Below are 72,089 nucleotides of genomic sequence, written 5' to 3' on the forward strand. Positions count from 1 at the left end.
CCAGCACGGGGCTGCGGCCGTGCCAGAAGGAGCGGGTGCGCTACTTGGCGATTGCCGTGGTTATCCTCTTCCTGGTGTGCTTCGCGCCGTACCACATCATCCTGCTGCTGCGCGCAGTCACCTTCCACATCCCCAAGCTGCAGAAGACATGCAACTTTGAGGAAAGCATATACACCCCTTACACTATCTCTTTGGGCCTGTCCACCTTAAACAGCGCCATCAACCCCATCCTCTACGTGCTCTCCAGCGACAACATTCGCAAGGAGCTGCGTAGCGGCCTGAAATACCTCCGGGGGCGGGCCACCCTGCAGCCGCGTTCCACCGACAGCAGCCAGCACAAGATGCACAACTCCAAGAACTCGTCAGAAGTGGCAGCCGCCATACTGGATGTGGCAAAGGATGGCAGAGGAAGAGTAGAGGTTTGATATGGGAGCCAGAGGGGTATCCAGATATGACTGCTGATGGAACTCTGGGATGGTGACTTGCAGGTACTCTGGAATATTAAACAAACTCAGCATAGAGCCAGGTGGAACCCCAAACATAGCAAGAGCAATGGGAGACAATGTATTCCAGCCATCCCAGAAACTGACTGGAATGTATATGATTGAAATGTGTCAAGCAGGACTTCAACTCCGCTTTGAGTTAATTTCTGCCGAATTTTTTGCTGTTCGTCTCCGGTTGAAGAAATTGGGTTATTCCTGCTATGCGGTACCTTTAGGACCTCATAACTTTTGTATTCTATTTTTAGTTTACTATCAGAAAAAGGGAAACATATTGGTCAAACTCAGGAACTTACATTTTTTTAGGTGCATAATCATAACATGGTGGAACATAACAGGGTGGAACATAACAAGGTGGAAATGTGGAGCCTATATTAGCCATAGCGCTGGGAGTGAGCAAGATTGAGCTAGCATAATGGTGAACACTTGAACAGGATTTTAAATTCTCTTATCAAACATATTTTAACATTTGTAAATGTTTTGACTTGCTCTAATTTAGCCTAACAGGGTGGAAATGTATGAGTGGGACATGCAGACTATTAATATTTATTTAGCCATGCACCATTGTTTTCCCACCAAGGAATTATGACTCTTCCTAAATATGGTGTCATTGTAGGAAGGGGTTGTTTTCTTAAGTGGAGAATTACGACAAACTAACAGGATGGAAAGTGATATCAGGGACACACAGAAATAAATAAAATGATAATAAATAAAGTAATCATGAAAAAAACGTTATTGATGAGAGATAATTTAACTAGGACTATAAAATAATGAAAACATATTTTAAATAGTGTATTTTATGGCTAATATTTCTCATGGAAGTTGATGAATAACAACCGGGGACAAAAAATGCCTACATCTACTGAAGAAAAGTGTTCAAAATGCATAGAATTCCCTTTTAATATCCATATTTTTAAGGTAAAGGACACCTGACTTTATATTTAAAGCCTTTTAGAATCCACATTTTACACTGAATAAGAAGTAATATACTGAATCCTGGGTGACAGAAAAGGCGCCACATAGTTGTAGGAAGGACCCAATTGTCAAAGTTTGCCAAATTCAGCATTTATTTGTGTCCATGTGAAAGAAAAGTTTGAAACTTGACTGCTCTGGTGCTAATGTAGGAGTGAGAAACAGATTTTCTATTAATGGAAAAATTGTGTTTGCCTTTGGACAAACAGTATTTGTTAAAGAAATTGTGCAAAATGTGATACGCTGCAATACATATTATATATATATTGTGTTTGTCTCTAGAAACATAGGTGATTTCACAGTAGATGATCAACAGCATGCTCTTACAGTTTATTTTATTTTGAAAACGAAAATGTTTAGTGTTCGTCATGTTTTTGGTGTTGTGTTTTGCAACATGAAGATATAATCTTCGTATAACCTTTAATATACATTTAGTGTTTTTCGTCCTATGTTGCAGACCTTTTTAAAAGTTTGTAAAAAGCAAAGGCTTGTTCTTTTTATTGAAACATTTCATCTCGATGAATATTATTTATACTGTTTCTGTACATTTTTAAATAAACATTTGAAGTAAAATGTGACATTTCAGTTTCATTTTTGAAGTGGAAGTCTGTCCAGATTTATCTTGCTCCTACGGGTGAAACGTGAGTTTCACACTATAACAGGAACAAACAAAGAGTGAGAATGCATAGGCACTTCAAGGTGCTGACACAAAAAATAGCATAATAAAAGCTTTATTCCACTAATGCACTGTCAGGCTTTTTAGTTTGCATGCATAGCCTATATTACGTGTGGTTTCAGTGTTGTGACAGAAAAAAAACAGCGTTTGATGTTAAAAGAATATGAACATGCAGATGAAGGTGTGTTTAGGAGCTGTCTCAATAGAAAGAGCATCCGGTAAGCTTGTGGTTTGGAACATTGTTTTTTCGCGGCCAAAAACATGCATAAAAGTGTCACGTCTAGCTGTTCTTGGGCATTCATTTTGGTTGACACGGTCATGGATGAAAAGTGCACGAGGTGGAGAGATTGCGCAGAAACATGAGAGATGTGGGCCATAAAGTTGCAGGAATTCTTACCATTCTTAACCCATTGAATGGTTTCTCTTGTACAGCTCTATGTGTATGAACATGGTTGCTATTTGACATGCGGGTGTAGCGACACCTGCAAAAACATCTGCTAAATATGTGTATGTGACCAATACAATTTGATTTGATTTAGTTCATCAAAGGCAAATGCACACAAAGTGGTGACTACCATTGAAGAAATCCCAGCATAGATGGTTCCACAAGTAGTCTAAACTAGAGCAAGTTATTATCAATCAATCACATGTATTTATAAAGCCCTTTTTACATCAGTCGATGTCACAAAGTGCTGTACAGAAACCCAGCCTAAAACCCCAAATGGCAAGCTATGCAGATGTAGAAGCACAGTGGCTAGGAAGAACTCCCTAGAAAGGCCGGATCGTAGGAAGAAACCTAGAGAGGAACCAGGCTCTGAGGGGTGGCCAGTCCTCTTCTGGCTGTGCCGGGTGGAGATTATAACAGAACATGGCCAAGATCTTCAAATGTTCATAGATGACCAGCAGGGTCCGATAATAATAATCCGAGTGGTTGTAGAGGGTGCAACAGGTCAGTACCTCAGGGGTAAATGTAAGTTAACTTTTCATAGCRGATCAATCAGAGTTAGAGACAGCAGGTGCGGTAGAGAGAGAGTCCAAAACCGCAGGTCCGGGACAAGGTAGCACGTCCAGTGAACAGGTCAGGGTTCCATAGCCACAGGCAGAACAGTTGAAACTGGAGCAGCAGCATGATCAGGTGGACTTGGGACACCAAGGAGTCATCAGGCCAGGCAGTCCTATTACAGCTTTGTATATCAATCAATTTCTTTTTACCTTGATATATGTATAGGGACATGAAAGGTGTTATGAAAACAGACTGCTATATTCAAATTCAAACAGACAGGATGTAGGTGTCTGATGGTGCTGTATACTGTGGCTCTATATAGTCTGTTGCAAATACAAAAAAGTAATTTGCTAATGTTTTTTTTATACAAAAACAATTTAATAGAGTAATATAATATAGAGTAATATAATAGTCAGAACAGTTAACAGGGTCTGTTTCCTGTACTTCTAAGACATGCCAGGGTAAGATTTTATGTCACACGAGTTCACACTTTGCTGACGTGGAAGAGACAAGCTCGGTGAATACATGGTGTGTGCTTGTAGTCTCAGTTTTTACAAGTAGCTGTCTTGCATAGCAGACACAAATTCCTGACATCTAAAGTTTTTTTTCTAAAGTCTTAAAATAAATTTGGGAGGAACTTCAAATTAAATAATTTTAGGCTACTTTACATGAAATATCGAGAGAGAAAAAAAAACATCTACAGAGGAAATCTACAATCTTTTCATTTTGTCAACCAAGATTTCACTGCAACTGCATTTCTCATGGGAAACATGTCTATATTAAATAATGGCTAAATAAACTTCCATTGTGAAAGAAAACTATGCACAATGGCAGCTCTGTGTACTATCCTCCAAAAAGGATAAGCACACGCATCAAAATGAATTAAATATATCTGTTTAAGAGAAATCTTTCTCACTTGCCAATCATCCTTGTGCCCTGCTTGTGTTGTTGAGCATACATAACACAAGTGCAGTCCCTCTGTGAGATTTCAGACCCTCACCACGTCAGTAAAACATGCCACACATCTTTCACTAGCATAACACTCGTTTATACCAGTTATAGCTCAGCCCTGTTGATATAATAGCCAATCCATCCAGGCTAAAAATACATCATTTGTGTATGATATGATTTTGACTGACATTTTTTCTTTGGTTTGCTGATATTGTTTTATGACCGACAGTTTATTTATTAGACTGACTGCTTTTCTCGGTGGTTTAGTAGCTGCGCATTCGAGTGTGAACTTGTGAGCTGTGTTTATCTGCGTTTTCTATTTGTGTTTCCTCCCACAGAAACACAAACACTGTCCAAGCAGCATTAACATTACTTTTAAGTTATTTTGCTGCGAGGTTGATGGACTGACTACTCTCACCAAACAGCCTTTCCACCTCGTCAGCCTGATTCCAGTAATAAGCCCTGAATATACTGTACAGTGCTCATAAATAACAGCTTTTAAAATGGAAACCTTGGGGATTCGTTTTTACTGTATCAAACACAATAGGACAAGGAGGCAAAAGGGCAACTCTTATGTATAGCATCTTGCCAACAGGTAAGATCACACAAATGGCTTCGGGTAAATAGAAAAGCAGTCGGTAATGCCATGACTAGAGGTCGACCGATTAATCGGAATGGCCGATTAATTAGGGCCGATTTCAAGTTTTCATAACAATCGGAAATCGGTATTTTTGGGCGCCGATTTGCCAACATATATATTTTTTTTACACCTTTATTTAATCTTTATTTAACTAGGCAAGTCAGTTAAGAACACATTCTTATTTTCAATGACGGCCTAGGAACGAGGCAGAACGACAGATCTTTAACCTTGTCAGCTCGGGGGATACAATCTTGCAACCTTAGTTAACTAGTCCAATGCTCTAACATCTGATTGCATTGCACTCCACGAGGAGCCTGCCTGTTACGCGAATGCAGTAAGCTACGGTAAGTTTCTAGCTAGCATTAAACTTATCTTATAAAAAACAATCAATCAATGACTGTCATTGCTCCAATGTGTACTTAACCATAAACATCAATGCCTTTCTTAAAATCAATACACAAGTATATATTTTTAAACCTGCATATTTAGCTAAAAGAAATCCAGGTTAGCAGGCAATATTAATCAGGTGAAATTGTGTCATTTCTCTTGCGTTCATTGCACGCAGAGTCAGGGTATATGCAACAGTTTGGGCCGCCTGGCTCTTTGCGAACTAATTTGCCAGAATTCTGTACGTATTTGCCATAACATTGAAGGTTGTGCAATGTAACAGGAATATTTAGACTCATGGATGCCACCCGTTGAGTAATACGGAACGGAATAAACGTTTGTTTTCGAGGTGATAGTTTTCCGGATTAGTCAAAGGTATTTGGTTTAGAGAGAAATAAGTCTACGCGTTATAATTCCTGTAATAACTTGCGGCTGAACTTGAAAGGGGTTCTCGTTATTTTACCGTAAATGTCTAACATAGAGAATGTCTTGATCTACTTCAAATAAGGTCTGTGTTTCGCGGAGGAGCAGACTGAAGGGGACCATGCAGACAAGCTGTAACGGTCGTCCTCCTCCTCTTCAAACCGAAGAGGAGGAGTAGTGATTGAACCAAGGCGCAGCGGGTTGTGATGACATATTATTTTACAGAAAAGACGAAAACACGAACTTGACTATAAACTAACAAAACAACAAAACGGAGTAGACAAACCTGGACATGCGAACTTACATAAACGCAGAACTCACGAACAGGTACACGACTACAAACAAACGCTACAGTCCGTGTGGCACGAACATACATACAGACACAGGAGACAACCACCCCAACGAACACTGTGAAACAACCTACCTAAATATACTCTCATTAAGAGAACCTCTGAGAGCCATACCAGGCAACCCTTAAACCAACATAGAACAGACACAAGAATGCCCACCCAAACTCACGTCTGACCAACTAACACATACAACAAACTAACAGAAATAGGTCAGGAACGTGACATAACCCCCCCTTAAGGTGCGAACTCCGGCGCGACCAGCACAAAGTCTAGGGGAGGGTCTGGGTGGGGATCTGACCACGTGGGTGGCTCAGCTCCGACGCTGTCCCCACACCACCATAGTCACTCCCCTTCTGTATCCCCCTCCCAATGACCACCCTCCAACTAAACCACCTAATGAAGGGGCAGCATCGGGATAAGGGGCGGCAGCTCCGGGATAAGGGGCGGCAGGTCCGGGCTGAGGGACTCTGGCAGGTCCGGGCTGAGGGACTCTGGCAGGTCCGGGCTGAGGGACTCTGGCAGGTCCGGGCTGAGGGACTCTGGCAGGTCCCGGGCTGAGGGACTCTGGCAGGTCCGGGCTGAGGACTCTGGCAAGGTACGGGCTGAGGGACTCTGGCAGGTTCGGGCTGAGGACTCCTGGCAGGTCGGGCTGAGGGACTCTGCAAGGTCCGGGCTGAGGGACTCTGGCAGGTCCGGGCTGAGAGATCTGGCAGGTCGGGTGAAGGGACTCTGGCAGGTCGGGCTGAGGGACTCTGGCAGTCCGGGCTGAGGGACTCTGGCAGGTCCGGGCTGAGGGACTCTGGCAGGTCGCGGGCTAGGGACTCTGCAGGTCGGGCTGAGGGACTCTGGCAGGATCGGCTGAGGGACTCTGGCAGGGCTGAGGATCCTGGCAGGTCCTGGCTGGGACTCTGGCAGGTCCTGGTGGACGCTCTTGGCATCCTGGCTGACGGCTCTGGCAGGTCCTGGCTGACGGCTCTGGAAGGTCCTGGCTGGAACGGCTCTGGCAGGTCCTGGCTGGACGGCTCTGGCAGGTCCTGGCTGGACGGCTCTGGCTGGTCCTGGCTGGACGGCTCTGGCTGGTCCTGGCTGGACGGCTCTGGCTGGTCTGGCTGGACGGCTCTGTGGTCCTGGCTGGACGGCTCTGGCTGGTCCTGGCTGGACGACGGCTCTGCAGGCTCAGTCCAGACGGGCAGTTATGCGGGTTGGGTAGACAAGCCAGCTCTGACCGCTCGGGACAAGACGGGCAGCTCTGACAGCTCAGGACAGACGGGCGTTCTGGCAGACTGGCAGACCTGTAGGGAGGAGACGGAGAGACAGCCTGGTGCGTGGTAATAGGCACTGGCTGCGCTGGAGAGGAGGAAAGCTCTGACAGCGGCTGGACAGGTGGGAGCAGCTGGAGAGAGAACCGCGGAGAGACAGCCTGGTGGCGGGGGGCTGCCACGGTGGACTGGTACTTGGAGGTGGCACGGGTATACCGGACCGTGAAGGAGACACGTGCTCTTGAGCACGAGCCTGCCACCCTACGCGGTTGAATGGTGCGTAGCCTGCCATTTTTTTTTTGTTTTGGTGGCAATTCCCTTGGACTTGGTGTATGTGAGGTCGACTGGGTTAGAGGTGGGGAGGCTCGGGTGGTACCGGTGAGGTGGGTGTTGGGTGGAGTACGTTAGGGCGTGCTCGGTGGTGAGGTTTTTCATTCCAGGGAGGGTTGGTTCTCTGGCTTCTGGGGTTTGGCGGGGACCGGGGCAGGTGGCGGGCTGTGAGGTGGTGCCGCGGTGTGGCGGCCTGCGCCCCAGTGCGGCGGAGGGGGAATAGCCCGCAGCGCTATGTGGCGAACCGGGGACACCATCTGTAAGGCTGGTGCCATGTACTAGAGGCCCGAGGAGACGCACTGGTGGCAGACATGGTTGGCCGGCCTTCCATGACAGCGGGCTCGATGCCCAACTAGCCGCCCAGTGCGGCAAAGGTGGCAATAGCCCGCACTGGGCCTAAGCAGCGTACTGGGACACGCGTGCGCTTACACGACAATAACACGTTGTCTGACCCAGTACGAGCGCCCTCATCTCCACGTAAGCAGGGAGTTGGCTCAGGTATCCACCCGGCCTTGCCACAACTCCTCGTGCTGCACCCCGGCAAGAAAAGTTTTTGGGTCTGACTCTCGGGCCTTTTCGGCGCCTGTGCATATCTCTCCCTTTCCTCCGCTCTCCGAGAGCGCCTCCAGCTGTCCATGGGGCGGCGATTCACCTCCCTTTACCCGATGGTCTTTTCCTTTCCTTGATCCTCCTCCCAGACCTAAATCCCTGCTTCGTGCGCTGGTCCTGCCTCGCCGTGTTACACCGAGCTGCTTGGTTCTGGTTATTTGGTGGGGTGGTTCTGTAACGTCGTCCTCCTCCTCTTCAACCGAAGAGGAGGAGTAGTGATTGACCATATGGCGCAGCGGGTCTGTGATAACATATTTATTTACAGAAAAAAATGAACGAAAATACCGACACTTGTGACTATAAACTAAACAAAACAACAAATACGGGACAGTAGACAAACCTGGAACATGGACCTTACAGTAAACGCAGAACTCACGAACCAGGTTAACGACTAAACAAACGCTACAGTCCCGTGTGGCACGAACATACATAACGACACAGGGAGACAACCACCCACAACCGAACACTGTGAAACAACCTACCTAAATTGACTCTCAATTAGAGGAACACCAAACACCTGCCTCTAATTGAGAGCCATACCAGGCAAACCCTTAAACCAACATAGAAAACAGACAACATAGAATGCCCACCCAAACTCACGTCCTGACCAACTAACACATACAACAAACTAACAGAAATAGGTCAGGAACGTGACACAAGCTCTGCTCTGCTTTCTGCACTACAACCTAAAACTTCTTAACTGGGAATATTGAAGAACCCATGAAAGCTTGGTGTTCGTTTTAACATATGATGTTATTTGAGACTAAATTGATTTGATTTATGTATTATATAAGTTAAATAAAAGTGTTCAGTTGTTCATTCAGTATGGTTGCAATTTGTCATTATTACAAAAATCGTGGTGTGTGTGTGTATGATATATATAAGTATATAATTAAAGAGCATATCGGCGACGTTAATCGGTACTCGGCTTTTTTTTGTCCTCCAATAATCGGTATAGGGTATCGGCGTTGAAAAATCATAATCGGGTCGACTCTAGCCATGACACACATAGTCTGGAGAGAGTATATAAAGAGACGGATATGACAATAACGATATTCGGAGGGTTGCCTATCTTTATTTCATGAAGACACATTAGTATCACTGATAGAGCGTGATCACATATCAGACTATAGAGAATGGCCAATGGGATACAGAAGACCATACCACCATACGGACATATTACCCTCCCTGTCCTAGTCTGTCCCCTCATGCTTCAAGATGTCCACCATGTGGGTAACCTGCCTAAATTACTATCGCCTCCATGTCATTATGTAATTTGTCACATGCGACACCGCAGGTGTATCCTTACTGTGAAATGCTTATTAAGCCCTTAACCAACAATGAGTTTTAAAAAATTAGAGTCAAGAAAATATATACAAATAAAAATGTAATATTAAATAACAATTATGAGGCTATATTCAGGGGGTACCGGTATCAAGTCAGTGTGCGGGGTACAGGTTAGAGGTATTGTACATGTAGGTAGGGGTAAGTTGACTTGCATATATATAAACAGAGAGAGTAGCAGCAAATGTAAAAAAAAGGGGGGAGGGGGGGGTCAATGTAATATAGTCCGGGTGGCCATTTGATACATTTTTCAGCAGTCTTATGGCTTGGGGGTAGATGCTGTTAAGGAGCCTTTTGGACCTAGACTTGGTGCTCCGGTACCGCTTGCCGTGCGATATCAGAGAGAACAGTCTATGACTTAGGTGACTGGAGTCATTGACAATTTTTTGGGCCTTCCTCTGACACCGCCTAGTAAATACGCTACCGTTCAAAAGTTTGGGGTCACTTAGAAATGTTCTTGTTTTTGAAAGAAAAGCACATTTCTTTGTCCATTAATATAAAATACAGTGTAGACATTGTTAATGTTGTAAATGACTATGGTAGCTGGAAACGGTTGAATTGTAATGGAATATCTACATAGGCGTACAGAGGCCCATTATCAGCAACCATCACTCCTGTGTTCCAATGGCACGTTGTGTTAGCTAATCCAAGTTTATCATTTAAAAGGCTAATTGATCATTAGAAAACCCTTTTGCAATTATGTTAGCACAGCTGAAAACCGTTGTTCTGATTAAAGAAGCAATAAAACTGGCCTTCTTTAGACTAGTTGAGTATCTGGAGCATCAGCATTTGTGGGTTCGATGACAGGCTCAAAATGGCCAGAAACAAATACATTTCTTCTGAAACTCTAGTCTATTCTTGTTCTGAGAAATGAAGGCTATTCCATGCGAGAAATTGCCAAGAAAGTGAAGATCTCGTACAATGCTGTGTACTACTCCCTTCACAGAATAGTGCAAACTGGCTCTAACCAGAATATAAAAAGGAGTGGGAGGCCCCGGTGCACAACTGAGCAAGAGGACAAGTACATTAGTGTTTGGACAAGTACATCTAGTTTGAGAAACAGACGCCTCACAAGTCCTGAACTGGCAGCTTCCTTAAAAAGGAGCCGCAAAACACCAGTCTCAACATCAACAGTGAAGAGGCGACTCCGGGATGCTGGCCTTCTAGGCAGAGTTCCTCTGTCCAGTGTCTGTGTTCTTTTGCCTATCTTAAGGGTTTATTTTTATTGGCCAGTCTGAGATATGGCTTTTTCTTTGCAACTCTGACTTGAAGGCCAGCATCCCGGAGTCGCCTCTTCACTGTTGACGTTGAGACTGGTGTTTTGTTGGTACTATTTAATGAAGTTGCGTGGTAGATGTGTTGTTGCCTACCCTTACCACCTGGGGGCGGCCCATCAGGAAATCCAGGATTCAGTTGCAGAGGGAGGTGTTTAGTGCCAGGCGTCCTTAGCTTAGTGCTTTGAGAGGCTGATTAAGCTCCACCTTACCTGACACCCTGGACCCATTACAATTTGCATACCAACCCAACAGATCCACAGACGACGCAATCGCCATTACAWTGCACACTGCCCTATCCCACCTGGACAAGAGATATACCTATGTGAGAATGCTGTTCACAGACTACAGATCAGCTTTCAACATCATAGTCCCTTCCAAGGTCATCATTAAGCTTGGATGCCTGAGTATGAATATTTCCCTCTGCAACTGGATCCTGGACTTCCTGAAGGGCAGACCACAGGCGGTGGGGGTAGGCAACAACATCTCTGCCACGCTAACTGTCAACACGGGATCCCCCCAGGGGCGTGTGTTCAGCCCCCTCCTGTACTTCCTGTACAATCACGAATCTGTGGCCACGCATGACTCCAACACCATTATTAAGTTGGCCAACGAAACGACGGCGACAAGACAGCCTACCGGGAGGAGGTTAGAGCCCTGGCAGAGTGATGCCAGAAAAACACAATGTCAGCAAAAACAAGGAGCTGATCGTGGACTACAGGAAACGGGGGTGAGCATGCCTCCATCTGCATCGACGGGGCTGTAGTGGAGAGGGTCAAAATGTTCATGTTCCTCAGCGTGCACGTACATGTAGGAGAATCTGACATGGACCAATCACACCAACACTGTAGTGAAGAATGCGCAAGAGCGCATCTCCAACCACAGGCATCTGAAGAAATTGATCCTCAAGAAATTCTACAGCTGCATCATCGAGCGCATCTTGACCGGCTATATCAACGCCTGGTATGGCGACTGCACGGCCCTCAACTGCAAGACTCTACAGAGGGTGGTGTGGACTGCCTAATACATCACTGGGGTCGAGCTCCCTGCCCTCCAGGACATTTATGCCAGGCGGTGTCTGAGGAAGGCCCGGAGGATTGACAAGGACTCCAGTCACCTGAACTACGGACCAACAGGCCCCCGAGACGGCTTCTCCCACCAGGCCATCAGACTGCTGAACAGCTAAGCACTCTACCTGCGCAGACCTGCACCGTAAAAACTATTTTCACTTTAAAGACTATCTGCACCTAGAGACTATTTGCACCAATGACTCTCCACATATCCAAACCTTACACAAAGCACACACATACACAAACACACATTCAAATATGCACACGCACACACACGCATACTCACACAAACACACACACAGTCAATGCTGCTGTTCTATTATATACTATTTATTTAACTGTGCGGCCAAGTCACTATTCGCTTTACATTTGTAAATACAATCAGACTTGACATAGCACATTCATAATCTATACTGTATATCCTACTGTGTACATATCCATTTATTACTTTGCATACTACCATGGCTTCTTCTAATTACTTAATATTTTTTATTATACTTTTTATTATTGATATTGATTTTTGTACTGCGGTGTTGAGGGAGCTAGCACGCAAGCATTTCACTGCACCTTTCATACATGCTGTAAACTGTGTACATTTTATTTAATGCTGTAAACAAATCGTTTGATTTAATTTGACCACCACAGCACCCTAATAAATTGCAGCAATTATAGAACTTGCAGCAATTGGAATAACGACAGAGGTCATACGGCGTGACAGGGACAGTGAGACGGTCATCTGGTGCATCGGCCCTCTCCTTCCACCACACTCTCCTCATTAATAATTAATCCACTCAATGACCAAGGCAGCCTGCTTAATTGGACCTTGATGAATCATTAAGTACCCAGCACCTGGCAAGAGCCAATAGGGCCCTCCTCTGCCCAAGGGGGGGGGGGGGGCACCACAGCCCCTCCCCTTTGCCACCATTGTCCTTGGCCTGGTTGGTGTTTGTTAATGTACCCGTCTGTCTGAGTCTGAGAGCTGAGTGGTGGCACGGGCAACTGTCGGGACAGCCTAACGGCCTACGGGGCTTTGGGGGTCCTGTCTGTCTGTGGGGCTGATAGGTGACCAGGGCCTCAATCTAAGAAGGTGGCCATTTACGCATCATTCACCTGACTACACCTTTCAGCCCTGCCCCTCTCTGAACTCTTGTCGGCAGGCTAGGATAGGTCTGGGACAGTGAAATAAACAGAGCAGAGCGGGCTGGAAAATGTGGTGGCGTGTGGGTGGGTTGGGGAAGAGTGGGGAGGGAACAGTTGTTGACAAGGTTCCCCTGTCCTGTTTCTAATTTGTTTTAAGGGCTTGTCTGGGTCACGTTCAGTGAGGGTACAACATTATAGATGGTTCAGAAGGGTCAGTATGGGCCCTGGTAAAAAGTAGTACACTAAAAGTAGTGCACTCTATAGGGAATAGGGTGCCATTTGGGACACAGACAGCATCTCATCAGACAGTATATGATTCCAAGTATCCCAATCTGAAAGTTGGCCCCGTGCCATTGTCTCGTCACTTACACCCAATCACAAATCAAGCCCATATCCACTACCTGGAGCCAGGTTCATAAACCTAGTCCTAGGGATCCACAGGGGTTCACATTTGAGCCTTTGCCCAGCAATAACTCACCTGATTCAGCGAATCAAATGCTTGAGGAGACTTGTGGAGATCTTACATGATTTGATAGGTATAGGCAATATTGTCGGAGGCCCTCTAGTTCTGTTTTCACCATTTTCCTTCTATCTATCAAATTTGTTCAGATGTACACAACAGCCCAGGGCGTGGCTAGGGGTTGTTTCTGGAAAGGACCATTGTCAAATTCCATTCTGTCTGCTACTGATTTGGCATTACGGCTCTATGCTTAATAAAACGGGGAATATATGTAACTCATTTCTGAGGTCTGTGTTGTGAAAAATTCTGGCTGTGTCAGTGAGAAAAATATCGGTGGGAGTTCTAGGTAAGAAAACAAGAATGAATGAATTGAGGCAGAACAAGTTCTTTTGATTCATTGTATGGAATTGCTACCGAATAGACAGAAGCAAACCAATACTTCAGAACTTGGTTCTGGAAATTCAAAGCTAAAAAAACGTGTTAACAAGAGGAAGAAGTCTCAACCTGACCGCATGTGAAATACCTAACACCAAACATGTCTTTTCATTGGTTAACCATAAATATTCAACCTCACACCCTTGCACGTCAATGTCTATAAACGTGGCCCAGTAATGTCAATCATGACCACATTTCCATTTGTCATTCAGCAGACGTTATTTTCCAGAGTGATTTACAGTAATGAGTGCATACATTTTCATTCATACTGGTCCCCAGTGGGAATCAAACTCACAACCCTGGTATTGCAAGTGCCATGCTCTACCAACTGATCCACACTGGACCACTTGTGAGTGAATTGTCACCAAACACCTCATTTTGTTGCATTTAGGGTTTCACACATTATGCAAAGGTCCGCACATCATTCACCATATCCCCACACGGGGGAAAACACAGAGTTATCATAGACCGCCAGTAAAAAAAAACATACATTTACATGTTGTTCATTTCACACTACTTTTTCAATATATTTTTATTTTAAGGCTTGTATGAATGTCTTGCTTAATATAATGTTTTGTATCACCGTCGCAAATCAACTGCATTATACTTTTAAAAAACACTTAAACTTCAACCAGTGCCATGGCTCTTTGGCTAGCTTTGCTTCGAACCTATGTCAATGAGCGTTAGCGTTCTACCTATCAACTGCTGCATCCAAAATAGGTATTTTGTAACTATCACAACCAAATATAAGCTTAGTGACTTTTGAAGCAATAATCAAAACAACATTGTAAACCTATGAGAAGCCCTAAATAGTTTTCTGTTTAGAAGTAATAACTATGTAAATCTAAGATAAGTTTAATGGGCAGTTGTTTTCCTCCACAGTGACCGTTGTACTTGTTTATGATGTGAATAGTGACTCAAAATATTGGTACATCCAACCTGTTACAACAGTGGCAGGTTGACTGTTTTGTTGTTGTTTGAACTGCAGATTGCCCATTTAAAGCCAATTCTGGAAGACTCCAAGCCAAACCGGGATGATTAGCAACCCTAGTTCCCTGTTCAAAAGGAATATCCTATACGTATATCTATCTATATATCTATATCTATATCCTACGTAGGGACATACATTTCCCATGAAGAACAACAGGTCAAACTGTATAACCTGGCTTCTTAGTTTGAGACTTGTAATTCAAAGGGAACAATTTTCTTAATCGTGACCTGTTTCAACTTCTCACATAACAGTCCATGATGAAGAGTCCAATCTTGGCTTGCTCATATCATAATGCATGAATGGTGGAATTCTTAAAGCAGGGTTTCTCTGTAGGGACCCACAGGAGTGCACGTCTTCCAATACAGCACTTAGATAGGTCAAGGGCTTGCTTGATGATGGTTCAATAGAATGAAAGTTCATAGACTGATATGTATGGTACAGATGGAAAACATATTCAAAAACTAGAAAAATAACCCGTTTCTAAAGTAGCTATGTACAGTATGTGGTGTGCTGGGAGGGGTCTTTTTAAGGACCTGCCTTGGCATGAAACTCTCTTTAACTCTTCCTCTTCCCACAGAAGGCATCTGCTTGCTCTGCATAGTGGTGACATCTCTCACACTGACCCACTTCTCTGCTGTTTGAGGTCAAGTTTGTCAGTTTACCAAGGTGTTTGTGTTACACACTCTCTCTTCCCTACTCCTACTGATCTCTCTTGTCTCTGAGGCTCTTTTGTTCTTTCTGCTGCTTCTCTCTCTCTCTCTCTCTCTTTCATGGCACCCTCCATTGTGTCTTCCTTTTTCCTGAAAGGCATGCATTTTTTATGCACAAACAAGCGTGGGCTCCCACTGACTTTAGCCCCGGGAAACACAATCTCACTCTCGGATCCTCTGTTATTCCTTGGAAAAAGCTTCCCCCTTTTCCAAAGGATGATTCCCCAAATGCACCGGATCTCAGGCAAGCCTGAACAACTGTGAAATCAGCATGCAAATGCTACAGATACTATCTGTATGTAAAGATTATGCTTCAGGTACAGTATATCATAGATKGACTATTCAGTCATTGCATAAGGAAACAAGATATTTCAATAATGTCTTTATATTTCTGCTGTTTAACATAAAATAAATAGCAAAAAAGGTCACAAAGACAGGTGTGCTCGATAGAAAGATGTTTAATAATATAGGTGATGGAAGGATAGATTGTCAATTGGGGACCACCGGGACCAACTTGATGTTCTTACTCAGTTTTGCATTTTACGTCCAAGATGTAACAGCAAACATCCGCCAACCCAACCCAAATCCCAGATGTGTGCTTATGGGGAAACCTTTATGTATTGGCTGCATTGTAATGAGAAACAAAGATCACAATAGTCTTTAGGAAGAGAAAATTGGGTCAAACATATTTCTACATTTTGCTATCTTATGGACCTGTTTCTCCCCCTACTGGCTAACCGAGGTACAAGCAGTACCAGTATGTGTTGACAATGACATGTGGTGGTGTTAGTCCATTGTTCTTCAGCCTGAACCTGGGGAACAATAACAAGGTGTGCAGGTTTTTGTTACAACCAAGTACTAACACACCTGATTAAACAAATCGACTAATCATCAACCCCTTAATTAGCTGGTGTGTTAATACTTCTTGACTGGAACAAAAGCGCGCACAACCTATGGGTGACAGGATTGAGGTTGGAGACAGTTACCTCATGAAACGAGAAAAAAAATCCTTGGCAAAAGAACACACACTGATAAATAAATGGGTGGGTGGATGGACAGATGGATGAGTGGACTGATGGAAAATGGGTAAATTAATAGGTATATATTGTAATTGTATTTATTATCACCGACCTATCATTAGAAAGTACATAAAATACAAACCAATACATCTGTCCAGCTCGGGTAACTGTTGGTCCTTCCCCTGTTCTGAGGTGTTTTGGCTAACAGTATCTGAGTTGAAGAATGTACAGGAGTTGTTATCATGCCACTAGATGGAGACAGAAAACTAATTGGTAACATAACTAAGTGGCTTGCCCTCATTTCAGGGTTTGTGTGGTTGCTCTTAATTTGTTCTCTTAGTCCAACAGGTATAGACAGAATATATGAGAACAATGAAGTTGGGCTCCTCAAAACATTATCTATTCAACATTGTCTACCTCAAATAGGCTTAGTTCCTGCTCAAAACTGTCACATTTTCACTAATGTTTCAAACCCGATAAGGAGTGAGCAGGCAGTTTGGTGCCATTCAGACGTRCCATAGAGTCTAATCATTGGGCTACTAAAGTGGTACTAAAAGAGAGATATAGCACGTCCTGTCTTAAACGCTGTGTAGTGTGAGTAGCGCAAATGCTTACTCGCTTCCTCTAGTCTGCAGGTTGGATGATGAGTGAGTCTGAAGCAAACAGGCAGCTAGCGCATAATAATCATGCAAAATAACCAAGTCAGGCAAATACAAAGACTTAGAAAACTTGTTCAGCCAGCTCCCGACATGCATCCATTCAGTTAGACTAATATTTTTCAGGAACGCTGTCGACAAATTGGGGCAGAAGTATTTTTTTGTCTATTTATTAGACATTTAGCAGGATAAAATCTCTTTGAGATGTCCGTCTTTTTCAAGTCCCCAAATGAAAAAACTCAAAACACACAAACAATACTTCATAATGACAAAGCAAAAACATATATATTTTTTTAAATTTGCAAATGTATAAAAAAAATACAAAAAATGAAATATCATATTTACATAAGTATTCAGACTCTTTACTCAGTACTTTGTTGAAGCACCTTTGGCAGCGATTACAGCCTCAAGTCTTCTTGGGTATGACACWACAAGCTTGCCACAACTGTGTTTGGGAAGTTTCTCCCATTCTTCTCTGCAGATCCTCTCAAGCTATGTCAAGTTGAATGGGGAGGGTCCCTTCATAGCTATTGTCAGGTCTCTCCAGAGATGTTCGATCGGGTGCAAGTCTGGGATCTGGCTGGGCCACTCAAGGACATTCAGAGACTTGTCCCGAAGTCACTCCTGCGTTGTCTTGGCTGTGTGCTTAGGGTCGTTGTCCTGTTGGAAGGTGAACCTTCGCCGCAGTCTGAGGTCCTGAGTGCTCTGGAGCAGGTTTTCATCAAAGATCTCTCTGTACTTTTCTACGTTCATCTAACCCTTGATCCTGACTGGTCTCCTTGTCGTGCCGCTGAAAAACATCCTCACAGCATGATGCTACCAAAACCACGCTTCACCGTAAGGATGGTATTGGCCAGGTGATGAGCGGTGCCTAGTTTCCTCCAGACATGACACTTGTCATTCAGGCCAAAGAGTTKAATTTTGGTTTCATCAGACCAGGAATCTTGTTTCTCATGGTCTGAGAGTCCTTTAGGTGCCTTTTGGCAAACTCAGAGCGGGCTGTCATGTGCCTTTTACTGAGGAGTGGTTTCCGTCTGGCCACTCTACCATAAAGGCCTGATTGGTGGAGAGCTGCAGAGATGGTTGTCCTTCTGTAGGGTTCTCCCATCTCCACAGAAGAACTCTGGAGCTCTGTCAGAGTGACCATCGGGTTCATGGTCACCTCCCTGACCAAGGCTCTTCTCCCCAATTGCTGCCRGGGCGGCTAGCTCTAGGAAGAGTCTTGGTGGTTCCAAACTTAATCCATTTAAGAATGATGGAGGCCACTGTGTTCTCGGGGACCTTCAATGCTGCAGAAATTTGTTGGTACCCTTCCCAAGATCTGTGCCTCAACATAATCCTGACTCTGAGCTGTTTTCGCTTTGTCGGGTATTGTGTGTAGATGGATTAAATACACATTTTTCTCATCAATTTTAGAATGAGGCTGTAATGTAACAAAATGTGGAAAAAGTGAAGGGGGTCTGAATACTTTCCAAATGCACTATAACATGGGAACTACTGTCTAATAATAATAACAATTWTTTTTTTTTAAATTAAAGACAAGTTGTAAAACTAGGCCTAGGTCTATTGTAACCATTGTTGAGCCACTTCTGAGCTCAAGTTCAGATTGTTTTTAAATAGGTGCCTTGTGTTTTTCTCTGTATTAGCAGTTGCACAGAGTTTTTTTTTTTATATCTAAGGAATTATCTGACTTTTTTCTATAATGAAAATATCCCACAGATTGTTTTTTAATTGAAAAGGTGTCAGAGCGTTTGGTGGGATTGGCCTTAAATCAGTGGTTCCCAACCAGGGGTACTAGGACTTGGCCTATCCATGGGTGGGTACTTGAGAAGATCCATGAGACCATAGGCCATAGGCCTACTGGTAAAATGCAAATGAGAGGGTACTTCAGGAGTACTCCAGGCAGAGAAAATTTGGTTGGTGGTTGGTGGTTGGCAGTTGGTGGTACAGTAACGGAAAAGGTTGGGAACCACTGCCTTAGACCAATCGTCATACAGTACATACAACGCTAGACTTTCTACATGGTCCTTGCAATCCGGCATCCTTGGGACGTACAACTCTGACGTCACCCCATAGAAGTAGAAATGTAAAATCATTAAGGTTAGGTAATGGTTATGGTTAGGGTAGGGATGTCTCAAGGATTCCGGGTAGCACTAACCCTTTCTTCACGTCTTTCTTTCTCTATGATTCATTTCATATATTATCCTCATGGCCACTGACAATACTTGTATAACCAATTAGGTTCAGTAATGTTGGGTAGTCGAGGGATTTTAGAAGAATGTCTAAAGACTCATATGAAATAAGTAGACAACAGAATAGCCACAATATTTTGTTTCAAATCAGCATAAGATTCAATTGAATACACAAACTGATGTTTGTGTCAATTCGGTCAAATTTCCCGGGCCACTTTTATGGATGTGCACCGTTAAGCTTACTGTATGCTTCCCAGTAGAAACAGTTTGTGTGTATGTTTTGTGATGTTTCGATCTTCAGCAGGTTTTTTTTCCGGATTTTCCTGCACTATTTTTTTCTTGAGGCAAGTCGAAGTTCAGTAGCTGAAGTCTACACGCCTTTGCCGGGGATTGGTCAGCAATATGTAGTATTTGTTGTCATTCAACTAGAGATTACTAGTTTTCATGCAAATGTTTTCACTTGAGAAATACTGCACCAAACATAGTTAGACGTAAAATTGCAAGACTAAAGACCTCCTCTGCAAACACATTAAAATGAATGGAAAATGTCTTGACTTATCTTAGATTCATTCTGACTATTTTAAGGAAGTGTTTCTTTATGTGTTGTTGGAATGGTGTTGCAAGAGGGACAAACAGTAATATTGCCGCTTTTTTCTAGTTTTTCAACCAAAGGCCTTTTTAATGGAGTATGCGAGGCACAGACGTTCGCTTCGCCGAGTTCTGCTAGGTGCAATCTTAACCTAGTTTGCGGACGCCTTTATGCTAATAAAAAAGGTGTTAATAATGTTCTTTATTGCTGTCAGGAGCATCCCACACAAGCTGTCTCTCTCGCTTTACAGCCAATTTATGCTTGATACGAAAACGTGGTCGGAGGCGCCGTATGGATAGTGTGACACAATGCGGCGCCTCCGGAGGCATGCAGAGGCCAAATTGAGCACCATGCCGCATCACCTTGCGCCTCTCAAATTGTGTAACAATGRGGAGGGCTCCGTATAGCTCCGCATTGACATGATTGGTTGACGGTAGGTGAGGGCGGGAGGTCCTGTATGAACACAAACTCACTTCCTTGACAACTTCCTTCACAACAACCTAGCTGCTCCGCGAAGCGCAAAAAGTATATTTGGTCTGACTTCTGCGGAGGCCGCATCGCAGTAAATGCTGTATGGCAAATGCAGAAGTCGGATTGACCATGAAGCACCTTTTAGTGTCGCCTTTGCTGTCGCACCTCAGCCTTGTCCGTGATTCTGCTGTCATTGCCCTTTCTGTGTGCTGAGGGGCAAAGATGGGACATATGTTGGGGGGTTGTGAGGGTGTAATCACTACTCACACAATAAGAATAGCTTAATATGCATTTTTAAGCAAATACAGTCCTGAACAGAGTAACGGAAACCCCATTTTTGGAGGATTTACAAATTACACAGTGGTCATTTTCTGATATACTATCTGGTCAGACCCATTTGGTTGGACAGTGACCTAGAATGCAGCCTAATTTCATCACATTTTGCTTATGTTTTGATATATGTATATGTTTATTGAGGTGTTGAAATAATAACATTGTTTTATTTTGTTTACTGTTGAATTTCTTGATACTTTTGTAAAGGTCTGATGATGGCTCCATTCCGTGTCCTATATTTAGGCTATGTAGCCTGGCCCAGAGTTAAAATAGTTTATTTACCTATTACTTGGCTGATAAATATTTCTACCTTAATGTTCAATCTCTTCCTTCATTTTCATCCAAGCTAGTTGTGTTTAATTTTAGATTCAGTAAGCCTCAAATGTTTCCCAAACAGAGCGGGTATTGTGTCAGATGTCTGTGGACCCGTGGTGCAATCTGTTTATTCAGTGTGGCTTTTGTTCATGTTTTCCCCAGTTCAATCGACAGCCTGTCGATCAAGATCCATGTGTCCGCCCACTTCACCCTTCCCTCTGCTGCATCTGGCTGCCTGGCAGCAGTGCCTCGAATACAATCTGTATCCAGGGAAGCTGAGAGAGCTGCGCCTTTAATTCGTTTATTCACGAAGAGCACATGAACCCTCGGCTAAAAAAGCTGATTCTGTAAAGGTAAGACAAATAAATAGAAATATGAATTAAGTAATGTGTGTTGAGTGTAACGAGTTAATGGTATTTTTTACATATTTTTATAAATAAAATGCCATTCGAATGTGTTACAAATGCGCGGTCGATTTCGAACGCAAGTGCTCAATGCGGAAGTTCACGAGCGGTATTTCTCGCTCAACGTTCCATAGATATGTGTTACATTGTAACCGCTTGTCACCAGTAGCCTGGTAATCAGCACTTTGATGTGCTTCATCAAGACGTGGTCTAGCGGGATACATCTTAACTGGTGTTTAACGAACAGAAGTTAACAAAAGTAGCTGGTACATTCAAAATGGCTTCCTCTCTGTCGCTTCCCTTTCCCTCTAAGTTCCTATTTTTGCGTCTGAAAAGTAAMTTAAGGGGACAACACACAAACCATTATTAAGTATACTGTCGTGTTGGACCAAGTTTTGTTGTCTCATAATATTGCTCTGTTAAGGCGCACAACTCAGCTAGGTGTCACGAACGTCTGTATACTCTCTTAACACACCTTTGCTTGAAAAATATTACATTGTTTGCCTCTTGAGACGCCGTAGCAACAACATAGCCAGCCACTTCCTCAAAATATTAAGAATTAATTGAAGATAAATCAAGAAATCTGTAATTAATTTTGATGCTTCGGTTTGGCTGGTGCCTAGTCAAAAAGAAACAAGTGTGATTGCATACTCTCTTGAGACTTTTGCTTGAAAAATGAGAAAAGCAGCAATAGTACTGTTTATCCATCTTGAGACGCTGTAGCCAGTATACGCTTCCTCAAAATAGTCAGAATTCATCTATGATAACTCAACGAATCGGTCTTACATATTTAAGGTTATGCTGAGGAGATCTTAGTTGCTCAATTTTACATCTAACCAGTTGCAGTGCATGGGTAAAATCACTGGGGAAGCCCCCCCCCCAGAAGCCATATAACAACTTACACTGTTTGTTTAATTGCAGTGTTTGCTGTTAATTCATATGCCTTGTGACTGTTATATATAGGCCTAAAGGCATTGACAATAAGAAGACAGTGGCAGAATAAATTCAACCACATCTTTGTTTTATAACAAAACCGGATAACAACCTATGTCCGGTGAAGTCGACCACACATATTTCATGTAACTTGTGATTTACATTAGTCAGTTACATTACGTCAGTTACATTACCTGCAGCATGGTTAAGCAAGTTAATGTTTCCAAAATTTTTGGACCACTAAACTATTGATTTGGAACCACAGTGTTACCACAAGTCACAAAGAAAACAGGAGCTGCCTCCACTATTCCAGCACCATTTTAACTTCAACATCATCAAATCCCTTCTGCTTAGTCTAATACAGTGACAACTAAAAGATACCAAAAAACGATTTAGTCCAATCAGCTAAATATGATGTGGCTGTCCATGGTTCTGATTTCTGTTTGTGCACGCGTCTGCGCACGTGCGTTGTGCAAGTAGAAAAACATGTTGACTCACCCTACTTGTAGAGAAACGCCAATGTCATCCTCCTCTTTTTCATGTTGATGAAACAGTATATCACTTTGTCATACAGTACACACTTGTATTTTTTGTTGGCCTAGGCTAGCCTTCTACATCTAGCTACTGTACATATTGAACTTTGATCCTCTCAGGCCAGGGGCACAACAATGTATGAATTAAAGGTTGGATCACAATCGCCATTATAATCATTGGCAAGTACGGAGAATTAAGTAAAACCACAAGTCCAAATCCCTATAAAGGTTAAATAATAATAAAAAACGATTTAAAAAATCTCGATCCATGGCTAATTTAGGGAAGGGTCGATTTTAGCTACCTAGCCACCGGAGGACAACAACACAATGAGATGCAACAATTCAAGTTGTTTCTGTTAATGACGTATGCTCAAAGGGATTTGATAGGAAAGAAGCCAAATCCAAGCTGGCTTCCCTTGACACTTAATAATTTTTTTATTTTTCGCCAGGACCATTCACAGTTGAGCTTGCTAGTTTAGCTCGACGCTGATTGGCTAATCTGTTTCGCTCACTCGGATGCTTTCTCCTGTGAGATACATTCAGCCTCTTGCGAATTGAAGGAAAATAATGAAACTCAGAGACGAAAGATAAATAATTTGATGTTATATTTCTGAGGGGGGGTTACATTTTTAGGGGAAGCCTGGCTTCCCTTGGCGTCAATGAATACACACCACTGTATCTAACTAAGATGTTTAATGCAGTATTTCTCATCTATCGTAGAAAGACAAACACTTCATTGAAGAATCCCTACTGTTGACCAATGACCGAAGAAAGGGTTTACACTTCGGCTACCGAAGTTCAACTTGCCTGGACAATTGTTTTTTGTGSACGAACAGCCAAAAAAACCTTGCCGAAGACCAAAACTAACAAAAACGTCCCAAAATGTCATAATCCAGTGCATTCGGAAAGTATTCAGACCCCTTGACGGTTTCCACATTGTTACGTTACAGCCTTATTCGAAAATGGATTAAAGAAATAAAAAGTCCTCAATCTACACACAATACCCTATAATGACAAAGCAAAAGCAGTTTTTTAGAAAAGTTTGCAAATGTATTAAAAATAAAAAACAGATACCTTATTTATGTAAGTATTCAGACCCTTTGCTATGAGACTCGAAATTGAGCTCAGATGAATCCTGTTTCCATTGATCTACAACTTGATTGGAGTCCACTTGTGGTAAATTCAATTGATTGGACATTATTTGGAAAGGCACACACCTGTCTATATAAGGTCCCAAGGTTGACCAGTGCATGTCAGAACAAAAACCAAGCCATGAGGTCGAAGAAATTGTCCGTAGAGCTCCGAGACAGGATTGAGTCAAGGCACAGATCTGGGGAAGGGTACTAAACATGTCTGCAGCATTGAAGGTCCCCAAGAACACAGTGGCCTCCATCATTCTTAAATGGAAGAAGTTTTGAACCACCAAGACTCTTCCTAGAGCTGGCCCCTGGTCAAACTGAGCAATCGGGGTGAAGGGCCTTGGTCAGGGAGGTGACCAAGAACCCAATGGTCACTCTGACAGAGTTCCTCTGTGGAGATGGGAGAACCTTCCAGAAGGACAACCATCTCTGCAACACTCCACCAATCAGGCCTCTATGGTAGAGTTAAAGGCACATGACAGCCCGCTGCTTGGAGTTTGCCAAAAGGCACCTAAGGACTCTCAGATGGTCTGATGAAACCAAGATTGAACTCTTTGGCCTGAATGCCAAGCGTCACGTATGGAGGAAACCTGGCACCAACCCTACGGTGAAGCATGGTGGTTGCAGCATCATGCTGTGGGAATGTTCTTCAGCGGCAGGGACTGGGAGACTAGTCAGGATTGAGCGAAAGATGAATTAAGCAAAGTACAGCGAGATCCTTGATGAAAGCCTGCTCCAGACCTCAGACTGTGGTGAAAGTTCAACTTCCAAGTAGGACAACGACCCTAAGCACACATCCAAGACAACGCAGGAGTGGCTTCGGGACAAGTCTCTGAATGTCCTTGAGTGACCAAGCCAGTGCCTGGACTTGAACCCAGAGAGACCTGAAAATAGCTGTGGAGCGACACTCCCCATCCAACCTGACAGAGCTTGAGAGGATCTGTGGAGAAGAATGGGAGAAAATCACCAAATACAGGTGTGCCAAGCTTGTAGTGTCATACCCAAGAAGACTTTAGTCTGTAATTGCTGCCGAAGGTGCTTCAACAAAGTACTGAGTAAATGGTCTGAATACTTATGTAAATGTAATATTTCTGGGGATTTAAAAAATATATACATTTACGAACATTTCTAAAAGGTGTTTTTATGTCATAGGTTATTGTGGGTAGATTGATGGAAAAAAAATATTCAAGACATTTTAGAATGAGTCACGGTCTTAATACTTTCCTAATGCACTCTGATGGGAAGCATGAGGACACGTTTAGGCCGGCAATTAAACATTTTACTAAGATTTTTGTGCAGTATTTCTCAAGTGAAAAAAAATGCATAAACTAAAAACTAGTAGTCTCGTTGAATGACAAACACTTAATTAAAAAATCCTGTCCCTAGTTCCCACTCCTGCTAGGAGTAGTACTGTTGACCAATAAACGACGAAGGGGCGTAAAATTCGGCTACCGAAGTTCGAACTGCAGCAATAATTTGTGTGCATGAACAACCAGAAAAACCCTGAAAAACGCCACAAAAATGTGTCATATATGCGAACTGTTTAGACAGGGAAGCATGCGACATTTACCCCGCTTCTAGTCTCACGTCGATTCATTAGTATTTTTTTTACTGCTATTTTACTATGTTCGCGTTCCCCTGCTCAGACATTGCGTTCATCAACCACTGATTGTGTGCCACATTATCGACTGACAGATTGCTATAACATATGTGGTTAGCTGATAAGTCAAATACCTATCCAGGCGTTGTAAGATCTGGCAGGCGTCAGCAACGCCTGGGCAGAGGAATGCGCTGATTGTAGGCAGAGAGAGCGGTAGGTAGGCCTATTCGTCATCCGGCCGGCGATGAATCAGCATTGTGTCTGTAAGTACGGTGGGGGGAAGGGAGGAGTAACTTTAGCTGGGTGGAACTTCCACAGGAGGGAGGCATGTTTGTTTGTGCTATCTGGGGTCCTTGGGACATCTCTACCCTAAACCATAACCCAACCCACGATGGCCAGTTTACATTTCAATGGGATGATGCCAGAGTTGGACGTCACAAGGATACGCGATAGCAAGTACCATGTTGGTTTGATCGAATGTCGGTATTTGTATGCGTCAGACACAGTGTATGTTATTCACCATTCTGCCACTGCCAATGTAACGGCCCTGGAGGATGGCATGCTGGGATCATTTTTTTTACTTTACAAGARAACAACTGAAGATACTAGGTTTAATATATGTGAGTGTAGGCCATCATTTGTAAGTAAGAATTTGTTCTTAACTGACTTGCCTAMTTAAATAAAATAAAAAGTGTAATTTACATCCACTTGTGTAGAGGTAAAATTATKATCTGGGGCCAGAAGACCATTTGCTTATTGTTGACATGTTTCAGAATTTTCATTCTATAACTACTACAGTATAAGGTTGATTTCAAACTAATGGTTATAATTTTATTTTTTWAAATCGCGATACAGGCAATCATTTTTCAAGCCCATCAATCCTTTATGGCCTTCTTTGGAGTTTAATGTCACTGTCAAAGCAAACACAGAGGAAACTCTCCTGTCCTATTTTACAAGGAACGTTTTCGCTTTAAGAAAAACACAGTTTGTTACAAATTCCAATCCACTGCAGGCAATTTGAAAATCATTCATGATAATCATGTTTTTGTTGTGATTTGCCATACAGGAGGTAGCTGGGAGTTTACTTACCATGATAAATGCTCATCATTTGCAGACTTCACCATTTCAGAAGTGTGGCAAAAATAGGGTCATATGTGTCGGGTAGGCTGATCTCCCATGCCTTCATCTCAACCGTGACTGACCCCTCTCCCTCAATGTGTTATTCTTATAGTTATCCTTATAGCGAACAAGATTTTCTCCTGTGATCTTTGTGACTATCAAACAAATCATCTCCATCTGCATAGAAATTCTACCCTTCAATATGAAAATATKTTTTTGCATTTACGTATGTGATTCTTTGTTTTTGCCTGCAACTAACATTTTGTTGGTTTGGTCTACAAAACGATGCATACTGCCCCTTGTCCTTCCATCGTCCTGAAGCTCGAGCAACCTTCAGGTTCTCACCCAATGCAATGTGACACAAACAATTTGCATTGAGGAGGTAAAAGCGGGCATTATTATTCGTAGCTGCTCATAGCCTTTTACAGTTCCTCAGCACCTGGTCCCAGTAGCCGYGTTCTAGTGTATCACCCCTCCCCCCTTCTGCACACACACAAGTCACCCAGTGACTTTGGATGTAATGTGCATTGACGTGCTGGTGACTATCATGTGTTCTCCCTGCTCTAGCTGAATGTTTGTCACTTTTAGGCTCCCGCAGCCCTGGTTGGCAGGCCGCCGTGGCTGGAGGCAAGTGTCCAACACTCGTCTCAGTACTGGATGTATGTACAAAGTGCTGTTTAGCCATTAGCCATTTTCGGTGTGTGTGTCTGCCATTTTATCTTTACTCAGCTGAATTTTTTGGGTTAATATTACAAAATGCTTGCATCGGGAGTGGGATCTCTTTTTCTGTTTAAGGCACTATGTTAGAATTGATAAAGGTCCACTTTCCACTTCTTCATGTTTCGCTTTTCTTGCAAATGGCTCCAGCAAGTCTGTGTTCATATTTGTTTTAGGGATATGTACTTATGATAATGATTTACAAAAACTGACATTGGTCGGAATATGCTCTTGATACGTTAACTAAGAAGTTTTTTTTATAATCCTGGTTTGAAGTTGATGTCACTCTGTTTTGTCTGTAAACAGAAATATAATTTTGAATCCCTTTGTCTTAACAGGCATTTACTAAAATGTCATATTGGAAGATGTGCTCAATGGATGTTGGATAATCAACAAAGATCCTATCACTTCAGACGAATGCCTTACTGGCAMTGTTCCTCTTTCTTTCTCTCTACTGTAGCACACAAACAAGCTTTGAGTTTGCTTCCCGTTTCAAGACTGGAGAGCTAGAGTGTGCTCCAATCCCAAGAATTATGGTAGCAAACTGTACCATCTTATCAGTGTGGCGATCTAAGTTGGATGTTCCACTCAGCAGGCACCTTGCAGGTCTGTCTGAAAAGACCTGAAAGGGAGTTAAGAACAGAAGCAGTTTTTCAGTAACATGCGGAAGCAATGAGAAAAAGAGGAAGCCGTCCCATATATATGCCTGTGCGTCGCCGTAGGAAAGGTAGAGAAAGTAAATGAACACACAAGTACATTATTCATAATATCTTAGATTTTCAGGTGCACTCAAGTTGAACATTTCAATTCTAGCATTAGCAAATTGTCATAACCATTTTGAAATCCTAATCCTGATATTCTAGTGTGTTTTATTAAGAAATCTTATTACTGTAAGTAAATAGGACGTGCACTTTTGGCATCTTTACCAAACAACATAAAACACTGAAATAACTAAGCATAACTTGCAAAACAACTGAATGGAAAAGGTTACTTCTTAAAAAGCTTTATATGTTCTAACCAAAGTGTTACTTGGCTCCCCCCACAGGGCCAACATGTACTCCAAGGGCACCAAACGCAAGTTCTCTGATGGTGTGGACAACAAGGCGGTGGCAGCATCCTATAGCCTGCAGCGCCAGTCCCTGCTGGACATGTCCCTGCTCAAGCTGCAGCTGTGCCACATGCTGGCGGAGCCCAACCTGTGTCGCTCGGTGCTCATCGCCAACACGGTGCGCCAGATCCAGGAGGAGATGGCCCACGACGGCAGCTGGCAGGTGGTCACAGAGGCCTTAGGTGGCTCTGGCCATGGCCCATCTGACCGCTTGGTGGACACCGAGGTTCTGTGCCAGTCGCCGGAGCAGCAGGACGGTGGGCCTAAGCTCTACTCAGTGATGGGCTACGACGGCTGCCGTGAGGAGGAAGTGGTGACGGACAAGGCACTGTGTTCTGTGGTTGTTGGTGACAGGTCCCCGGCCCTCCTGTTGGGGACCATTGGCCACTGCTGGGACAGGGGGGAACTGAGAGTGGAGGATGGGGTCAGCAAAGACTCAGGTACGGGGGACGAGGAGGGGACGAGGTCTGGGGAGGGGGCTAAATTGGCAACGGGGCAGGTGTTTGGGATGTTCGAGATCAAGAACGGTGCCCCCGGGTCAGACCCGGCACTAGAGGAGCTGTTCTCTGACGTTGATGCCTCGTATTATGACTTGGACACCATGCTGACAGGCATGCAGAGTGCCCCCAAGATGGGGCCTTACGACTTTCTGGACAGCTTGGCCTCCTCACACGGCCCTGTGTCCAACTCCAGCTGTAGAGCCGATCTCAATGAACTTGACCACATTATGGAGATCATTGTGGGCTCATAGCTTACAGACTTAAAACTCGAATACTGTTTCATTGATCTTGTGCCACTGCCTTTTTGTCTTGTATGTGCGAACATACAGTATTTACACGCTTTCCTCTGTATGGAAACTGAGTGAAATCCATCTCCGTGCAATGAAATGTTCATCTGAAAAGGTTCACGCTTTCTCAAGTTCACCATCCTTTTTRTTATGTATACTTTCTTTATGTTTGTATTTGAGTGTGTTCTCTCTTCTGTTTTTTTAATGTAGTTTCTGGTTTAATTTATTGTACTTATTACACTACATCAATTCAGAGCAGCACAACATATTTACATGAACTACACATATTTTCTTTAAAAAGATATATAATATTGTTAAAACGTTTCTGTATAAATATACACACATATTTTTTTACTTGAGAGACAGTCTGGGAATTGTTCCAGACTGTCTGTCTTTTTTTTCTATATTTCTAAATACACAACAATTGCACAAAAGCTCAGTGTGATTGGGACTGATTTACCTGTTGTCTTCCAAAGGTTTAACTTTGGTTGTGTCTTTGAGCTACAAGAGTAAAGATGCATTGTCGAAAACATGAATTGCGTTCAGTATGCTCACAATGTGATGCACCCTTGTCTTGGTCTATGGTTTGGTGCTACAGTATATGCACCGTGTACAGTATTCCTTATAAACACATTGCCTTCTTGAGCCATACAGTTCGTTCTTGCACCACGGCTAGCTTAACCTCACAGCKTAGCATGTGGTGCCATTTGTTTGCTATTAGAAATAACGTACGTTCTTATATTTGTCTCATTACAAATGAAGAATTGTAATGGGTATATTTCTCATTTTATGTTATGACTTTTAGCCTATTTTATTTATTAAGTGCAAACATATGGTGGTGTTAAACCTTGGTAATACTTAAGGTTGTAGAAGCTTTTCAGCTTTCTGACATGAATTGATATTTTGGAATCATAATGAGTTTCCGGACTTTCATGCATACTTTTAGTGAAGTAATTACTTTCTTATTCAAAACAAACTGAGAACATGTAAAGAATTGTGCTATTCAGCTGACCTATTCCAACAAAATGTKTTTTTTTATCGCGTTCAAAGCCTGCACTCAGGCACAAGATAATATTGTGAGTAAACAACTGATTGCTGATTAAACAGACATGTGGGAGATCTCACATTTCTTTTTTATAAATAAGTACTGTACATTTGACATTTGTGACCATGAGCTAGAGTAAATTTAGCTTTTTTTTATATACAAGTAAACTGTAGCAGTTTTTACAATTTTTAATAAAGGTTACAACATTATCGTAATATGAATGAATTGTGTGGTTCTGTTTTCTGAGGACATATGAAGTATTAATTGATGTTGGATTGTCATTCCAAATTAGTGCCCCTGCCAATCTTTCAGGTAAATCAAACATTCACATCTCTGATTCAAAGTATGTGAAAGAGAAAGCTATAGAGTGAAAATAGTGCAATTGAGCTAAAACTACTTTTACTCAATCAAAACATAGCTGCTAGACCTAAATGTGTAATCTGTAAGATTTCCTGCTGATGTACCCATAGATTTTTTAAAGAATTTGACTTCAAAGACACTGCAGTAAATTCAGGGAAAGCCCTAACCGACTGAATCCCGGTCCAATGTCAACCCGATACCTTAGCCATATACTAAGTTCCTGATTAGGTTGCTCATCACTTCTGAAGCCATTCAGCAAATGTGTGGGGTAAACACTTTTACACCGTTAAACCAGTAGATCTGAACCTCTAAAAGTTGCTACAATCAAATAATCACCTCCACAATGATTGGCACAATTGCTAAAGATGGGCAAAAAAATACTATAAAATAGATAATACAAATACTGAGCTATATTGTATGATTTAAAAAAAGTATAAATATTTTACACTAATACAACTGCTCAAAGTGCATTTTGTAAAAAATTCTCTAAAAGATATGCGTCAATGATTTGCACCCCTAATGATTCTTATAAATAAACAAAACAAAATAGAATCTGTGTTATGTTATACTTTTTTAAGTTAATCTAATTTTATGGAACTGCATTGTGGCCTTTCATGGCTTCCTGTTTCACACTGGGTTATAAAAATCTGGTAAGACGCATGTAAAATCCATTTGTCATCCATCACCATTGAGAAAGGCAAAGAACTCACAAATGAAAAGAGACATGGTTGTTGACTCATAAATCAGGCAATGGGTACAAAAAACTACTGAAGAGCAAATGTACCACTTTTTGGGCAACAATTTAAGAAGTTTTAAAACCACTGGGACAGTGGTAAACTTGCCTGGTAGAGGACGGAAGTGTATCTTGTCTCTACGCAAAGTGAGGAAGATGGTTTGGGAGGCAAAGACCAAGGGCCACAGTGGGAGAATTACAGAACTTGGTCGTATCTTAGGGTCTACAATTAGACGCCACCTTCATGCCAATAGGCCATTTGGAAGGGTTGCCATAATAAAAAGCCTTAATTGAGAGCAACCAACAAATGTAAATGGCATTGGCACTTGGATTGGAACCGGGTGCTATGGTCAGATGAGAAGAAAATATAGCTCTTTGGCCACGTACACCAGTGGTGGGTATGGCCTCGAAATAAGGATTCATATGCAGAAAATAACCTCATACCTACTGTAAAATATAGTGGTGGATCTTTGATGTTGTGAGACTGTTTCTTTCACTGGTCCTGGGGCCCTTGTTAAGGTCAACGGCATCATGAACTCTACTAAGTACCAGGACATTTTAGCCAAAAATCTGGTTGCCTCTGCCAGGAGGCTGAAAGTTGGCCGCAAGTGGATCTTCCAGCAAGACAATGACCCCAAGAACACAATCCACAAAGAAATGGTTAATTGACCAGAAAATCAACATTTTGCAATGGCTGTCTCAGTCTCCGGACTTGAACCCCATTGAAAACCTGTGGTTTGAATTGAAGAGGGTAGTCCATAAGCACATACCAAATGATATCAAGGATCTGGTCTAAGATCCCTCCCAATGTGTTCTCCAATCTCATTAAACATTATAGAAAAAGGGTAAGTAGTGTTATCCACGTAAGGGGAGGGTGCACAAAGTATTGAAAAAAGGGTGCATATACCATGCATATACAATTTCATAAGACAAAATAAAAAATACAATACAGAACAACACAAATATTAAAGAAAAACTATTGCATTTCTTAATAAGAAGATCCCCAATCAATATTTTTAATTGCTCGAGCCGCACAAGAACATCCAACTGTCATTTTTAGTTGGTTCCAGAAATGAGGTGCTTTAAAACTAAAAGCGGATTTACCTAGTTCGGTGGAGACCCGAGGAACCTCAAGAGTTAACCACCCTTGTGAATGGGTTTTGTATCTCTTGTTTTTATATTTTAACAGCGACCTTAGGTAAGTCGGAAGCTTTTGTAGTAGAGTTTTGTAAACAAAAAGGGAAACAATTAAGTGATCTACGGGACTTTAATGAGGACCAGCCAACCTTTTGATACAGGAGGCAGTGGTGAGTATTAAAACTGTCACCTGTGATTAAGCAAAGGGCCCTTTGATAGACGGCTGCAATCTGGTAAATGGTGTCACCATAGTCAAGAACTGGCAGGAAAGTTGACTGTACAATCTGCTTCCTGCTATTTACGGAGAGGCAAGATCTATTRCTTTWWAAAAAAGCCCACTTTAAATCATAGCTTTTCAACTAGCTCATCCGTATGTTTTTTAAACATTACATCTTTGTCAATAAAAATGCCCAGATATTTAAAGGCGGAAACTCGACCAATAGGAGAACCATCTAATGAATAAATATGTAGTCCATCTGAAACATTTTTGTGAGAATTAGTGAACAACATATATTTAGTCTTGCCCGCATTAAGTAAATCCTGTGGCTCAGTTGGTAGAGCATGACACTTGCAATGTCAGGGTTGTGGTTTCGATTCCCATGGGGGACCAGCATGAATGAAAATGTAGGGGCTCACTACTGTATATCACTCTGGATAAGAGTGTCTGTTAAATGACAAAAAAAGTACATGTTTTAAACCAACCAGGGCTTTCTGTAAGGCAACAAAGTCACATTCCAGCACTAACATAGCCTGGTCAACAGTTGGGGCAATGGAATATATACCAGTGTCGTCTGCATACAGATGAATAATACAATTTAACAGATATATATTTCTCAAACCTGTTGCTAGAAGCCTGATCCAGGCCTATTTCAGTCAGCCTTTGAATGCAATGGTCAACAGTGTCGAAGGCTGTGGAAAAGTCTATAAATAAGGCAGCACAATGTTTTTTATGATCTAAGCAATTTAACACATKATCTAGATTAGAACAAGTGTAGCAGCTGAGGTGCTATGTCAACGTCTGAAACCAGACTGGTGCACATTTAGAATAGAATGAGAAATTAAAAAATGATTAGCTGAGAGTTGGCCAGGGATTCTGAAACTTTGAAAAGGCAAGATTACTTTGAAAATGGACAGTAGTTATCTAAGTCAGAAGAATTTCCTCCTTTATGTAGCGGGAGGACGAGCCACTTTCCAGATCTTGGGGATAACACCAGAAACAATTGTCAAGTAAAAAATATAGGTTAATGATTCTGCAATAAGTAGGGCAGAGAGCTGCTGCATTAAGAAGGTATCAAGAGAATCAGCCCATGTGAGGGGGGGTTACATCGATTTTTATCAAGGCACTTAGTACATCATAGATATAAAATGGTTGAAATCAAAGTATGCCAATTGCATGCTACCTCAACTTTAGACATCTGTGGCATTGTGTTGTGTGACAGAACTGCACATTTTGAGTGGGCTTTTATTGTCCSAAGCAAAAGGTGCAACTGTGTAATGATCATGCTGTTCAATCAGCTTCTTGATATGTCACACCTGTCAGGTTAATTKATTATCTTGGCAATGGATAAATGCTCACTAATAGGGATGTAAACAAATATGTTCACAAAATTTGAGAGAAATAAGCTTTTTGTGGTTATGGAACATTTTMGGGATCTTTTATTTAAGCTCATGAAATATAGGACCAACACTTTACATGTTGCGTTTATATTTTTGATCAGTGTATAATTGGTTTCATACTTTAGCGCTTGATAGTCCCGGACCGTAAGTCCGGACCCCCTATGCCAAAAGGCACTCTTATCTTCTTTCTCCTTGACATAGGTTGGCTATATTTTTGTTTGTACCTACAATGCCCTCCACTAATATTGGCACCCTTGGTAAATATGAGCAAAACAGGCTGTGGAAAAAAAAWATATTGTTTATCCTCTTGGTCGTTCATTCAAAATATTCACAAAAATCTAACCTTCAATTAAAGTAAAATAATTGAAAGGAAAAAATGTATTCTTATCATAAAACAAATATTATTCTCATATGTGTGCCACAATTATTGGCACCCCTTTGCAACCTCCTTTGCCAAGATAACAGGTCGGAGTCTTCTCCTATAATGCGTAATGAGGTTGGAGAACACATGMCAAGGGATCTGAGACCATTCCTTCATACAGAATCTCTACAGATCCTTCAGATTCTGAAGTCCACACTTGTGGACTCTCCTCTTCAGTTCATCCCACAGATTTTCTATGGGGTTTAGGTCAGGGGACTGGGATGGTAATGGCAAAACCTTGATATTGTGGTCAGGGAACCATTTTTGTGTTGATTTTGGAGTGTGTTTGGATCATTGTCCTGTTGGAAGATCCTACCACGGCCCAGTTTAAGCTTCCTAGCTGAGGGAGTCAGGTTTTGATTTAATATCTGCTGGTACTTGATGGAGTCCATGATACCATGTATCCTAAAAAGTTGTCCAGGGCCTTTGGAAGAAAAACACAGCCACAACTTCAAATATCCACCACCATATTTCACAGTTGGGTTGAGGGACTTTTCTGCATGGCTATCTTTCTGTCTACGTCAAACCCACCTCTGATGTTTGTTTCCAAAAAGCTCTATTTTGGTCTKATCTGACCATAGAACCCGGTCCCATTAAATTCCAGTAACGTTTGGCAAACTGTAGGAGCTTGAGTTTGATGACAGCAAAGGTTTTTTATGGCAACCCTTCCAAACAACTTGTGGTTATGTAGGTGGCATCTGATCGTAGTTTTGGAGACTTTCTGACCCCAAGACCCAACTAACATCTGCAATTCTCCAGTTGTGATCCTTGGAGATGTTTTGGCCACTCGAACCATCCTCCTCACTGTGCGTGGGGTCAATATAGACACACGTCCTCTTCCYGGACAGTTGTTAACATCTCCAGTTGCTTTAAACTTCTTAATTATTGTCCTGATAGTGGAAATGTGCATTTTCAACCATTGAGCTATTTTCTTATAGCCATTTCCTGATTTGCGCAGCTCAGCAACCTTTTGTCAAACATAATTTCTGTATTCATAGTGATGGATTACTTTGGGAACTTGGCCTGTGTGTCACCTCATATTTATACCCCAGTGAAACAGGAAATCATTGGTTACCGCTAATCACTCAGGTGAACTTAAAAACACAATGTGAATGGGAATATACTTCAGTTAGATTTTACTRATAATAATTTATGGGGGTGCCAATAATTGTGGCACACGTTTCGGAGAAATATTTATTTCACATGTATTTTTCCAATKATTTTACTTAAATTAAAGATTAGATTTTTGTGAATATTTTGAATGAAAGACCAAGAGGATAAACAACAAATGTTTTACACAGCCCGTTTTGCTCATATTTACCAAGGGTGACAATATTATTGGAGGACACCGTAGGTCTGGTTTGATGCTGAACAACGCTTTACACAATGTACTCCATTACCCATCCCCGCACCTTTTCCCTGGCCACTACTGGTTATGTGAGCATTTATTTCTTGTGGATTGCACCTGGCTAGGCTGCAGGATACTTTATTCTGGAAAAGTGAAAATGATTCAACCTTAGCTTGGCAAATACATTACACATTTTTCCTCAATCTTGCTCATCGTTCTATTTTGTGCCAAAAACGTAAATGCCATTTGAATCGTCTTTAGCTAGTACAGTACTTTCGTTCGGTCACGTTTCCAGTATGCAAGCGCAAGGCGGCTAATTAGAACGAGAAGGCAGGCGTGGGGGGAAGTGTACTCTGCCAATCAGACGTAGTTACTAGGCGGGCCTGAAATTTCATTCGACCAATCAAGGTTCTCCCACCTGACGACCGTCAATCAGCTGAGCCTCTTTCGGGTAGGTTCTACAATGTTGTAGCCAAAGTTTTGAACGGTAGTTCTTCAGTTAGCTAATAGCTAGTTCGATGCCTGCAATAGAGGAGTTTGTCCAGGAATGGCTATACTTTTGGCAAGCATATTTCGACTTTCAAAGTCAGAGGATTTTATAARACGGCCTGTTAGCATAGCTAACAGTATATTTATTGCTAGCTAGATGTATTTTAGATCTTAGCAGCCTGTCTCAGTTTTCCTACTTTGCTGTGGCGAGAAATTGAACTAGATAGTTAGTACAACACAACATGATATGGGCCAACGTGATATTTTATCCTACGAGACGTCGGTGAGAAGAAAAAGCAGAATTCGAACTGCCTCAAKAATGTGTCGTTTGGATGTGGAGTGTGCCGTGAAAGGACCTGAACAACATGGAAATGCCATCCCTTCGTCAAGGTAATATACTTTATCCAATCAATATAATTGACTTGGTTTAGTACACCGTTTGTTGATGTTCGTAAAAAAAATAAACTCAGTTTAACTCTGCCACAAACTTCATTACTAACCTAGCTAACGTTAGCATTGCTAGCTAGCCACTTGTCTTTAGCCAAGTTATCCTGCTACTGTGTACTTCCTCTCATTTTCCTCCACAATAAGACACAACTTTAAATATATGATTTAGACATGCCAAGTAAATATCGTATATATACCTGAAACATTAGTCGACTAGCTAAATTCACWAACAGTAGCTAGCTAACCACATTTTTGTCGACCATAGGTAACTAACGTTAGCGCGAGCTGTATCGGTAACCAAAACGAACATTATTGTTTGAATCGATAACTGGCAGCATAATTGCTAGCCTCTGTTACTATAAGTTGAGCGACTTCCTAGTTATGTTAATCGGTTCTTAATGTATTTGCCATTATGTAACGGGGACAAGGCGATTGTTGCGTTTTCACAACTAACGTTAACGTTAGTTCACGGAGTTCGTGTGCGCTGCTGTGTAATGTGGGATCAACTTGGCTAGCTAGTTAACTGGGGTAGCGCCAGCAAGCAACGTTGGCCGACACATCTGAGATGTGGAGTTATCTAGCTAGCACGAGCCACTTCAACATAATGGTTTTGCACTTCTGCCTGCTGGTGCATCATGTCTGACACTTGCAGATAATCGTAGCCAATATGTTTTATTAACCATCCAATTTGATTTGGCGGAATGTTAATTAGGTTTCTGCCCTACACTATGTTGTGTCTGACTTGAAGCAAGAGGTGTGACAGTAGCCGGACAGAATATATCTTATTTAGCGAAGATGCAGCATTATGCAGAAAAGCCTCTACAGTTGTTCACACATGACTTGTGCACACATGCATGTCAGTAATATGAGGTCTCATGCTGTACTAGTGAAGTGGCCTTTCTGAAATGAGGCTATACAATTAATGGATTTTGTTTTTGCTCTATTACGACACTCAGAATCTGTGAGCATCTTCATGTGCCATGAGTGTCCTTAATGATGTGTAAAACCAAGCAATTATCAACGACTTTTGACAATACTATTTGTTACATCTTCTCCAGGTTATTTACTAGGAGGAGAGTGGTAATGCCTCACGTGTGTGATTTCCTCGGACACTTCAGAATGTAGGTAGGATGTTGCAGTGTTAGTTCCCCCTCGACTGGATCTACATGCTCAACCCCAATGAAATCAGTAGGTGAGGACTTCTCCGTGTCTGGAAGAGTGACTAATCTGTTACCTAATGAACYTGACTCATTTTGTCAGGGTGGTTCCGCCACCCAGTGACAAATCTGTCCATATAAAGACTTCCGCCGGAGCGGTCTGTCCGCTTAACTGTTCATTACTCTGATCCTACTCTGCTTATCAATGATTGTCTCCGCCTCCTCTTCCCTTCCACTCCCAGGCCATTATCCCCACTGCACTTCCTCGTTTCTATTCTTTCTCCTCCCACTTTGGCCCACAGCCTACCCCTCCTCGCTCTCTCTGGCCATATCTGTTGCCTCCAGGGCTGAGAGAGGGGGAGTGAGTGTGTAGAATCGTGACTTCACTCATGTGCCACCGACGCAGGGAAGTCCATAGAGTGGGCAGAAAAGAGGCAAGAGACGCTGTTCTCCGTTTACAATTGGCTGACTGGTCCGTTGTTGCGTCAGGTTACAACCATTCCACATTTTCTGACGGATATTCCATATTTTAACTCAATCTTATGTCCTCCAATTTATTATCTTATTGAAAACTATTGAGTTGGCTCACATGGCTGGGTTTTCCTACTCCACATTTTTTCTTGTGTGAAAGTACCATAAAGCTTGGGACAGTCGTGCCCATGGCACATGATTCCCATGCCTGGGTAGCATTCCGGCCTCTACAGCCCCTACTCGTCTCCCKCGCATTTCACAAATTTACCTAAATGAAAAACAAAGTATTTAAGGAGAGTTGAACTGTCAGTAGTGTATCAACTCCCTGGCAAAAACGTATCAAATCTTTAGTCACTGTTACTAGCCGACTACCACCCGGTACTCAACCTTAGACTGCTTCCCTATCTATGTACATAGTCATTGAACACTGGTCACTTTAATAATGTTTACATACTGTGTTTTACTCACTTCATATATGTATATACTGTATTCTAGTCATGGCTCATCTAACTACTGCTATACACACCTTTTCTATTCATATACTGTCCATAATGTCTATACACACCATTATATACATTTATATTCTGGACTCTGACATTGCTTGTTGTAATATTTCTGTTTGTTAATTTGTTTCTTTTTGGGATTTACGTGTTAGGTATTACTGGAGCTAGGAACTTAAGCGTTTCTCTTCACCCGCGATAACTGAAAAATACGAGACCAATAAAATTGGATTTGATTTACTAGATTTAGTCGATAGTTTACCTGTCCACACTGAATCTTTCGAATCTTTTCTTCAACAGCCAGGGTCTACAACAGGGTTTCCAATTCTCATCCTGGGGACCCCAGGGGGTGCTTGTTTTGGTTTTTGAACTGGTACTTCACAGCTGACTCAACTAATCATCAAGCTTTGATAACTTGAATAAACTGTGTGCTGCTAGGGCAACAACCAAAACATGCACCCCTTGGGGTCCCCAGGACAGAGTTTGGGGGAAACGCTGGTCTACAAGGTCCTAGTTTCTGCCGAGTCCCCAACAACCGGAACATCCGATTTTCAGGGGAAATGGAAAGAGCCTGTGATGCGACTTCCTCTTTCGGATGTTAAACATGGCGAAACTGCATCTTAACTCCTCCTCCACTATTACTGGATTGGTTGAACCGTGCAGAAMAGAACCTCCCCAGACGTTTTTATTTTCTTGTCAATAACAGTATGTAGGGGATCTACACTGAACAAAAGTATAAACGCAACATGTAAGGTGTTGGTCCTATGTTTCATGAGCTGAAATAAAATAATCCATAAGTTTTTCATGTGTACAAAAAGCTTATTTCTCTCAAATTGTGCACAAATTTGTTTTCTTCCCTGTTAGTGAGCATTTCTGCTTTGCCAAGCGTGCAATTGACATGCTGACTGCAGGAATGTCCATCGGAATTGTTGCCAGAGAATCAAATTTTAATTTCTCTATCATAAGCCGCCTCCAATGTTTTAGATAATTTGGCAGTATGTCCAACCGGTTTCACAACCACACAACGTGTGGTCGAGCGGTTTGCTGATATCAGCATTGTGAAGAGTGCCCCGTGGTGGYGTTATGGTATGGGCATGCATAAGCTACGGATGATGAACAATTTGTGTTTTATCAATGTCAATTTGAGTGCACAGATACCGTGACAAGACCTTGAGGCCCATTGTCGTGCCATTAATCCGCCACCATCCCCTCATATTTCAGTGTGATAATGCACGGGCCTGTCGCAAGGATTTGTACACAATTCCTGGAAGCTGAAAATGTCAGTTCTTCCATGACCTGCATACTTACAGACATGTCACCCATTGAGCATGTTTGGGGTGCTCTGGATCGACGTGTACGACAAGTGTTCCAGTTCCCGCCAATATCCAGCAACTTCTTACAGCCATTGAAGAGGAGTGGAACAACATTCCACAGGCCACAATCAACTAACTGCCTGATCAACTCTATGCGAAGGAAATGTCGTGCTGCATGAGGCAAACGGTGGTCACGTCAGATACTGACTAGTTTTCTGATCCATGCCGCTTTAAGGTACTGTATCTGTGACCAACAGATATCTGTATTCCCAGTCATGTGAAATCCATAGATTAGGACCTAAAGAATTTATTTCAATTAACCAATTTCCTTGTATGAACTGTAAAATCATTGAAATTGTTCCATGTTGTGTTATTTTTTTTCCAGTGTAGTTTCAGGTTTTTATGCCTGCTACGTTAGGTTAACAATATCCAGAACAGTCAGCACAGGAGCAAAAATAATCTGAAAGAAGCATTTGGCCAAAGTCTGCAATGGAATAAAATGAAGGACTCAGAGTAGGGGTGTCAAACTCATTCCATGGTTTTTAGTTTTTCCTTTCAATTAGGACTTAGACAACCAGGTGAGGGGAGTTCCTTACTGATTCATCAATAAAGTACAAGGGAGGCGTAAACCTGCAGACAGTCGTCCCTCCGTGCAATGAGTGTACGCATGGTTTAGAGGATATCCTTTGTCCCGTTATATTTTCACACCGCTGAACTGTGAAGGGTTTACTTGAAATTCCCTGATGCTGCACTGCCAATATCTCTGCTTCAACAGTCCTCTCTGAATCTAGGCCTATGCATCATTTGTGCACAATCCGGTCTAGTCTCGGTCTCTAGCTCTGGCCTCTCATCCGGTACTGTTGCCATGGTAAGTAGGCTGTGGTGAAACTGGCTTTATACAGAGGCCCTGTATAAAGAATAGCTCATTGCCTCAACTGCTTACATATGAGAGGCACAGCTAGCTATTGCTCTGCTCATAGTCTAAGCTACAGGTTTTAATCTGCAAATGAAAATCTACATTACAAACATGTTGTGCTAYGGACTTTTAATGGAATAAGTTTGCTTTTCAAATTTGATTTCATGTGTTGGAACAAGTTAGCGATCCAGTTAACATCGCATTTATCACCCAGGAGCTTGGGTGTAATCCATACTGGGATGCTGCCTTTCTCACTCTTGTTTTCACTGGCCAATTAATTACATCCTGTGATTTTTGCAGAGACATCATTGATAGGATTTGATGGACTCATTCCATTTATATACTTTTTTTGCTGCCAGACACAGGCTGCAGACTTCAGTTTCACCAGCCAATGTTTGCAGTGTAACCTATGTCTTTCAGATACCTCAAAAGCACAGAGCTATAATCCATTCTTCAGCCTATGACGGTTTTGTGAACACCTAGCATATAGGGCAGGTTTGTAAGGAGCACTGCTCTTTGTGGTGGCGTATGCAGTTATGTAACCACTGGCCTCAGACGTGTAATTGGACCACTGCCTCCACACACAAACGTTGAAGCAACACTGCACAGTACAGCACCCTGAAGGTGGAAAATTATACGTTTAGATTAGAAGACGGCAGTACATAAAATGTATTTGAATACCAGCTATTCATTTGTTACTCATCTTTTGTGTTCACTATAACTTTACTTTATTAAAAAGAGCATACTTATGTTGTGCAATGGCATTCCTTGCCACACTATCCTCAGTCATTCATTCCCATTGCTGCTGCCTCTGCTGTAGAGGAGACCAGTGTGCACTGGGACCTGCGGAGGCTGCATGCAACCAGACATCCAAGTGATGGATCAGTTGTGAATGCAGAACCGCCTACAGCACGGAGTAGGCTGCTACAGCCCGGCTTCCTGTCGACGCCCCCTCAGCGCAAACACCACACACTGATTGGAAGAGAGGCGGTGCTCCAGGAACAGGGAGAGCTCATCATATTGGCTGCATGCTGTGATCAAGGAATCACTGCAGAGGTAGCTCCTGTAATAGCTCATGTAATTATTATACAGTGTACACAGACCGTATGAGATACGGCAAATCAAAAGGTTGATCCAGTGTTTTACTTCTGCCATTTACCCAACCTATGAATGTGTGTGGTGATTCTGCTCATTGTGCAAATAGAGAGTGAAAGGAGATGTGATCTGGACCGCTCAGTCAGCCAGTGCTCCGTCCTCAGACATGCTCTTGGGCTGACACTCAGGCAGGATAGATGGATATGGATCGCCATGGTGACTAGCAAGTCTAGTACCGTACTCCAAACACTGCCTCATTCCCCCTGAGACGAGCGGGCCATGTGACCTACGTGCAGTGCTAACTAGCGCCACAGCTCTCCCGTTCATGCTGCAGCAACCACTGACAGCCAACAGGGTTTTTCCCTCTTCCCTGTGGGATGGACAGTGTTTCAGCAAATATACAGTGCATTCGTAAAGTATTCAGACCCCCTTTTCCACATTTGGTTCCGTTACAGCCTTATTCTAAAATATATTAAYTTATCTACACACAATGATGACAGTTAGGAAAGCTAAGGCTAGCTTTTTCAAGCAGAAATTTGCATCCTGTAGCACAAATTTAAAAAAAGTTCTGGGACACAAGTCCATGGAGAATAATACATGTGTGCCAAGCTTGTAGCATTATACCCAAGAAGAATCGAGGCTGTAATCGCTGCCAAAGGTTCAACAAAGTATTGAGTAAAAGGTCTGAATACTTATGTAAATGTTATATTTCAGTTTATTTTATTTTTATACATTTGTAAACATTTCTAAAAACCTGTTWTTACTTTGTCAATATAGGGTATTGTGTGTAGATTGAGGGGGGAAGCACTATTTAATCAATTTTAGAATAAGGCAGTACGTAACAAAGTGGAAGTCAAGGGGTCTGATTACTTTCAGATATAGAATCGGCATATGCTAACYTGAGTAGATCAAATTGAAAACAATGGTCGCAGTCTCCAGTTCTTTTTGTTGTATGAGAAATAATATATTCAAACACTACAAAACACACACAAACATCAACGACATCACATCTGTTCAGACCCACATGCGCACAATCCCATCTCCAGCGCCTGCATCACTCTCTGCCACATGGCCTCAAATTGCACCATTTTGTTTCCATCACCCGCACACTTTGAACATTTTAGATAAAGCATTTGGACCTTTCCGTTATCAAAAATTGAGGATTGGTTTGATTTTCCAGTTTTAAGTATGTTTTTTCCAAAGTTGATTTAAGAGAAGTATTGTCAAACCCATCGGGTATCTCACTGCACCCTCATGCTWTTTCTTGAAATATGCAGACAGACGGATTAAAAGTTCTTTGACATTGTAATAGTTCTGACAGACAACTTTATAACTCCGCCCTTAACTTTTGGACWTTATAGCATTCCCAGACGGCATGGATTATTGAGTCATTGTTAGTTTTACATTTGACATGCTGTTGTACTGTAGAATTTGATTTCTTTTTTAKATTTTAGTTCATACTGGATTAAGTGTACATTTTCATTAACTGTAATTTCGTTAGTTATTGTTTTACCTCAGTGGACTAGACTGTAACCAAAGATGGTGGATAAATAAAGATGTCCCACTCAAGCCAAAGACCATTGGGGAAAAAATTGTCACAATTCCAGTCTGCWTAAGAGGTGGCTCTCCCGTAGGCATCATTGCATTAGCAGCTGGGTCTGTTCTGCTTAGTTTAATTGTTCCTGAAGCAGGAAAAAGGGAGCGCTTCCTCACCTCTGGTCTAACATCCTTTATTCCTTTTCCCTCTACAGGTACATGGTGGGCCGTGGGGTGAAACGTAAGCTTAGTGACTGTGAGGATCAGATGCTGGACCTGCCCTACCCCCAGCAGAGGCAGCTGGTGCTGGACCTGTGCCTGGATAAACTCCAGAGTTGCCAGCGCCGAGCTGAACCCAGCCTGCACCGCTCGGTGTTGCTGGCTAACACTCTGCGCCAGATTCAACGGGAGATGAGGCAGGAGGGAGGCCCGCATCCTGAGTCCTCCCCTCCAGCCCCCGCCACACCGCGCCACTCCCCGGATTTGCCGCCCGTGCCCTCGGACCSTCCCTCCACCCCAGTGGCCGCGCTCTCATCCTCACTGCTGTGTGACGACGCACAGTCAACCTGCACAGAGCTCCCCAAGGGACCGGGGTCGGAGGACGGCGGCAAGTCGCCGGATCTGATGTTTGGATCCTTTGAAATAACCAACTCCACCAGCTACTTGACGGACCTGCAGCTGGATGACATTTTTGAGGACATTGATACATCTATGTACGACCCGTCAGACMTCTCTGTTCTGGCCTGCCCGCCTCCCAGAGGGAGCAGCGGAGCCTCCTTGGGGAATGACTATAACCTCAAGGCATTCTCCACCTGCACCACCTCCAGCAGCACTCTGCAGATGTGTCTCAACGACCTCGACCACATCATGGAGATCCTGGTGCGCTCTTGACTGATTGGCGCCACGTCGTAGTCACAACTGCCCAGCATTTTATGAGCTGGGGGTGGGAAGAATGACTTGATTTTTTTAATGTCTCTATTTTCATACAAAGAACTTGTTATATTTATACAAAAAGACTGATGGATACCTGCCTGATACACTTCTACTGTATGATAATGCACATTTTTGGTGGCCCGCTGAGGCCATCTTTTTTCCTATAGCAAGATGAAATTAATATGCAGGGACTTAAAGCAAGAAACACAAGTATTACCATTGAGACATATTTATACTGGATTGTTATTCACCAGTGCATTCTTRGCGGGGGGAGGAATGACAACCTGTGGAACAAGGTGATGAAAAGAACATTGGGGGTGGATTCCATTAAGTATTTCTGGAGCATTACAATAATTTATCAAGAATTAATATGAGATAGGACTTATTCAATACTCACTACCTCTCTCTCAAACTAAGAGCTCTGTCTCACTATTCAAAGAGATTCATGAACTCGCCGCTTCACTAATTTTGTATTTCGATTGGTCTTGTTCCTTTAACATAGAAAACTGGTGATTGTCAATAATGCAGATTTTTAACACCAGAAAGAATGCCTTCCTGCCGATATGAATCACAAAACATAGCCGATAATTCCATGTTACACTGATGCCTTGTCCATCCATTTTGGTCATTTTAATCAGATGGTAGCGGACAACAAAATAATCAGCACTAGATTTTGATGAATATTTGTTTTGAGAATCTTGAGGATATTGCGTTGATTACTTGGAATGATCTGTGTGTTTTTGTTAGACTCTAGAATAGAAAATGCATGCATTTCAGCATTTAGTGGTTTGTCTCATTGAAGAACTGTACAATTTGAGTGCTATGTATCTTTTTTCTCCACTAACGGTTGTAAGAAAGAAAAATGCAGATGCCGTCGTATCCCTCTAAAGAACATAGTGCCTATAACGGAGGATGAAGACTGGTGATGGTGGAACTGCCCACTGTGGACCCGAACATGGACACTAGCCTATGAAAAGGTGACAACCTGTGAGTTATTTCTCTAAGTAATTTATTTTTGATGTGATACTCAGTCCTGAAAAGAAGCCATTCTGCCAGGTGTGGGCACATCTGCTTTTAACCCTTCACACAAACCCTTCACACCCTCGCCAAAGACTGACACTGCAAAAAAGAAGACCTTGGATGTCGGTGCCTCGTGCTATGGTCAAGACTACGGTGTCCTAATGTTGAGTGAAACCGTCAGCCATCCGGTAGAATCCTCATCCAACATTTTGTTCTCTTGGAATCGCCTTTTCTCTTACAACAGACTGCAGGGTTGGACTCTACTCCCAAGAAAATGCAAGTCATGGATACTGATGTAGGATCTTAATTTGATCTCTCTGTTTCAGGATAACTTTCCTGCAAATTGTATTTGGGGCTTAAAAAGGCTTCTGAAGTTTAATTTCCACTTTGGAATTTCAGACTTGATTTTCCCTTAAGTATCAACCCCTACAAAAATGTCCATGAATTATAATTCACATTTCTTGTTGACGCAGGATTATTTTGCTGCTGTCGCAAATTACGATCCTACATGTGTAGGTAGTGATGAAAGGAGTTGCGTAACAAAAGGGATGCCAGCTAGAGCCATTCCAAAAGTTACAGGATGCCATAACTCTTAAGGCGCTGATGGGACATCCCCACTAACTTTTAGCTCCTTCTGTCTAAGGGTCATACCTGTGCTGAGGGACTGTCCTGCATTGCTTGCAGGCTGTTTTCCCCTGAGACTGGAGGGGGAGGGGCAGTAGCTCATCATGTGGAGACCCTTGCTTGTGGAAAAGGCTACACAGTTTCACAACAGCTGGTATGTGTGTGTCTGTATGCCAAGCTCTGTCCCCCAAAAGGGGCCCTCTTCTTCTGTCAGCCAATAAGAATGCTGAGGGAGGGGTTTTGTCAGCCTGTATGAAAGTGAATAACAAATGTAAGCAGCTAGATGCAGTTCCTTTTCTCACTGTGGTATGTGTCCTCTTCCTTGGCTCTTTTCACTGTTTATAACCAAGGGTTTGCACAATTTGACAACTTCTGTTGTCTGTTAGTTCAACACCGTGTATCCACAATTTATCATGAATCATATGACTAAAACGGAATTATCTTGTGTCTGCATTGATCCACATATTCTGAAATAGGCTGATTTTTAGATGAGAGATTGGGACACAGGCTCCCGGACTCTGTGGTGAAGCTCTCAAAGTAAACAAGTCCCTGGTGTTGCTGCTCTGCCGTTGACACACAGACCCCTCCCGTCCTTCCAAAACCCCAGCACGACTGCACACAGACCCCACCCTAAGGACGGACTCGGCCTACCCTGAACATCATAACACATGGTACAATAAAACCAAGGAGGCTTATTTATCACACCATCTGCATTCTTCAGTGGGCCCTCACTGCTGAGAGCTGTGCATCAAATGAGTTGAGAATTTCTAAGCTTTGTAAGCTTTTTTTCTTGTACATATTTGTATTTATACTTTTTCCTGTGTGATTGTTTATTTTGATGACCGCATTGACATAATATATTGKATTTATTTAAGTAACTGGTCTGGGGGTTTTGTAGCAGAGTTCAGGACCCATTTTATTTTCATCGAAGAGGTAATATTGTGAAAACATGTCTGTAAATATTTGTTGCGGATCATGAAGAGATTGATATTTTAGATGTAACTGGGCCTACCTTTCGTGTCTACGATGGGATTCTAACAAAGTCTAGATGAAGATTACTATGGATCAGGCAGTTGTAAAACTGGCAGCTTTTCACACTGTTTTCAGCCTGCAGACACTTTGCGAAGTTTAACCAAAATATGAAATTGGCAGTACAAGTGGTACATGTACGTTTGTATAACCAATCAATATCCCTGGATTGAGCAATGGAATAGGCTAACGTGATGGCCTGTCTAATATTCTGGCCAGTTATGTAACTCACTAGCCCTCTGGTTCTTAGATGTTTTGGAGATTTTTACCAAACGTGAAAGGACTGCAATCCCACTTTCACTCGGCAGACTCCTTCACCAACGGTCTGAATGCTTAAAATGAAGTGTGGAAAGGAGTAAATAAAGATCTGTTATAGCACATCTTTAAGTAGCCTAAGTGTTCCATTTACTTTTTTCATGTCTTCTCTGCAGTTTGCAAGGAGTTGCACTCTGTAGGGTGTTGACAAACCAATGTGAACTAATACTGATGTAGTTCTCTTGATAAAGAACAATGTCACAAAGATCTATTTGTTAGAAAGGACTTTTTAATACTGAGAGGTCGACAAACACTTCACTTGGAATGGTCTTACTAGAGTTGGAGCATTACAGAATGGACGAGGTGGAGTCCATCTTTGGGGTTTTTACCACCTGTGTGAGTGACCCTTCTGGAGTCAAGTTATTTTCAAAAACATTCTACTGAAAACCAGAATGCTTCGGGATTATCACTTTTGTCCCAAGTGCAATATGAGTGTTTTGTTGGTGATCTATATTTAGTAGAAATGTCTAACATTTGTTTTTATACTCTATGCAATACTATAGCAATTCAGTAAGTGAATAAAATGCAAAAGAGGAATGTCTTGGATTTCTTCATTTTTGTCCATATCAGTGCAGTGCAATAGTTGGCTCTTATCACTTGTGTTATGATCAGCTTTTTTTTATCAGGAAAAATACAAAAGATAATGGAACAGGAGTTTCCTGGCATCATTAGGCCAGCCAGAACAGCAGGGGAAAAACAAGACTTGTCAGTGACTYACTGCCTGCCCCCTTGTGGTCAGATCTAAATCAAATATGAAACCAGGAGTAGTGTTWTCCTCATCAGACAAGCACTGAGAAAAGAAGGGAATTCATCATAGGGAGAGAGTATTGTAATGGTTGTAAAGCATCTTGGCAGATATAAAGCCAATATTTGCGAGGATGCCAAAGGTCTAGTTCCTTTTTCATGATGCTGATCCATCTGGGGCTCCAGAGTGGCGCAGCTAAGACACTGCATCTCAGTGCTAGAGGTGTCACTACAGACCCTGGTTCGATTCCAGGCTGTATCGCAACTGGCCGTGATTGGGAGTTCCATAGGGCTGTGCACAATTGGCTCAGCATCGTTAGGGTTTGGCAGTCTTTGTAAATAAGAATTTGTTATTAATTGACTTGCCTAGTTAAATAAAAATATATCTGCATCTTATCTCTTGATATGTAAGACCCACCACACAACCTTAATCAGTTTCCCCTAAATTAAGTATGAAAGCCTATCCTACATTGCAGATTCTGTTGAATATGCTGATGGACAGGAAAGGCATCAAAATGACTTGAACACATTTCTATGGTGGCTCTCTCACCCTGTGCAGAGGAAACCCTCAGAGGTAGTAACCATGGCTGACGGTTAAGGGGGAAAACTGCATCTGGATTAAGCCTCCCCTCAGACTGTGTACACCCTYGGGTGCCACTGAGGAAGTTCCCTGTTTGTAGTCAGCATTTGCAAATGCAGCATTTTCTTACAGATTCAGATTTCCTTTCAAATTCTGGTGCATCATATTGCACTCTCCCAAAAATGGGGAGATATAGGTATGAACCCCTGCTGGCTAATCCAGATTTTGGTGTGAAAATTTGAAGTTGCATATTGTGAGTTTGGCAAAGGACTTGGCACACTGCAAAAATACAGACAAAATATAATACCTGTGCCCTCTGTTTTCATCAAGACCCAGTAAGTCACTAAACAAGTTTGTCCATGTGGAATTACCACAGGTTAACATGAATCAAGTTCCTCTGAGTGACTCCATAAGGGAACCATTTTAGGTTCTCTGAAGAACCCTTTGCAGAAGGTTGAACCTAGAACTTCTACGGAGGAGGGTTTTTCCTAAAAACGTTTATGAACGTAACACAATTTCGCTTAGGGCCCCCAAAAGGCTAGGGCTGGTTCTGACTGCATGTGTGGGTAAGCAGAGCCACCGCAGCCCCTCATGAGTTCAGATATCTTTTGTGGTCTGCCTGTTTAAAGGCAGCCTCAGACTCCTTTCTATTGTACTCTGCTCAATGATATCACAGAAAATACTAATTTGAAATGAATAAATATTWGCAAAGATATCAAATGTCAGTATGGTAAATGTACAATTATTAATTAAGGGAATGCCAGATAGATACAGAACAAATATTCCAATATAGGGGAAATTTYAAACATTCTCACACCTATCTTTTTAAACTTATCAGATCACTCAAACTCCTGTTAAAGTTTAAACACTGAGGTAAACACTAATGCTCAGGCACTATTTAAAAGAAAGGAAATGACAATAAAAAGGAATATTCAAATAGGTTCTATGTACAAGCCTTATATAAAAAAACGACAAAGAACTTTGGTCTCCCAAAAAGGTTTCTTCAGATCAAAAGAGTTCTTGGTAGAACCCTATACCTCAGCAAATAAACTGTGTAGGGAAGTCCAAGGTAGCATAGAGCATAATTGCACTCAACATTCAATCTCTTGCATACACAACACATAACACACACATTATTAATGTAAAGTCATGTGGTGTGATGGTATGTGGTGCTGTTAGCCACCTGGAAAATGCAAACGCATCCTGAGGATGAGGGGAATATTCTGTTCTGTTCTTTGCCAATGCTATTGCACCCACGTGCCGTTCATTTCAAAAGCACCCACAAAGCATACCCGTAGTTACCAATTTCATAGAGGAGTCTATACACTGTGATGGTTCAGGCTGGATGTTAGATCAAATATGAGCATCCAGTACATAAAAACATAGGGAAAAACAAACTGATGTGGTTTCCTAATTAAATCAGGAAACATACACTCACTGTGAACTAGGGGAATTGTTAAAGGCTCTCCGAGAATCATCATGGTGACTCGTGTTTCATTACTACCACAGACAATTACATATAACCCCACAGCACAACCTAGTGGACAAAATGCAAACATGCAGAGCTTGAATTACAAAACATTCCACACTGTGCAACTCCAAAACCTAAAAATATCCCACATGTGCTGCTTTACAAAAGACAGGATGAATTCCATGTTGAAAATGGTTACTCATAGTCCACACAACACATCAAGATTAAAAAGAATACAAAGAGAATAAAAAGCTTATTTCGCKAGGAAAATATATGCATCTTAAGGTATTCCAACTACAGCTTGGTATTTCTACTAAATGTTTCCCTGCTCAAGTAAAATAAGCAATACTGTGCTCACAGTGAAGCAATCACAGTGTTTTGGCTCTGTACTCCAGTAGTTTACATATGAGATCAGATGATGAATATGAGGAAAAAGTACAAAATGTCAGCTTTTATTTMAAGTTATTAAAATGGCTTTGAAGGTTTTAGGGAACCAAAACTTTTTGATGACAGGCTGACAGATGTCACTTGTTGGTAGGGTGTGTCCTGTTGCATTGATTGAGCATMCTTAGAAGAGGTGATAATGTTAACCTACTAAACTCAGCAAAAAAGAAACGTCATCTCACTGTCAACTGCATTTATTTTCAGCAAACTAAACATGTGTAAATATTTGTATGAACATAACAAGATTCAACAACTGAGACATAAACTGAACAAGTTCCACAGACATGTGACTAACAGAAAGGGATTAATGTGTCCCTGAACAAATGGGGGGAGGGGGGGTCAAAATCAAAAGTAACAGTCAGTATCTGGTGTGGCCACCAGCTGCATTAAGTACTGCAGTGCATCTCCTACTCATGGACTGCACCAAATTTGCCAGTTCTTGCTGTGAGATGTTACCCCACTCTTCCACCAAGGCACCTGCAAGTTCCCGGACATTTCTGGGGGGAATGGCCCTAGCCTTCACCCTCCGATCCCAGACGTGCTCAATGGGATTGAGATCCGGGCTCTTCGCTGGCCATGGCAGAACACTGYCATTCCTGTCTTGCAGGAAATCATGCACAGAACGAGCAGTATGGCTGGTGGCATTGTCATGCTGGAGTGTCATGTAAGGATGAGCCTGCAGGAAGGGTACTACATGAGGGAGGYGGATGTCTTCCCTGTAACGCACAGCGTTGAGATTGCCTGCAATGACAAGCTCAGTCCGATGATGCWGTGACACACCGCCCCAGACCATGACGGACCCTCCACCTCCAAATCGATCCCGCTCCAGAGTACAGGCCTCGGTGTAACACTCATTCCTTCGACGATAAACGCAAATCCGACCATCACCCCATGGTGAGACAAAACCGCGACTCGTCAGTGAAGAGTACTTTTGCCAGTCCTGTCTGGTCCAGCGATGGTGGGTTTGTGCCCATAGACGACGTTGTTGCCGGTGATGTCTGGTGAGGACCTGCCTTACAACAGGCCTGCAAGCCCTCAGTCCAGCCTCTCTCAGCCTATTGCGGACAGTCTGAGCACTGATGGAGGGATTGTGCGTTCCTGGTGTAACTCTTGCAGTTGTTGTTGCCATCCTGTACCTGTCCCGCAGTTGTGATGTTCGGATGTACCGATCCTGTGCAGGTGCTGTTACACGTGGTCTGCCACTGCGAAGACAATCAGCTGTCCGTCCTGTATCCCTGTAGCGTTGTCTTAGGCGTCTCACAGTACGGACATTTCAATTTATTACCCTGGCCACATCTGCAGTCCTCATGCCTCCTTGCAGCATGCCTAAGGCACATTCACGCAGATGAGCAGGGATCCTGGGCATCTTTCTTTTGGTGTTTTTCTAAGTCAGTAGAAAGGCCTCTTTAGTGTCCTAAGTTTTCATAACTGTGTCCTTAATTGCCTACTGTCTGTAAGCTGTTAGTGTCTTAATGTTCATTAATTGTTTATGGTTCATTGAACAAGCATGGGAAACAGTGTTTAAACCCTTTACAATGAAGATCTGTGAAGTTATTTGGATTTTTACAAATTATCTTTGAAAGACAGGGTCCTGAAAAAGGGACGTTTCTTTTTTTTATGTGGGGACTAAAGGTGTCGTCAGCCAGGTCAACTGGGTGAGGATTCCAATGGGTTGGGAGCAATCAACCAATAACCAGAGCATTGTCTTTTTCTTCAAATTACYTTGCCTATGTTTAGTAAATGGCTTTAAGCTATATCACCGCCATCTAGTGGCTACAATGYAAAAATATCAGGACTCTAGCACTGCATGTGGTGGTAAACCACCAATATTAGCTTTACGTTTTTTTTCAAACACAAAAGAAAAAGAAAATTGACTACTTTGAAATGGAGATAGGATCAATAGAGTGGTGAGGAGGAGCTCCATGTTATATTAATAAAGTCAGATTTAATCAACAAATATGATAGTCAGTTAAAAAAATGGTAAGGGATACAAGACTGTGTACATATCTGGCTGTTTTGGCAAAATCACAACATATCCCATCGAGCCAAGCAGGGAGAGGCTGCCCGTTGTCACAGTTCCAGTCAGAAACATACAGGTCTACCCTATGCTAGAGGATCTCAAAACAGAACTTGGATCTGCYTTAAGTAGCAATGATATCCTTCGCCTCTACCGTAATACTTCAGATATCTCTAACCAGTCATAATTATTCAACAAAACCATAAAACAATAAATCATTTTCAATTTATTTCCAGATCATTTCTTAGTTACATGAATGTATAACAAGCAAAGGAGTTTTGAAGTTGAAGGTCTTTATGACGTTTGGCAATGAGGACAAAAACAAAACTGAACAAAAATATAAACTCAACATTTTCAGCAATTACAAAGATTTTACTGAGTTACAGTTCATAGAAGGAAATCAGTCAATTGAAATAAATTCATTAAGCCCTAATCTATGAATTTCACATGACTGGGCACAAAAGGGCTTTATTCCAGACAGAAATACTCACTTGACCACGCGAACATGACCAAAGACATGACTGAAACAGTAACCAACTTTGTTCCGATTCATGTATACAGCGGATATCACTGGAGGCTGCTGAGGGGAGGACGGCTCACAATAATGGCTGGAATGGAGTGAATGGAATGGTATCAAATACCGGTACATGTTTAATACCATTCAATTCCCTCCATTACGGKCGTTATTATGAGCCGTCCTCCCCTCAGCAGCCTCCACTGGTGGATATGAATGTGATATTTGAGTCAATTCAATTCAAGGGGCTTTATTGGCATGGGAAACATATGTTAACATTGCCAAAGCAAGTGAAGTAGATAATATACAAAAGTGAAATAAACAATAAAAATTAACAGTAAACATTACACTCACAGAAGTTCCAAAAGAATAAAGACATTTCAAATGTCATATTATGGATATATACAGTGTTGTAACGATGTGCAAATGGTTAAAGTACAAAAGGGAAAATAAATAAACATAAATATGAGTTGTATTTACAATGGTGTTTGTTCTTCACTGGTTGCCCTTTTCTTGTGGCAACAGGTCACAAATCTTGCTGCTGTGATGGCACACTGTGGTATTTCTACTGGGTGAAATGGGAGTTTATCAAAATCGGGTTTGTTTTGAAATTCTTTGTGAATCTTTGTAATCTGAAGGAAATATGTGTCTCTAATATGGTCATACATTTGGCACGAGGTTAGGAAGTGCAGCTCAGTTTCCACCTCATTTTGTGGGCAGTGTGCACATAGCCTGTCTTCTCTTGAGAGCCATGTCTGCCTACGGCGGCCTTTCTCAATAGCAAGGCTATGCTCACTGAGTCTGTACATAGTCAAAGCTTTCCTTAAGTTTGGGTCAGTCACAGTGGTCAGGTATTCTGCCACTGTGTACTCTCTGTTTAGGGCAAAATGGCATTCTAGTATGCTCTGTTCTTCTGTTAATTCTTTCCAATGTGTCAAGTAATTATATTTTTGTTTTCTCATGATTTGGTTGGATCTAATTGTGTTGCTGTCCTGGGGCTCTGTGGGGTKTGTTTGTGAACAYAGCCRCAGGACCAGCTTGCTTAGGGGYCTCTTCTCCAGGTTCATCTCTCTGTAGGTGATGGCTTTGTTTTGGAAGGTTTGGGAATTGCTTCCTTTTAGGTGGTTGTAGAATTTAATGGCTCTTTTCTGGATTTTGATAATTAGCCGGTATGGGCCTAATTCTGCTCTGCATGCATTATTTGGTGTTTTATGTTGTACACAGAAGATATTTTTGCAGAATTCTGCATGCAGAGTCTCAATTTGGTGTTTGTCACATTTTGTGAATTCTTGGTTGGTGAGCGGTCCCCAGACCTTAAAACTATAAAGGGCATTGGGTTCTATAACTGATTCAAGTATTTTTTGCCAGATCATAATTGGTATGTTGAATTTTCTGTTCTTTCTGAWGGCATAGAATGCCTTCTTGCCTTGTCTCTCAGATCGTTCACAGCTTTGTGGAAGTTACCTGTGGCGCTGATGTTTAGGCCGAGGTATGTATCGTTTTTTGTGTGCTCTATATGTTGACGCATATCCCACGGTAGTTATTGGGGTCAAATTTGTCTCCACTTTTGTAGTTCCAAATATTGTGTTAAGATGCCAGATCTAAGGATGATGTTAAGAGAGAGTTTTAGAGAGAGTTTTAGTATAGCCAATTGGAATTTGTTGTCTGTATATTTGATCATTTCATTGAGGATAGCATCAACACCACAGGCCTTCTGGGGTTGGAGGGTTTTTATTTGTCCTGTAGTTCATTCATGGTAATTMGAGAATCTAGTGGGTTCTGGTAGTCTTTAATAGTTGATTCTAAGATTTGTATTTGATCCTGTATATGTTTTTGCTGTTTGTTCTTTGTTATAGACCCAAAAAGATTGGAGAAGTGGTTTACCCATACATCTCCATTTTGGATAGATAATTCTTCGTGTTGTTTGTTTAGTGCTTTCCAATTTTCCCAGAAGTGGTTAGAGTCTATGGATTATTCAATTACATTGAGCTGATTTCTGACGTGCAGTTCCTTCTTTTTCCGTAGTGTATTTCTGTTTTGTTTTAGTGACTCACCATAGTGAAGGCATAGACTCAGGTTTTCTGGGTCTCTATATTTTTGGTTGAACAGGTTTCTCAATTTCTTTCTTAGGTTTTTGTATTCTTCATCAAACCAATTGTCATTGTTGTTCATTGTCTTTGGTTTTCTGTTAGAAATTTTTAGATTTGATAGGGAAGCTGAGAGGTCAAATATACTGTTAAGATTTTCTACTGCCAAGTTTACACCTTCACTATTACAGTGGAACCTCTTGTCCAGGAAGTTGTCTAAAAGGGATTGAATTTGTTGTTGCCTAATTGTGTTTTGGTAGGTTTCCATACTACATTCCTTCCATCTATAGCATTTCTTAATATTACTCAGTTCCTTTGGCTTTGATGCCTCATGATTGAGTTCTGTTACAAGTAGACTGTGATTTTACTGTGATCTGATAGTGGTGTCAGTGGGCTGACTGCGACCGCTCTGAGAGACTCTGGGTTGAGGTCAATGATAAAGTAGTCTACAGTCAATAGATGAGCTATAGGTGTACCTACCATAGGAGTCCCCTCGAAGCCTACCAATGACTATGTACATACCCAGCGTGCGACAGAGCTGCAGGAGTTGTGACCCATTTTGTTGGTTATGTTGTCATAGTTGTGCCTAGGGGGGCATATGGGMGAGGGAATGCTGTCACCTCCAGGCAGGTGTTTGTCCCCCTGTGTGCTGAGGGTGTCAGGTTTTTGTCCAGTTCTGGCATTTAGGTCGCCACAGACTAGTACATGTCCCTGGGCCTGGAAATGATTGATATTCCTGTCTTCATTAAAGCTGTCTTCATTAAAGTATGTGGATTCTAGTGGGGGGGGGATATATGTATCACACAGGAAGACATTTTTCTCTGTTAAGATCATTTCCTTTTGAATTTCTAGTCAAATGTAAAATGTTCTTGTTTTGATGAATTTAATAGAGTGAGTTAGATCTGGTCTATACCAAATTAGTATACCCCGAGTCCCTTCCATGTTTCACACCTGGTAGTTTTGTGGATGGGACTACCAGCTCTCTGTAATCTAGAGGGCAACCAGTGGGTCCGTCTCCTCTGTACCATGTTTCTTGTAGGATGACAATGTCTGTATTTCCGATTTCTTTGATGAAGTCCAGGTTCCTGCTCTTTAGGCCAAAGGCAGATGACCTCAGGCCTTGGATATTCCAGGATGAGATAGATGAAGGCTTTGTGTTCCATAAGGTGTCCAATGTTGTTGGTTGTGTGGTTTGGCCTCAGGCAAGTAAGTGTGAGCAGAGCCTGCTGAGCATCTGGTACATTCCATTGGCTTGGGCTAGTGTAAGTGTGGGGGTTGGGCCTGTTTGCCCGCTCACTACCTGGGCGTATGTGTGACTTCCATYTTGAGGCCCTKTTTGCGGGAGTGGGGGACATGGGGTGGGCAGGAGGGGCATAGGTCTGATCTGAGGGGGCCTAAATGGGGTGTGGGCATGGTTGACTTGGGGGGGTGTTGATTGGTTGGGTCCTCTATGTGTAGGTCCAGGGGAGGGTCCCGCAAGTCTGGGAGAGTGTCTCGCTGGTCTGGGCAGGGTGTCTAATGATCTGTTGCTCCTGTGTAAAGTGTTGGGGCTGCGTTTGAGAGCGATTTKTTTTAGGGTCCGGGCGAAYATGGGCACTGCTGCCTGGTATAGGTGGACCTGGTCGTAAAGTCCAGGGTGGAGTGGTGGGCCAGGAAAACATTTGGTTTTGAGGCACAGTCACGGGAAATACTTGGGTTTACCCGCTGTATGGTAGCAGGGTAGAAGTATTTTCGTAGTAGCAGGGTGGAGATAACCACTTGTGCGTTGGGGAAAGTAGAAGAAGCTTTTTCAATCACTCCCTTGAGTGCTGTGGCCACCCTTTCCTGCTGTGTTCTCAGGTTGTTTGTGCCTGTGTGTATTATTATGTGGCTAGGTGACCCTAGTTGGTCCTCAGACAGAAGGTCGCGCTGGGTGTTTGGACACCAGAGTTTAGACACTGTGTTTGGGAAAAAGTTTTTTTTCTTGTATATATTTCCCGTTTGAGTCCATGAGGAGTACAATCTGTGTCTTGTGTATGTCCTCAGTGGGTGTGGGGGATGTCAGGAGGGCTATCAGGGGGGGGGGTGCTCAGAGGGGGTGACATCCCCTGGGCTTGGGGTTCTTAATTTGTCCGTTCCGTTGTGATTTTGATGCTATGGTCAGGAGTGGACTGTTCTGCCATGGTGTCTAGACTTTTGTCTGGAGCTGAGGTGGGCTGTTCTGCTGGCTTCTCTGTGGGGGTTGCCACCTCTCTAGTAGGTTMTTCTCTGTCACACGCCATCCCCCTCACCCTCTCCTCCAGTCTGATCCTCTCCTCTAGTGCTCTGTTCTTCTCCTGCTCCTGCTCTTTCTCCTGTAGATGTTGTCTCACTACAGTCCAGAGTACAGATATGTCTRTCTCCACCTCCAGCTTTAGTTAAAGGGCATGTTGTTGTGCTGGACTGTTGTCTGGGTCTGTGCTGACTGGAGTGTAATCACCTGCTGTTCCAGCTCCACCTGCCTTACCTCCAGCTGGGGGAATTTATCCTTCATTTCAATGAGGGAGTAGTACTCTGTGCTGGGAGGTTGACTTTCCGCTTGGGGTTGCTRGCCTGTGGGGTTATATAATGAAGATGTCTGGTCTGACCTGCTCGGGGTGGGGGTATCTTTCTCAAGGGAGAGCTTCTCCTGCTGGGCTAATTCTTTGATTAGGCGAAAGTCCAGCTGAAACTGTTTGGGGTTGCCTGGACCAATAACAGAGGGGTAGTGTGTTAATATAGCACTGTGCCATGCCAGGGGATGGTCTGTGTGGAAGATTAAGTTGCTTATGTTCCCATTTTTATAACAGTCAGCAAAAAGTGTCTCTTGATTTTCCATAAGTAGCCTGTTTGATTCTCCTGCCATTGTTGGGCTAAGGGCTCTGACTCCTCTCACAACTTCAATTAGCACTGACGTGTCAAGTATCTCCTTTTCCTAGCAAGCTTGTTAGTCCAACTCAGCATTCAGTCCTSATAATGTAAAATATATCATTGTAATGTATTTTTCTTCTTGGCTTTTGAATATAAAATATGGCTTCAGACTAAACATTACTCACTCACTTCCAGATTGGATGGTGTTTTCTGTTTGTTTACGAGAGCATTTGCTGTACAGTTTGGGCCTTCCAGGTAATTCCGTAATTCCGTTGATCTGAGCCTTGCTGTTGGAAAACCGAGTGTCCCGGCTTTCGTCTACAGTCTGTTGCTTTCGCCTTGCCACTCAAACGCGCCCAATGTCTTCTGTCAGATGGGCGGAAAATCTGTATTGCTCCAGCAGGTGGTGTTTTTTCGTTGTTTCGCCCACCAAGCAAGTTTTTGTGTCGAGGCAAATTAGTGTCAAATGTATGGCTTATTTGRTATGTGAGGTTTACTTGATTGAATAGAAGTTTCGTAAAGCATACATTTTTATGTGTGTGCTGATATAAGTAGGACACTTGACATCCCATTAACTTTGAAAAAAAAAAAAACGTTTATATCGTCGTTATCTCGAGATGGCTATGTGTAACGGTGTAAATAAATTGTTACATTTCTGCATAAAATGGATATTATGCCACCTCGTGGTGGATTAGTGTGTTTACATTGTCTAATACACTCAGTGATAAAGGTATGGGATTCTGGGTAATCCACAGCAGATTTATGGAGAATTGCTGTGTGTGAGTTGAAAATTGAATGGTCCCGGGATAGAAATGTATAAAGTTGACATTACATCATAAAATCCACCTTTTACATCGTACATGATCAATTTATGCTATTAGTAATTACTGTTGTTGGTTTGGTGTCAAATAAACCACTATATGTTATTTGCCAAATCTCAGTTTGCCATATGGGTTTTACGGCTAACTAAATTTCCCTCTGAAGTTGGTAGCTAACTCGAAAATACATCTTCTTAAGGAGTGCTATTTATATCCCGTCACTACTCATCATTCATCCATACTGTGTGTGTCCCACGATTGCAGGTAATTTATGACAAATGTATAAAGTATATGTTTTATAAATTCATGAGCACCAGCTAGCAGCATATTATCCTGGTTTTGTTAGTTTAGGAAAATATGCGGTACATTCTATGTGTAATATATTTCTTCGCCCCAAGAGTGTAACGTGAGTAATCTTTCAGGGTCATTTGATATATTTTGAATACTAAAATGGATGACAGTTTATTCTGATGTTGTGAATATGAGACACATGGAAACAAAATATGTGTATTATAGTAAATTAGGAATTATTAGAAATGGTTAAAGCCACTATACAATGACTTTGATAGACATTTCAATTGTTKTTTTGTTAGTATATTATACAGCAGATTTATGGAGAATTGCTGTGGGAGTGCTATTTATATCCCGTCGACAACTCATCATCCATCCATACTATACTGTGTGTCCCACGATTGCATCTTTGGAAATAAATTAACTATCCATCCATTACTCCTTCCTGTGTTGACTCACTATGACCAGGAAAGTCACATATGCATATTCTTGGCATGAAGCTAGTAGCATAGTGTATCATTGAATACAGGCAAACAACCCTCATACAATATTTAAAAAAAGATTACAACAATGAGATGTATCCACCAATTCAAAGAAAGGATAGACGAGCCTCATTGTGGACAAAGACTTACATTGTTAGGGCGGAGATACATGTGTCTTGTCTGGTATCCATAATCTTTTCCTTCGCGCTATCTGATGTCTAGATATAGCTTTTGTCAAATTGACGTCAAAAGTATATATTTTTTCTGTGCAATTTAGCTAACCCTAGCCCCTTTCCGAACTTTAATCGTATTCGCTAAAACTGCAACGAAACCCTGTATCCATTTAGACAAAACCCTATCTGACATGAGACAAATGCGGGGTTGACCACTGAGGTATAGGATCAGGTAGACGGGAAAGGTTATACGGACACGCCTGGTGCCCTAAATGATGAAGTATGTCACGAAGCGAGTCGAGACGAACGGATTCGGCTCAGTCGTCCTACTGCCCTTCCCAGCTAGCGAGTGTATGCTTGTGTCAAGAAACTTCAGCGAGAATGTGAAACTTGTCCGCCAAAGTTGGGACTTGGGAGTATTCAGAATAATTGGTTGCATTATTATTATTTATTTTTGTACAAAAATGTAGACGTTAATGCCGTAATTGTACATTTTCGGTAAATCAATACAATAAATGTGCTTTAGCTGTCACCCTAGCTTGATATTGGCTACACTATATAGCTAGCTACTTGCTTCCCAGCGGCAAGCGGGAGCGAAGGACATTTAAAGAATTGAGTGTGTGCGCGTTCACGCGAAGGGTGGGGGGGTTCTGTCGGGGGGAGACTTTCGGCACAACACCGGCTTGCAGCGCAAACTCTTCCCATTGAGCAGTAGACTGTATGCTGACAGTCTACATACAGATGGTTACTACCAATATTACAAGTTATTTGTCGTGTAGGCTGCTATCCTGCTCGAAATAAAATCAAGTGGGATGGAACAAAGTGCCCACGTTAGCTATAGCCATCGATATGTGCTAGCCTACATCTCACTGAGGTATAATAATAATGGCTAACGCTAGCTAATTGGCATGTCACGGTGACATCCAGATGGTGCCCAATACTACAAGTTATTTCAATTTGGGCACCATGCCACAGACAAGGGGGTTAGTTATAAATATCTTTGAAAAGGCGTTTCCTTATAGGCTCTCGCTGTGTGGACTCTTGGTGTTTTCATGACAACTGGGAATTCAGATTAAAACGAGGTCAAATCATGACGTCAGTGATCTTCATGTCATTAAATTTACGATTTGATATTTGGTCGTTCAAAAGATCAGAAAACACTACCAATGTAGTTTCWATGTGCTGAAACCGGCTCTATAGCTCAGTGGCAGAGCACTGGTCTTGTAAACCAGGGGTCGCGAGTTCGATCCTCGCTGGAGCCTAAAATTAAAAAAGGTCTGCCACACACGGTCGCTGAGAACTTGCGGAAGATAACCAACTACATGTGATGTATTTTGCACTCACTTTGGGTGTCATTTTAGACACGTGTGGACTGAATTGCAAGTGTAAGAATGATACTTAGATTTGTATGATGCTCACATTGTTTAAACTCAGCCAAGTGTGAAATGTCTTCTCTGTTCAGCTATGATGTTACTATAGGCCAGTCAAAAGTTTATAAACAATGTATCCATTGTTTGAATTGAGTCAATATGCAAGTGTATGGATGAGTATAGCTATCATAATTTTCACATAGTAGTGAAGAGGATTTAGTCAACATTTTAGTTGACTAAAAGTAAGCGAGTGCTTTATTATGGTGCAATAATAACATGTGTATAGCCCTATGTATGTTATGACATGTATATAAGACGGTAATAACAGGTCACAGAGATAGAAATGATGATGTGATCATGATGGAGTTTTGAGTCTCTTGTGAGAGGAGTTCCGAGGAGTTCCAAGGAGTCACAAAACTGCACTACTGATCAAAAAAAGGCTTTTTAAAAGCTTTGTTCTAACTTCCAGCTTAATCAATTGAGAGAAGAGAGTATGACTCATGTGAATATACTGGGTGCTCAAATATAACCTAGGCTTAACTGATGTGTCATAGATACGTGACATGCACTTGTTGCATTGTAAAAATCTGCTCATGCATTTCCCTCTAATAGAGTGTTAAGTGAGGTGAATTATAATGTTCCATGTCTCTGAACTTCTCATTGAGTTAGACCTCCATATCCTCTCATCCACAGTTGGGCGTGTGTGTGGGTGTGTGTGTGGGTGTGCGCGCGCGTGTGTGTGTGTGTGTGTGTGTGTGTGTGTGTGTGTGTGCGTGTGTGTGCGTGTGCGCACGCGCGCAGAGGTGTGTGTGGGTGTCTTCTCTCTGCCCAATGAAGTGGCAGGGAATTCCTTCTTTGGCTCAAAATAGGAGCATTGTTATGCTAGCCAGGCGTAGAATGGTGTATGTAGAGCTAACTAATCCCACACTTCACTGCCTAAAAACACCTATCCCTCTCGGTTGCAGAGCAGAGCGGGCATCCCTTAGAAATACAATTACACCCTGATGATGGGGTAATTGTGGGAGTCATTTGTGGGAGTCAACAGATATCAAAGTGAGTTCAAAAGTGAATTCAAAATAGCAATTCACTGTGGAGGAGGAAGCAGTGATGCACATGAACATTGTCAATGTGAAGGTTGAATAGTTCTGTATGTTGCTCTGACTATGTTTATATCTCCTTGTTGAATGCATTGTGAAGTGCTGTCTCAATGTGTGGTTGGGGGGAGAAGAGAGGCAAGGGCACAGACAGTGGATGACTATGGATCTGTTGGCTAAACATGAAGTTTCATGGTCATGATTTATTTCGACAGGATATCAGGGGAGTTCTTGCTGTTTGTGATTCTTCAAGGGAATAAAGTTGATCACTTCTAATGTCTTCGTGCATCAGATTAAGAAAGTCATTGTTCCACAAGAGAGGCTCTCTGTTTCATAATAAAACCTGTAGCCTACCTACGACAAGTCATGATTGGTAATGGAAATACAATTATCATCCTTGCTTAGGATGAACTCTATTTTAATTTGTCAGCCACACACCAGACAGAACCGTAAATTCAGGTGAAAAAGAAGAGCAGTGTTTTCAGTTCAGATCACTATTAATAAAGGAGAGGAGAGGAGGAATCCTCTCTAGACTATTGAGATGCACTCGGGAGAGGGGTGCAGCAGTCTAAGGCACTGCATCTCAGTGCTAGAGGCATCACTACAGACCTTGGTTTGATTCCAGGCTGTATCACAACCGGCCGTGATTGGGAGTCCCATAGGGCGGCGCAAACCCTAACCAACGTCGTCCAGGTTAGGGTTTGGCCGGAGTCGGCTGTCATTGTAAGTAAGAATTTGTTCTTAACTGACTTGCCGAGTTAAATAAAAGTTAAATAAAAAAAAATCTAAAATAATAAAAAAGATGCAGCCCATGGCTCAGTGCTGTATTGACGTATGTCCAACAGAGGACGCCTCACTAGACAATTGAGATGCAGCCCATGGCTCAGTGATGTATTGCGGTATGTCCAACAGAGGACGCCTATCTAAAACTATTGAGATGCAGCCCCTCATGAGTCAGTGATGTATTGAGGTATGTCCAACAGAGGACGTCTCACTAGACTATTGAGATGCAGCCCATGAGTCAGTGATGTATTGAGGTATGTCCAACAGCAGGGGTCACTCTATGTTAGGTTTTGAAGATCCTTCCTTCCTAGTGTCATGCTGAGGGCCTTTGCACTGCCTCACTTACATAGGTTAGTTAAGGCAGTGATTCTCAACAGTACCCTGGGGGGTACTTGGCCTATCCACAGGGGGTACTTGAGAAGACTCATTAGARCATAGGCCTACTGGTAAAATGCACATGAGGGGGTACTTCAGGGGTACTTCAAACAGAGCTAAATGTACTTGGTGGTACAGTAACCAAAAAAGGTTGAGAACCACCGAGTTAGGGAATAGGATGAAGTTGCTCCCAGATCTAAGATCAATTTCTCAATCACACAATTTCAATCAATCAGTAACCTTGTCCCCAGGCTCAATTGAGTGAGCTGGCTGGTGGATGAGATTAACCAATGAGTTATTACCATATTTATTCATGTTTTATCAATATTTTACAACCTCCCATAGATTGTAGATTTCCCCTCTCTGAAGAACTGTTTGTGTGGTGACGTATCAATGATACGTTATCGGCCATACCTGCCATACAGACTACAGGGTAGGTAAAATGAAATCCAAAATCAACTCAGGCAGTATGTAGGTTATACTTCACCTTGAACTACTAAATCTCATTCTCCTCTATGCCAACTTCATACCTGTACATATTGTTCCCAATAACTTCAGTAGTACTCCGCTTTCTTTATTCACAGAGGGAAAAAAGGAGCAATCATATTTTTGAACTGGTCCTTGGCTCAGTGTAAGGCTGTAAGCACCGGAGGCTGTTCAATGTTGTTATTGTTATGGCTGGCTCACTGCCGTCGCAGTAGTATCACTAGGCTGGCTTCTCTTCTCTAGGCAAGGCTGAGACTCATCATGTTGCAGGGTATTGTCTTGGCTCGTCTTGTGGTTACATTAACAGCAGACAGAGAGAGGCGGGGAGAGAGAGGAAGAGATACAGAGAGAAAGAGAGAGACAGAGCAGATAACACTAAAGAGAGAGACACAGAGAGAGAAAATGTATTATCCCCCTGGAAAACAGCATCAGAACAAACGTTTCTGGAGTCTGATTCCACAGAGGAATTTGTTGGTCCTTTTTTGGGGGACTTTTTTAAGGAGGATATTGCTGTCCCGTATTGGGATCATCGTGCTGAAAATTGCTCAAACAATGTATTGGAATCACTCCACTGTAGGAAGTAATGCCACTATATAGGTATGTCAATGTTAACCACAATTGCTTTACCAACTTCTCCAGAACTCATAGAATACATGGAATAGAATACAACTTTATTATCCATTGGTTAGGAAGGACACACATTGAGAGACACAGGATCAGCAGCAGTGCAGTGCCCCTGGATGGAGAGCAATCGTGGGGGGTTAAGTGCCTTGCCCAAGAGCACAATGGCAAGAGATGGTACATTGGATCAGAGACCATGTGCAATCATCTACCAACTCTGTCTGTTGGAAATGTGACCACAAGAGAGACCTCACACATACTCAACTACATCATTCTAACAACACGCAGGGTAAAAGGGATGTGAACCATTTTTATTTAAAAAACAACCCCTGATTCCTGTCTTTCTGTGTACCTTTGACTGTGTGCGTTGCTATGTTTGTTTGTTAAATGCATGTAAATCATAAAACACCGCCTCAGAGGCACACAGATGTTTACAGGTCTCCTGGGGTTACAGATTAGCTGGAGTAGATCACTTCGGTATGACAGTCTCCAATGGCGTCAGTTCTAGTAATTGATCCGTATTTGTGTCTAAGTGTGTGTGCATGTGTGGCCTGTGTACTACTCTCATATGCGGGCCACAGTGTGTGTTGGGAATATAGGGAGTGTAGTGGTGGAGAACTTAGTCCACTATATGCCGGTCCTGGTCCACTGCGGTGCACTAAACATGCTGAGGAAATCTCATATTCCTGTCAGCCTAGCAGAGTTAACAGGAGCGTAACCACCAAGTCCTGGCTCTGGGCCTGGCCAGCCATGACTAAGACTGCATCCATATACTTTCAAGTCATCTATCTGCACAGCTTCCTCTCCGATGCCTCACCTACTGTAACGTCGCTTTTACAAGTAGCCTTTTCTATTCCCCCTTATTCTTCGTCCACCCTTTGCTTCACAAAGATTTATCATGCATGGTATTGTAAGATTCTATTACAGTGTACAGCAACTGCATAGTGAATTGTGTATTCTGAACTCAAGATCCATAAATGAATGTCTAGTTCTGTTATGAACATCTGTGTTTTGGTGAAATATGGAAATGATAGAACCATGCCGTGAGATGATGTGCGTGTCGCGCTCATGTTGAGTTGAGCAAATATATGCAGCTCATTGAAAAACACCTCTTTCTTGCATGATTCAAGATTTCAGATAACGTTTTTAGTCAGTCCCAAAAATGTCTCCAATCCTTTTATATCTCTTTCCTTGAGCATTTTTTTTCTCCTTCTCTYTAGACCTGGGTTCAAATACTATTCAAAATCGTTCAAATACGTTGTGCGTTTGTTTTAGCCTGCCTAGAGTGCCAGATGGGCAGGGATTACACTTGTGGGACTATTCTATTGGTCCATTAAGCCAGGCAGCCTCAGTCAAGATTTCAAAGAGTATTTGAAGCCATGTCTTCTTCTCTGTTCTGTCTTCACATCTGTGGATATTTATCTATTATTCAGAGAACAAACGTGGTCAGCATCTGTCTGGACGCATTCCACAGACAGCTCATCTGTAGTCAACTTAGAACTAGAACTAACTGTAAAACGCTATCTCACACAGATTTGTTAATCGTTAAACGATTCTAGCGGCAGCTCAAATACATACAAATCTTCACATACTGCATTTATATGTGTGCATACTTTCACATACCAATTTTGGGTACAGCCGGAAAGGGACTGGCAACTCCTCGGAGCCTGGTTCCTCTCTAGGTTTCTTTCTAGGTTCCTGCTTCTATGGTGTTTTTCCTAGCCACTGTGCTTCTGCCTCTGCATTACTTTCTGTTTAGGGTTTTACGCTAGGTATCTGTAATACACGTTGTGACAACTGCTGCCTTAGAAAGGGCTTTATAAAATAAAGTTGACTGAAACTTGGAACAATATAACTGTAGAACACACACACACACCATCAACTCCTTATTAACCAGTCCTGCATTTGTGTGAATGAGCAAACCAACACTGGTGTTTCTTCTTTACGCTTTTCCTGCTTTTAATTATACATATTTCAAATCAGTATAGACTCAATTGCCACCCTGACCCATGAGCAACCTAATGTTCCGTTCTAGAAGTATCAGTGTTCCTCTGGTGTTCTCGTTTCTTACAGGTGACAGAGAGTCAGGAAAAAATGCTATGCTATGAATTATGGTGAGGACCTATAGGAATTAAGAGAATCTAAAAATGGTTTAAAAAAAAGTATACTTGAGGTACACTAGACAGACAAAAAAGTAGAAGTAACAGAAAGTTCAAGACTGTACCTTCCTTTTGAGAAGGAATGATACGCCTGTGAATCTGCATTGTCCTGACATCTGAATCTCCATTATTTAACCCCCCTGTAAGAGTATACGGAGTTACGAACAGACATGATTATGTATAGATTAGAGAACCGAGAACAACCCAGAAAACAGATGAGATTGTTGTCTATGATGCCATCTGTGAGTTACAGAATCAACAATCAATGCGGATGTGATGTGCCTTCCTCACCCTATAGCAAGTGAAACCACATTATCATCCCTGCACTTGATACTTCCTTGTGTCAATAAGAAAGAGAATGAGGTTCCTGTGATTTCTATAGTAATTAATAGGTCATCATGTTTTGGTCTAAGAAGCGTTCGTTCCGTTATTAACTCCGGGTTCTCCAAAATCTGGGTTGGACTTTGAAAACAAATTGATGCCACCTGGAGGACACAGTCGACAAAGCAAATTGAGTGTGATTCTGTTGATCCATGGTGTTTCACTACGGTAATGTAATAACGTAACCAGTCCGAGCACTCTTCATCCATATGTGATTGAATCAGGGTGCAAAGTTTAACCCTGCTTCTCATCATTTCAGTATAGAGAGTCAATAGTCACGACTGACGTGGCACAGAACTAACGTTTCATTTTGTTTCCAAAGAGGATCATTGAACGACATAATAAAGATACATTTATGAGCCAATGTTGCTTTGTGTCTTGCAGCTCAAGTTCAGGATTTGGAGGTAGAGAGTAGAGCTCACCTCAATAGTCTACTCAATCATTCTCCAATCCCCCACTTACTAACAAAATCAACAACGACAGACAAAAGCCTCTTTGATCCTGCCTTTTTGTTTGCTGCCAGCAGAACATAGAGGAYCTCGCTCCGAGAATAACCAACATGTAAAAATAAAACATTCTGCCTGTCCTAAAATGTATAACGTTTCAGGCCGTTTGGTCTCCAATTGAAAGCAGATTGCTCCACACATGCTGAGGCTGGGGTTCAGCCTTGTAAGATCAGTCAGCAGGCCATGCCTGGATGGCCCTGGTTAAGGCACAGCAAGTGGAAAAACAAAGACATCAAAACGCAGTCAGCTTCTCTTCTTCTCTGCCTGCCTGAGACCCTGAGAGAGAGGGGGCATGCTCCACGGATCAGGTTCTCTTCTTCTCTGCCTGCCTGAGACCCTGAGAGAGAGGGGGCATGCTCCACGGATCAGGTTCTTGTGAAAACGTTCAATTTGGAAGTGATACTACTGAGTAAAACACAGGGCCGTTAAAAGTTCACCGATGTTGCCTCTCAACTTTTTCTTTTGGGGGGGGMGGGGGGGGGGMGTTAGTCGACAGCCTTTTCTGATGAAGACCTTGGGCCAAAACATCAATAAACTCAAGCACCTCTAGAAAGAGAGATTTGCGGCCAACTTTTCTTATGCTTTACTGTGTTTTGAAATCTAGTAGATGAGTTGTGGATTTGTGTATGATGAGGAAGTCGACTACACAGAGAAACTACGCAGATTTCAAAGACATCTGATAGTATACAGAAGGACAGAACAAGGACAATCATGAGCCAGACAATCAATGCAAACGTCTTTATATTCCTCATTGTATTTGTCACAACATATTTTCATAGCACAGAAGTACAACAAAATGATAAAACGATACAGACACTTGATGGAGTTGCTGTTGGAGTGGTCATATCATGTGAGGCAGGTCGTTTCCCTTCTGACGTCACCGGGGTGTCAGAGTGTCTCAGTCCGAAGTAGGTTTTAAAGATTCCAGAACCTTTCCCGAAACAATTCCAGGATTTTTCCAGAAATCCCAGTTGAAGAACTCCAGGTTGGATGATTCCCTCGCAGGTAATGCCCTGCTGATTCCAGAAATATTCCAGCCAGGATTTTTTTTACCTGGGTATTTTGGGAAAGTGAATGTTGTGAATTTTGCAACCCTAGTAGTGCACCATGTGGGTTTTAGTAGAGTCATTTCAAAGCTTTAGCAGACTTAAAAAAACTGACAATAAATACTGTACAAGACAATATGGTACACTCTTAGAAAAAAGGGTTCCAAAAGGGTTCTTCAGCTGTCCCCATAGGAGAACCCTTTTTGGCTCCAGGTAAAACCCTTTTTTGTTCCAGGTAGAACCATTTTGGGTTCCATGTAGAACCCTCTGTTGAAAAGGTTCTACATGGAACCCAAAACCGTTCAACTTGGAACCAAAAGGATTCTACCTGGAACGAACAAGGGTTATTCTAAGAGTTCTCCTAAGGGGACAGCCGAAGAACCCTTTTAGGTTCTAGATAGCACCTTTTTCCTATGAGTATAGTTATACTAGTTTAAGAAATCACAAAATATCAACCATGCTATTAAACAGAAACTCACATGATAATATACTTTACAAATGAACAATGCAGCATTTCTGGCAAGTTACCCTTTCACAATTATAACATTATAACATATAAACATTTGATTTTCATACATGCCATCATTTGTATATATATATATACCTTAAATAAAGTGCCTTCCTTTAAAAAAACAACAACATGTGATTTCAAAATGTAATGCATGTTTGCACACATAAAAAAAAAAAATGAATTCCTGAAAGAGGTTTGGAGCATAAATGTTAAGACTTCAAGCCAACAGTTCCCACTCCTATGAAGTCTTTGCAAAAACAATGCAACATATCGCAATGGAATAGAACAGCTATTCAACTTTAATTACATTGACAGAAAAAATGGCTTGCCAAAAACCGCACAAAGGGCATCATTTCATAACTTTATCTGAATTAATACTGTATTTATCCGCTCTTCATCCATTTACACTGTAGATCCAACTTTTTCATTTCCGTAACAGGTACCATTCTCATCTTTAATGTGCGCTCTGAAGTACAGTCCGAAGTGCACTCTGAAGTGCACTCTGAAGTAGTGGTTCCCAATGCTGCTCCACTGTTGAGGTACATATGGGCTATAATCTCTAACAATATGAGTCCCCCTGAGAAAACTGTAGAAACATCCATGATTGAAGGTTCTCAAACTGTCATTGTTGAAACAGAGGACGAGAAGTTCAGTCCAGACCAGATGACTGTCTCCACCTCCAAGCTTCTAAGAAGTTGTTCTGTTGGCATGTTATCAAGAATGAGCATGAGGTGCTGGGTGTGGTTGTTCGTGCTTGTAAACTTCTTTCTTTAGACCAAATTCTCTCCTCAGCTTTAGATTATATTTTTTAAGAATAACCTTTCAGCAAATTCATGTTTGTTCAATCATATATCCCCCTCCAGTACCTATCTAACTTAATCTTCTCATAGCAGCATAGTTATGACTATATTCATGTGTTGGGCATGACACATTCCACAATCCCCTTTTCAAAATAAGACTTACTACAGTATCAAACATCTCACACAGCAAAATCAAATCAGGAAGTACATTTGGGATGTTTATGTTGCTATCGTCAGTCACACAGAGCCACAACACCTACAACAAGCCACCAACAGGCTAGACGACAATGTCATGCTTACATACAGACAGAAGTGCATACCAGACTAAGGGACAGACAGCGAGAGAGAGACAGAGAGCTTGGTACCATGCTGGATGCGAAACACGTCGGCAAGCATTGACAGGACTGCGTCTTTTTAGTTGTTGTTCAGTTCAATGAAGTTCAGTTCTGTTCTGTTGGGTCTGGTCACAGGGTGTTTAATGTGCCAAATCCTAACTTGAAATCAACTTGCACCTCAACCTTGCAACCGCCATACCTCCTTATATGCAAAATGCAAAAAGCTATGCAAAACAGTCCTACACGCGCTCCCTTCTCAAGTTAGGATTGGGCCCCACTGTACGGGTGAATTCTGGGTAGTGTAGTTTTGGCTGCTGTGTGTGTTCTCAGTATTCCCGGGCCTCCTCCAGCTCGTTCATGAACACGTCATGGTGGGGGTTCTCTGGGCAGACCAGGCCGTTGTTGGGCGGCCGCACCGCGTGGAAGCGGCTCCAGTCCCCTTTACACAGGATCCAGGGAAGCACGTCCACCTTGAAGTGGAGCTCCGGGGAGAAATCCGTGCTGATCAGGTTGGGCGTCCCCGCACCCTTACCCCGTGTGATCAGACAGCCACGGTCGTCGTAGCAACAGTGCTGGGCGCCGAGCGTAGCGACATCGCTAGAGAGGGCCGAGCGGATGCAAGTCCTCGCAGAGGGTTTGTAGATGTCCAGGCGTTCTTTAGGGCCACTGGCATCATGCCAACGGAAGGTCCGGTCGTGTCCCTCGTCGAAAACGCTGACCACGGTGTAGGCGACGGCCGAGGGGTAGGCACAGGGGCAGCTGGGTAGTTCTGACAGGACCTGGTTGAGGTATCTCTGGAGGAAGTCGCTCTTACAGTTCAGCCACTTCTCACATGTGTCCACATCTAAAGGGAGAGGAGAGAGAGACCATGCTAGATGTAATTAGATCAGTAGGTACATTCTAACTACCCATGTTTGCTAGTTTGATTAACCTACTTGCTTAACCATTTGCTAAGTGTACATTGATTCGACATACCTGTGCCAAACGGTTCAGTTCCGTTCTCCATCTCGAAGGGGAAAGGTTCAGCCACTGTGTTGACATCGTCTGCAGAGACAGGAACGGTACCATTTAGTTAGATCACGTCTCTAGCTCACATTCACAGATGATTCAGCTAATTGACTAGTCGATCAACTAACTTAAATTAGCTGAATTGGGTGTGTAAGTGCTGGGCTGGAGCAAAAGCCTGTA

The 72,089-nt window shown here is 42.4% G+C and overlaps 4 protein-coding genes and 1 non-coding gene across 17 annotated transcripts in view; 4 read left to right on the plus strand and 1 right to left on the minus strand.

The window, feature by feature from the left end:
• The window catches only part of LOC111954666 (probable G-protein coupled receptor 132), a 19,872-nt gene extending 17,837 nt beyond the window's left edge, over nt 1-2,035 (plus strand). Inside the window, exon 3 of one of the 2 annotated variants that reach the window (XM_023974558.2) lies at nt 1-2,035. This exon is cut by the window's left edge and continues 645 nt beyond it. In XM_023974558.2, coding sequence (XP_023830326.1) covers nt 1-425 — 425 coding nt within the window. In that variant the 3' untranslated portion in view covers nt 426-2,035. The other variant, XM_023974557.2, reaches the window with a different exon arrangement.
• Nucleotides 2,036-21,283: 19,248 nt separating this feature from the next.
• On the plus strand, nt 21,284-30,705 carry cdca4 (cell division cycle associated 4). Of its 9 annotated transcripts, XM_070435719.1 has the most exons (5): nt 21,284-21,452; nt 23,690-26,348; nt 27,416-27,486; nt 28,005-28,280; nt 28,590-30,705. In XM_070435719.1, exon 5 carries the CDS (start codon nt 28,597-28,599, stop codon nt 29,401-29,403), a length of 807 nt encoding a protein of 268 aa, XP_070291820.1. In that variant the 5' UTR covers nt 21,284-21,452; nt 23,690-26,348; nt 27,416-27,486; nt 28,005-28,280; nt 28,590-28,596; the 3' UTR covers nt 29,404-30,705. The 9 variants fall into 9 exon arrangements, with proteins under 9 accessions (XP_070291820.1, XP_023829810.1, XP_070291815.1 ...); XM_023974042.3 differs by having other exon boundaries at nt 27,416-28,280; XM_070435714.1 differs by lacking the exons at nt 27,416-27,486; nt 28,005-28,280.
• Nucleotides 30,706-36,367: 5,662 nt separating this feature from the next.
• On the plus strand, nt 36,368-48,482 carry si:dkey-177p2.6 (SERTA domain-containing protein). 4 transcript variants are annotated; one of them, XR_011474334.1, is made up of 3 exons: nt 36,368-36,979; nt 44,240-46,755; nt 47,078-48,482. XR_011474334.1 is itself a non-coding variant. In XM_070435721.1 (3 exons), exons 2-3 carry the CDS (start codon nt 38,203-38,205, stop codon nt 44,913-44,915), a joined length of 702 nt encoding a protein of 233 aa, XP_070291822.1. In that variant the 5' UTR covers nt 36,894-36,979; nt 38,095-38,202; the 3' UTR covers nt 44,916-48,482. The 4 variants fall into 4 exon arrangements, 2 of the variants coding, with proteins under 2 accessions (XP_070291821.1, XP_070291822.1); XR_011474333.1 differs by having other exon boundaries at nt 44,240-45,944; nt 46,621-48,482; XM_070435721.1 differs by adding an exon at nt 38,095-38,228 and having other exon boundaries at nt 36,894-36,979; nt 44,240-48,482.
• A 13,142-nt stretch (nt 48,483-61,624) lies between these two features.
• Nucleotides 61,625-61,696, plus strand: trnat-ugu (transfer RNA threonine (anticodon UGU)). Its single transcript has one exon. It is a non-coding gene; the product is annotated as a tRNA-Thr (tRNA).
• A 7,236-nt stretch (nt 61,697-68,932) lies between these two features.
• Nucleotides 68,933-72,089, minus strand: part of LOC111954115 (isthmin-2) — a 6,251-nt gene continuing 3,094 nt past the window's right edge. The window contains exons 3-4 of the mRNA XM_023973614.2: nt 71,877-71,945; nt 68,933-71,745 (exon numbers count right to left, since the gene is read on the minus strand). Coding sequence (XP_023829382.2) covers nt 71,228-71,745; nt 71,877-71,945 — 587 coding nt within the window. The 3' untranslated portion in view covers nt 68,933-71,227. The remainder of the gene's footprint in view (nt 71,746-71,876; nt 71,946-72,089) is intronic.

Source organism: Salvelinus sp. IW2-2015, linkage group LG28 (assembly GCF_002910315.2).
Source record: "Salvelinus sp. IW2-2015 linkage group LG28, ASM291031v2, whole genome shotgun sequence".
Lineage (NCBI taxonomy): Eukaryota > Metazoa > Chordata > Actinopteri > Salmoniformes > Salmonidae > Salvelinus > Salvelinus sp. IW2-2015.